Source organism: Trachinotus anak, unplaced genomic scaffold, assembly GCF_046630095.1.
Source record: "Trachinotus anak isolate AG129_WGS33_773 ecotype Australia unplaced genomic scaffold, CSIRO_AGI_Tana_v1 ptg000024l, whole genome shotgun sequence".
NCBI classification, from domain to species: domain Eukaryota; kingdom Metazoa; phylum Chordata; class Actinopteri; order Carangiformes; family Carangidae; genus Trachinotus; species Trachinotus anak.
Genome location: NW_027273875.1, coordinates 10,406,042 through 10,462,775, shown reverse-complemented (window position 1 = coordinate 10,462,775; position 56,734 = coordinate 10,406,042). Strand labels below are relative to the sequence as shown.

At 39.7% G+C, this 56,734-nt stretch overlaps 4 protein-coding genes across 4 annotated transcripts; 3 read left to right on the top strand and 1 right to left on the bottom strand.

Annotated features, from left to right (window-relative positions):
• Positions 1-16,103: 16,103 nt before the first annotated feature.
• Positions 16,104-21,790, top strand: LOC139607721 (V-set and immunoglobulin domain-containing protein 1-like). The gene is made up of 7 exons (XM_071460855.1): positions 16,104-16,266; positions 16,351-16,511; positions 17,622-17,829; positions 20,131-20,286; positions 20,375-20,491; positions 20,629-20,773; positions 20,859-21,790. The coding sequence occupies exons 1-7, from the start codon at positions 16,224-16,226 to the stop codon at positions 20,953-20,955; spliced, it is 927 nt and encodes a 308-aa protein (XP_071316956.1). The 5' UTR covers positions 16,104-16,223; the 3' UTR covers positions 20,956-21,790.
• Positions 21,791-23,707: 1,917 nt separating this feature from the next.
• Positions 23,708-32,423, bottom strand: tmlhe (trimethyllysine hydroxylase, epsilon). The gene is made up of 7 exons (XM_071461357.1): positions 31,967-32,423; positions 31,687-31,863; positions 25,270-25,549; positions 24,971-25,090; positions 24,539-24,775; positions 24,096-24,234; positions 23,708-23,976 (listed from the first exon to the last, which is right to left on the bottom strand). The coding sequence occupies exons 1-7, from the start codon at positions 32,145-32,147 to the stop codon at positions 23,845-23,847; spliced, it is 1,266 nt and encodes a 421-aa protein (XP_071317458.1). The 5' UTR covers positions 32,148-32,423; the 3' UTR covers positions 23,708-23,844.
• A 2,401-nt stretch (positions 32,424-34,824) lies between these two features.
• On the top strand, positions 34,825-44,338 carry mpp1 (MAGUK p55 scaffold protein 1). Its single transcript, XM_071460375.1, has 12 exons — positions 34,825-35,204; positions 39,012-39,140; positions 39,252-39,330; positions 39,832-39,917; positions 40,011-40,079; positions 41,791-41,987; positions 42,108-42,211; positions 42,304-42,384; positions 42,661-42,741; positions 42,824-43,026; positions 43,375-43,449; positions 43,543-44,338. The coding sequence occupies exons 1-12, from the start codon at positions 35,082-35,084 to the stop codon at positions 43,717-43,719; spliced, it is 1,404 nt and encodes a 467-aa protein (XP_071316476.1). The 5' UTR covers positions 34,825-35,081; the 3' UTR covers positions 43,720-44,338.
• Positions 44,339-48,008: 3,670 nt separating this feature from the next.
• On the top strand, positions 48,009-56,039 carry vamp2 (vesicle-associated membrane protein 2). The gene is made up of 5 exons (XM_071460376.1): positions 48,009-48,327; positions 52,962-53,064; positions 53,389-53,547; positions 53,881-53,932; positions 54,263-56,039. Coding segments are annotated over exons 1-5 (333 nt in total). The 5' UTR covers positions 48,009-48,325; the 3' UTR covers positions 54,280-56,039.
• Positions 56,040-56,734: the final 695 nt, after the last annotated feature.

Below are 56,734 nucleotides of genomic sequence, written 5' to 3'. Positions count from 1 at the left end.
TCAACGCAAAACTTGTATTCCTTTCTCTTCTCATGTTATTTTTAGAAACATGTCCTCGGGGGGGAGGGGTGGGGTCTTTTTTCATTATGGTTGAAAACAAATGCTGATTATTGTAGATATGATTTTGTCTTGAAAAATACTGTGATTTCAGAGAGTGTCAGAAGATGTTCTAGAGCTAGGGCATTATGAGATAAAAGAGTCAAAGGTATGCATTACTCATTTTGATTGTTTGAAAAAAAAAAAACATATTATGTACATTTTATCATTCAGTATTCTCATGAAAGTATACTTGTACTGTTTCTTTCCTCCTATTGATTGATTCACATGCTCCTTAGATGCAGAGTTCATTGACGTCATATCCTGCTTTGTGTTTCGCTAAAAGGACATGGGGGATTGCTTTTGTGATTCGTTTGAAATTATTCCACAGTGAAGATGTGAGAACATGTATATTCAAAAGAGTCAACATATCCGCCCACAGTTTGACCAGTTGTCATTCAGTATACAGTATTTCTTTGTTTGTTGAGCATTTGTTCAGTGTTGGAGTCACAGTTTCTGAGGGCAAGATTATTTGACTGGGATAGTGATGGGCAGCCCAAGGCAGAGGACGTGGGGAGAAGGGATTCAACGTTTCACACTCAAACTCAAATCAGTGCCATCCCTCGAATGCTCCGAAGCCCGATGATCAGAAACATCAGCCCGGACAGGAAGGATACCATGAACCTTGGGGTGATAAATAGCCATGAATTCAAATGAGGACCACAAGGCCTGTAATCTATATGCGTTACTGTTTTGTTTTGCTCTCCGATACACACACTACATTTCCAGTGCTCAGGTTCATTTCCAAGGGGAAAAAAGTACTGTAGGACCTAGATTTTTTATTTATTTGTTTTAAAATCAGACTGGATAATCAAGTGTTTAATAGACATGGAATACCAGTGAAGTTTGGTTTGTGTAGCCACCAAAGTCAGAACATTAGATAGCTGAGGCAGCTGGACAGTGGATATTGTAGAGAAGATAGAAAATAGAGAAATATATATATATATGTATATTAAAAAAAAAAAAAATCCTCCCATGCCTGTTTAGCTTCAGCTGAAGTGCAGATCAGCATCTTCCTCAGTGTTGTCTTCACTTCAGGCACAAACAAGGCTCTACTGGGAGCAACAGGCTCTGAGCAAAAACCTACACAACCAAATCATCCATTGAGTGCTCTCGCAGAAAAGTGATTGACTCATTAGAATACGAGCGCAGCGCCGTCCCCGAGAAATATACAAAAGGAAAACTAGAGGGAAAATTGGCGTACGCTGTGCACAAACACATGGGGACGAGAGGAAGATGGAAGGGCTGCAGAGTAACGAGATGAAGATGGCAAAGCAGGAGTATCAATTTATCATCAGAAATATCCACTCTCCTCTGGGTGTAGCATGCATAAGATGTCTTCAAAAAGGAATACTGATCAGAAACCAATTTGTCTCCATAAGTCATAGTGAAGTTCGTATTGTGATGTGGCCTGAGTTTAGTATTTCTTTTTGTTTCAATTTTATGCATTGTCGTCATATTCTGTAGAGCAAATGAAAAAAAAAAAGAAAAAAGATCATTAAATATCCAGTAGTCCATGCAAATATACAGGAAGACGGTGAAAGTAACAGGAAGACATACTGAGCTGAGTTTTATATTTGTCTGCAGCCGAACAATCTGTCGTTTGTCTCTCGGTCAACTGTGAGTCCAAACATATGACCAAAACATAATGATTAGTCTTACATGTGAAGAAATTCAATTTGCTTTTGTTCATGTGAAATGTGCGTGTCAAAAAAAAAATAGCCGCAATGAGCCAAATTAGCAAATATTGTGAGAAAACGGCCTCTGGGTTAAAATTTTACCATGTCCAAGCTCTGAGGCAGGTTTTACTGTGTTACATAGAGAATACATATACTGTAGATGAGTGGGACCTGTAAAGGCTGAAATGGTGGCATATGTATTAATGCACAAATTCAGAGTTCTTCAAAAGTTGCCAAATGGAAGTGAGTTAAGACTGAGATGCAATCGTTTCCACATGCAGCCTTTTGCAGCTTGGAGAAGAATGCCCAGTAACAGATTCATCATTGCACTCATATAACAGAGCCGGACTCACAATGGACAATTTAAAACAAAAAGGATCAAAACTGATGCAGCAGAACCAGAGATATTGGTTTTTTTTTTAAATCCCACTCTTTCTTTCTTGTTGAAATCTTGTGCCTACATTACCCACAGTGCAACTTTATCCCCTACAGTATGTGAGAGATTCAAGTGCGTTATGCTAGAAGCGGCTAATGTAGCCTTGAGCCGCTAGCCTGAAGCAGAGATGAGGAGCAGGTTACAGAGGTCTGGAAGAAAGCTCACTTCTGTCTGACTCCACACCCACAGAGTTTTTCATTTCCTAACCTGAAGTCTTCAGACCTGAGAGAAACTGACAGTTTGTTAGGCAGTTTATTAGATTTCATGTAGCAAAGCTTTTTTTTTTTCATCATTTTTTTTTAACATTGTTTACATATGCCTCCTGCTCCAGGTGTAAAATTGATAGAGTTCCCCTTTAACTCACATGTATGCTGCAGTTCTAGTTTATAAAATGTGAGACGCTTCACTCCAGTGACGTCATTACAAGATATGATTCACTGTGATGATTAGATTAGATAGATTACTCCATGGTTGGTGTGAGGGTATATGATGATAGATGTGGACTGTGGTGTCTGAATAAGGGGTGGTGATTATTAATGTGCATATTCACATTCATGTTTCAGACAGGTGTGTCCTTTAAAGTTTGTGAAGAAATAAGAATAAAGAAAGAAAGGTGGTGAGACTTAGTGGATGACGAATGCAAGCTTACAGAAAAAATAACACACTTCTTTTTAATTATTTCATCCTGGTCTGCACACTAACAGCTTGTCAAACTGTTCAAAGGCAATATGATGGATCTTTCCTCAGAGTTGAGTCAGACTATGAGACCAGAAGGTCAGTTCTGGTGCAAGAACAGCACAATAATGGGATTTAAGGCAACTAAAAGTGTTATTTTACCTAAATCAGTGGAACATGTTCAACTCGAAAGAAACCTTACAGTACATTAGTACCTAAAGTATCAAATTCTCATTGAGGTTGGTTATTCCCAGTAATGAATACAAACATGCCTATTCAGGTATTAACTGTTTTTGTTTTTTTCTGAGATCGCCGATGCATATCTTTAATGAACTCCAAACACATACTGAGGAGGAACATTAGCAGCCCTTGCATGCTCGCAGTAAATATATTCACCACTCATTTCACTCAGAACATGTATTACCTGCTTTCTGGACATGAAATCAGCACATTCATCCCAAAAGCTGTGAGGATGTTCTGTTCTATGCTTTTACTTTAGGATCTTTGCTTATACAAGAGAGAAAATACATTTCTTTTGACACATATGTTCAAGGAGTAGAGGAGGAGAAAAAAAAGTGTTGAACTGATTTCAATGTGAATTTTCTTGCCTCTAGTGTATATGTGTAATTACATGTGAATTGTACTGTAAATATGATATCTTTCACTTAATAGTTCTTAATGCATGAACAAAAACATGGCAGTTCGTAATACCAGCTAGCCTCACTGCTAATGGCATGGACAGCTTCTCTAGCATTGGCATACTTCTGCAAACGAAACCTAAAAAATGAAACACAAGAAATACATGGTGTGGACAAAATAATGGAGAAATCAACGCAAAGTCCTCTCACAGTGAAGGAGTTTCTGTTGGCTCTGGGCTTGTACCTGTATAAGAACGAGGCTAACGCAAATGCCGTTGAAGATTTTCCTTGGAATGACAGTTCGCCTTGGTTCACTGTCAGCGAATGGGATGGTGTCATCTTGAATGAAATTCGCTAGCTGTGTTTTCCCACTTATCATATCTGAACTATCCTTTTTCGGGAGATTTCAGCACAGTATACCTGCAGCGTTTACCTCAGAGATCAACAAATCACCTAATCGTCCACGAATCTGCTAAGAAATTTAAAGGCATGTTCGGCTAGCTGGCTTATAGAGGCTAGAGGAGCAGGGTTGCCTTAAGAAGGCGAGTGGGATGTTCTTTCCTGTTCCTCAATAAGACAGTTACGTGTGCCCCTGACCAAGGTACTCAGCCAACTGCCAAAGTGTAGCTGCTCACTTACACTAACAACAGAAATCTGTGTAGGTTATCTCCCAAAGATTAATATGTTTAGCTATGTGAGGGCAATGATAAAAAAATAAAAAAAATCTGGTTCCACAAATGTCACTTGGTTCTCTTCAACTAAATTAAACTCAGTATCATTGTGTGATTAAACAGTTTCAGTGGCCTAACACTTCTTGATGTTTGTGGAAAGCACCACGTTAGATGTCATCTCGTATCTTGCCGTAATTACCAGCTCAGATCTAATCTGCACAGAGTTATAGATCATATTATTCCCTGTTGACTCCAGTCTTCATGTTAGGGCGTTTCATCTGGGATTACACCACCCCCCCACCCCAAAAAAAAGATATGCAACATGGGCTTAGCCTGTGAACACAAAACTGTTGTGTGAGTTATGAACAGCGCTGATGCTGACCTCTGGTAAAAGAGCGGACCACCACCATGCAAGTCAATTTCATCCAGAGCATGTCTGACAGACTCTTCACTGTTGGAAGAACTTCTGTTGGTGCATTCATTATTTTGTATACCTTGTAGGTTTTGTTTTGCATGACCTGAGTTTTGAAAGGTTTATTTTCATATATTTTTACTTCACACCTTCTGATTCATCTCCACAGCCAGGAAAAGAAAGATCCAGTGTTTACACGCTCAAATTGCACTTGTTTTACAGCCAGCTCTATAAATCTTGTGAAACAAACTGTTCGTAAAACTGGAGGAAAAATGTAACCGTAGAAGGCACATGGTGTGATTCGTGTGAATCATGAATATGTACTTCTACACATGTATTTACTGTAAATCACGCAGTTTGGAATAGATGCACCAAGTGCATGCTGTAGTTTTATCAGGTTCAGCATAAGCATCAACATCAATCGCCCTTCAACTACAAAGGATGTAAAGGATGCTCACCAGTAGCATCTGAACGTAAGCCATGTGATTGCACACTGAGTGGGTGTTCCCTGTATTTTCTCTTTAATAAGTTGCCTCTGGTTATGGTCTGTTGTCAATTAATGTATGATGAAACTTGCAAGAAGCTGTGCTGATTCCCAGTTACACATCAGTATACCTCCCTCTTTGAAAGAGTCAACCAGGGAGACTTTGTCATGTTTAACCAGTAGGTAAGAAGATTTTCCAACACTTTATAAAAAAAAAAAATTGGCAACAAAAAAGAAAGAAACCCACAAGATCAACAGCCCATTTATTTTTCAGTATGAATTAGTAAATTATTTTATTCATTTCTGTGTTCATTTCTGATTTATTGTATTTGTTGCATTTGTTATGGATTGTTATTCTTACTGTTGTTGTTGTTTTATCATAAGAAGGAAATGTAATTCATCCGATATACTGGCACTGGAAGAAAAATGCATTTGGTTTTTGTACTGTAATTGTTTTGTTCACATTGGGCGCTTATTTGATTCAGTTGTTTAATAAGGTGTTTGATTTCATTTGGAGTATCAGTACTCATGGAATCAACATTTGTGTAGTATGAAGTTGTATTTTTTTTGTCAGTGCAAATTAATGTTATAGTGTCAATCAGCTTTTTTAGGTGTTTGAACAAAATGTGTTTTTTACAAATACAAGGTGTTCAAGTATGTGGTATAAAAAGGGTTATCATTCAAACAACAGACTTTTTACAAATAAAGGCTTATACAGTAAAGAAAGCTAATGTCTTTTCATTTGCCCTTTGTGGACTAATATACAACATTGTTTCTTTTGACTTTTTATTAATTTATTTTCAGATATTAGTCCCCAAAAGGTAAATAGCACACAATGTTGCAAAATAAGAGGATAAAATCAGGTATTTACCATTGCTATTCCAGGTTGTTGTCAGAGCTCTCACCTCTTAGTTGGTGTCTTGCTTTTGATAAGGACTGTTGGATATGAAGACAGTCCAAAAAAACAAAATTTAAGAAAAATCAAGAGTGTCTTCTTTTAATTTGATTACAAAACATTACGCGTTTATGAGAATATACCTCCTTTCATACCCTATTTCCTGAATAAAGACGCAAAGTGACTCCTGCTGACAAGTGTAATATTTGCCCCTTTTTCAATTCAGGAACTATTAAATAGTATTTTTTTTTTACATTCTTGGCAAATATAAAATGATATACAGTTTGGATAATGTAGCTTTGTGGCCTGTTTGGGGCAGTTTGAGTTCTGCATCTATAAAGCTCTATATAATTAATTTGTTTTGTCAGAAGGACAGATGCAGGTGAAACTTTTTTGTCCTCTGGATGAGGACATGAAGCTATATATGGTAGCACATTTGGACTTTTTTTTCTCTCAAATCCACTCGGGGCTTGAACTACAGTGAATGTTTAGGCGGCGAAGGTGACGAGAACGGCCTCTAAATGTGACTGCTGCACCTGGATCAGACAGAACAGTAACGATCCAGTGAGACATTTGAAGTAGTAAGTTTCACGTACACCTCTAAGCATGAGGTAACGTATTGCTGGAAACACCAGCTCATTGATTTTATAGATTTAAAGCAGAGGTGGTTTGGGGGCCTGTAGGTGTAACCTCTGTCCCAATTTACAGTCAACCGTGATTAAAAACGATATTCAAAAGACCAGAGTGGAAACTGTTACCACTTCCAATTGAACTGGCAGCTCCTTTCATACACAAACAAATCATGCATTTATTAAGGCTCTCTGATGCTGTTTAAGGTCTGTTTACACCAGTAGACGCATTCTGTAACAGCTGACAAGCACAAAAATCTGATCTTTCACTAACTGCTCTATATATGACCGCATCCTCTCTGTGTAGAGACTGTATGTTCTCCCCGTGTGTGGACGTCCTCCGGCTGCTCCAGTTTCCTCCCACGGTTCAAAGACATGCAAGTCAGGTCCACTGGAGACTCCAAATTGCCTGCAGGTGTGAATGTGAGTGTGAATGTGTCTGTCTACATGTGCGTTAGCTATGTAATAGACCGGCAACATGTGCATCCTCACATCCCGTGCATGCTGGGATGGATTCCAGCCCCCAGCTTAAGAGAATAAGCAGTATAGAAAATGAATGGACGTCAGACTCTTTCATTATATGTGAATATCAGTGCACGTGTAATTTATGTGGTCATGAAAGATATTTATTGAGTCTTTCACCAAACTCAACACATAGAGGTGTGTTGTTAATTGTGTATTGATGGCTTTAAAGAGTCATCAGTTCCTGGTTTCATTAATGATTTTCGACTAGTGACATCCCCAGACACAAATGCTTTCACTGTCATCAGGAGCAGGACCTGAGGCCTCGTGTAAATGGTGCACATGCATACAAATGACACATATGCAGCTCGGTGTGCAACATTCAGGATTTACACCATAAAAAGAAAACGGGAAGCATGTGAGAGCACAGTCTACAAATGATGAACATGATGATTTGGGAAAAGATTTGGGTGTGGGTTATAGTGATGCATAATTTACTGGTGTTATTACCACTTATGATGTGGAAATATCACTACACAGTTATATTCCCTAGCTTGGAAATCCTAACACAAAGTATGAGTAAGTAAGTATTTTAAACTGATTGATTCAATACAATTATTTTAGACTACTATCCCATTGAGACAAAGAGTCTACAGCCATCCTCCCAGCTCAGTGAGGCGGCACTCAGGCACTGCAGTGCTTTAAGTTAAATGTTAATAACTGCATGCTAGCATGCTCATAAGACAATGCTACCATGTCGATGTTTAGCAGGTATAATCTTTACCATGTGTACCATCTTAGTGAAACACGTTAGCATGCTAACACTTGCTAATTAAAAACACAAAGTGCAGTTGAGGTTGATGAGAATTGATGAGTCATTAGTTTGCAGGTATTTAGTCACAAATCAAGTAACTGGCCAAATGGACGTTTTGGCCTGATGATAAAAACTAATTAGTTTACATAGAGCTCACATTTATTTATTCTCACAGATCGCTCAAACAGATTTAGGGAAATTTTCTCTAAAAGAACACTTACGCTTACACGGTAATCTGTTTACATTTTTCTGTTGCTCTGTGCTATGTCACATGTTTCGTGCTCTGTGATCATTGATAATGTCCCTTGGGAACTGTGTAAATTTTGACGTGCTGGTGGTGCTATAGGGAAAGCCATAAGGATTCATCCTCTGGGCACCATGAATGTCTGTGCAAACTTTCTTAACTATCCACATGTGAGGTGTTCACACCAGAACCACATATGGATTAACACATTTTCAGCATTTTGAAATAGTCAGAAAAGGACATTTGGTGGGGTGCCCCTGTAGCCTCTCTGTTAAGAAGCATACAATATAACTAATACGTCACATAATAGATTCCAACAAGGTACCATTGTTCCGTGTCATATCCTCTCTCTCTCTGTGTTTCCTGTCTGTATCTACATACCAAGAGCTAAGCGGTTAAGAGCCACTCCTCACTACGATGACACACTGAAAACAAGTATGCACAGTCAGAGGTCGGTTTATACACTGCTTGATCTCCTATCTGCTTGTCAGGAAATGGGGCGGGGTTAACTGAGCTGGCAGCCAATAGGTGTTTTTTTTTTTTTCACAGGAGACATTTTGACTTGTCACAGAAGGAAAAGAACAGGTGTCACTAAAATTGTTACTAATGGCTCTGTTCTGTTGAGGTGTCCCAGAACGCCATGACAGTGTGACAGCCAGAAAGGACATTGTCAGGACCCTGAAAACTGAAGCAGCTAAATGGAATTCAGCCATCATTCACTTTATTATTTACACCTATTCTCCTGTGGTGACAAGTTAAAATGTCTTCTGTTGAATGGCCTTTTGAAGGGTCACGAATAACGTTCAGTTTGTTTTGTTAAAGTCAGGCAAGGAATGGACACCAAACAACCTTTGGTGCAATTGAACTCCTCCGGGCAGCACAGTGGTGCAGTGGTCAGCACTGTCACAACGAGAAGGTTTCTGGGTTTGACTCAACCAGCTGACTGGAGCCTCTCCATGAGGAGCCTGCATGTTCCCCTTGTGCCTGTGTGGGATTCCTCTGAGTACTCAGGCTTCCAGCCACAATCCAAAGACATGCAGTTTAGGTTGATTAGAGACAAAAAAAAAAAAAATTCCCCGTAGGTATGACTGTGAGTCCCAGACAGCACAACTTCTGAGTTTCCTTTAACTCCAAATGCCAAATAATATTGTTACTAAAGTTGAAAGCTGTAATATTTGTTTTTACTTGTGCTAAGTTAGAGAAATGTAATGGTATGCTACATCAGAAAAAATTTAAATTACTCAAAAGAGGGTTAGAGGAAAGACAGATTTTGGTTAAGCTGCCACGCTGGATAGTAGCTATAGGCTTGATGTGTAAGATGCAAAACAGCATCTTAGCAACCATTAAAATAATAGCTACAGCCTAACTCGTGCTTGTTTTTCCCCACTTCAGTTCTTTTTTGAGACATAGCTGTTTTACTGTAAATAATGCATAGGGGCAAGAAAAGGCATGCGGTAGCACAGTTAAGAGAGGGAAGAATCATTATCTAAATTTCCAGTGTATACAGTACATAACAATGTAATCAAAAAATTTAACCCAAGATGAAAATGATTATTTTTAAATATAATGACGTGGCATTAAAACTGGCACAGCGTGAAGTCTGCTTGAAGTCTTTAGGATTCTTCCTCAACACAAAGTATGGAAAAAAAAAGAACAAAATAGCCGCAAATTTTACTTAACGTGATTGAGTCAAATTCGAAATATTAATTTGTGACGTGTTTGCACGCTCAGTGAAGTAATATGATAAGTTTTAAAAGATTATACATAATTAATTACAGTTGGCCACATTACAGATTAAATAAAATTTTAAAAAATCCACAGCATTTGCTTATTGATACAACAACATATAATGTGTGTATTTAAATCACGTCAAGTCATTTCTTTTACAAGTGTTTGTAATAAAGTTAACTACTAGAGTGTCATTATTAAAAAACCCTAATTGTCAAACCATTGATCCATGAATACAATTACTCTTCTTCCTGAGCTTTGGAGAGCTCAGTTAATACCAGAATTTACACATATTAACAAGACTGATTCGAGGTCAGAGATCAAATGATTTCATGGAACGAAAAAGGTCTAACAAATAACCAGGGGATGTTGATATTGGACAGAATCAATGTCAGTAATCGGAGAGAAGGTCATAAAAAGTTATGGTAAAGCAGCTTGTTGGGAATATGAGCTTTCCAGAGATAATGGAGCTGCACCATCTGAAAAACAGACTGTATCTGTTTTTACATGAGACCTGATCATGTTTTAGCTGAATGGAGCTATTTGTAAGTTTTGCTATTGCTACATAGCTAACGTTAGCATTAACAGCTGTTAATCTTCATCTAGAGAAGAAATGTTGTCAGTCCATAATCACATTTCATTCCTTTGCTCACCACAGCTACCTCCAGTGGTGGGAAGCAACAACACTGTTCACTCTTGTCTCTATCACGTCTGTTCTTCTACTGAAGTTAGTATGCTAACCAGCTAGCCACGACCCATCTTGCCACTCTCTGATAGCAACTCCCTGTTAGCCTCCAATCTGCTTTGAAGACGTAGCTTTTAATGCTACGTAGATGCAATTTGACAATCTGGCCACTTTTGGTTTCAGTATTTTTGTGACTGATTTCCAATCTTTATGCCCCTAAATGAGCTGCCTCACCACTCTGGGCTGCTGGCCTCTTTTATTTTGGCCTGTGAGGTGGCGTTTATCTAAATCTGATCACACATCATTTACCTTGTGGGTAAACTACAAGAAGAGGCTGAAGATCTATGCCTTCAACCTTCATTTGTATTTGAACAACTGCTGTGATAGTGTGTTGTTGTTGTTGTTGTTGTTGTTGTTGTTGTTGTGTGTGCTGTATTTCATCATGCTTAGCCCCCTCCAGTAGCTGCAAACTGTGTAATGATCCTCTCCTGATGTGTCCTCCTTCAGATACAAGGCAGATTTAATGCACAGCTTTTGTCTCTCCGAATTGATTTCTTTTAATTTACTCTCAGTCGCCTCCACCGGCCACTTCGACAGTTGATTACGCCGCTAAGTGAGTTCACCTTGAGAGGAGCTGAGGTATATAAATAACACGTCAAACATGTCCGACTCATTAAATCAAGATCATATTATATCCATCACTATTCACCTAGCTGAATCGTAAGTAGCAACAAAACAAGAACATGTATAGATACCGCCGTTTCCTACAAACATTTACATTTAGTGTGGATAAAACATAGAGTGTGGAGCCTCTGCAGGTCTGCTGTTGCTGAATTTGCCTGTGCTTTCATCTTTCTTTCCATGGGTTTGCTCTCGCTGCACTGGAGTGCATAGCTCTGTTGAGAAGATGGATGCAGAGCCAGTGAAGTAGCTCAGCAAAATGTGCCCTCCATTTCCGTGTTCTATTGTCAGCACTCCATATAAAAACATAAAATATTGAAAGGGTGCATTAACATGGGTCAGAAATTGATGGCTGTTCCTCTGTGGGGAAAAAAAACAAAACAAAAAAAAAACTAAAGTGGTCAAAAAGCTGCTGCTTTGGCTTTGAGGCTGAGAATGCCAGCTTGTGCTCTCCGTCATGTACATTACTGACTGTAACCAAAGCACTTAGGCTGACACACAGTCTTTATGAAATGTGATTGGAACATTTATTCTTATGCAAATTATAAGAAAAAGGTCAATAATGGTGGATGTCATAATTGCCACGCTCATGCAAAACTTAAAAATCAACCCAGTATTTCAAGCAAAGCTCATATCATATTAGACCTTACAACACAAAATCAAAGCGTAAGATATCAACATTACTAGTGATTCAGGGAACAGATATACACTAACTACATTTTCTTGGACTGGCTGGGTAGATAATGTCCACTAAAATCATCAATTATTCAGTCAATAAACAGTTACTGTATGTCTGTCAGTGGTTTACCTCAAACAAGAATCTGAAATCCTTTAAGCATCATCTTTGACATGAGAAAATGTCAAGCCATGCTTCTCCTGTAGCACGGTGTGTCCATCCACTTTCCCTTTACAGGATGTTCATCTGTGTTGCCATGGAGTTCTTGTTTGGGGGTTTGAAAAGAGAGTGAAGAGACGAAGAAGAGTGGAAACATAATGTGTCTAATAAAATATTAAGACACATCTCTTTTGTGCAATGTGACCATGACTGAACCACTAAATCCAACCCCCCAGGGTCATCATTAGAAAATCCTAGGGTATAGCAAAGAGGATGGTGCTGGTGGAGCAGTTAAAGGTGAGATTTTAGTTACATATGTGCACCAGAGAAAATGTGAACACTGCACTTTGTTTGATGAACTAAGAAGGTATGCACACATGCCACCGGTGTCAAAGTCAATTTTAACTATTAATTGATAGTATGTGGCTAACATAGGCTGTGTTTGAGCTTATTAATGCCCTCCAACATTTGCATTGGCCCATGAAATGAATACAAATCAATGCACAAGATCTCATTTTAGTCACGGAAATGTCTCTCCAGTATTTCATATTATACATGGAGAAAGCACTTAGGGAATCACTTTAAGACATTAATTTGGTATTGTACCTGGAAAGTATATTCCTTCTCTAAGCCAAGTGAGAAGACGATCATACATAAGTCAAAGACATAAAACTGTATTTTTCTGGTTAATCTCAACAGCTGCCTCTCCATTTATTTTGGCATTGTCCTTGGACAGAAGTCAGTCACCGAAGGACAGATTTCAGATGATCAAAAATGCCATTAAGGGAAAGTGGATATGGGAACATAATGTGTCTTAGGGAAGCATAACACTCCTCTATGCCAATACAGGTCAATCATGCGTGTGTTCTTTTTTTTTTTTTTTACTGCTGGTACTTTATGAAACATATATCTTAAATGCAACACTTCCGAGCTGTCGGTGAGACTGTTTGCGGATGCAGACTTACTCCTCTCCTCTGCCCCTTGTTTCATCCTCTCTTCCTCAGATAATTTGTGATGGGTCACCTTCTGCAACGACAGACTGTGAATTTCAGAGATGACAAAAGTATCAGGAGATGTTGCCTCTGACGGCTTGTGTCCCAATTTTTTTAGGTTTATTTGCACAATTGTGTCAGTCTTTGTGAAAGCAGAGTTTCATGCCTGTATTTGATGCCAATGTGAGATGATAGTTCAGTGTCACTGTGTTTGGCTTTTAGAGCCAAGAAAAAAAATGCAATGCAAAGGAGACCTTTGCTTCTGTGCCGGTCACATGATGTTTAACACTGCTGTTTGTGCTTGTGTGTTCTTGTTCTCGCATATGATTTGGTTTCGTACCATCAGTACTTTTTATAAGTGGTAGCCAATGGTTGCTTGGTAGCTGCAGGAACAGTAAGTGAAGTCATGCTACATGTCTGGCCTATATTTTTTTTTCCAAGGCAGCTGGGAGAGAGAGAGGAGGGTGAGGGGGAGGGAGGCCTGCTGAAGCCGGAGTGTGGCGCTCCTGGCTCTGTTGCCATCGGCTGCCTCAAGCGCTCCTCAACACACAGCGCATACACGCAGCCACTCACCATCCAACAGCCTTGCCTGTCATCTGCTGGCCAATGTCTGAACTGCATCCCTGTAGTAACAGCAGTTTCAGTATCTCTACCAAACCATACTGCTACCATATACTAAATAAGTAAATAAATTCCTGATATTGCTACATAGATCAATTGATAAATACTTGATTATATGTTGCTGGTGTAACATAAAAGCTATCTGTAAACAGGTCCGTCAAAAATGAAAAAGAAAATCCCGTGTCTCATGTGTACTCTCTCTGTCTGAGCCAGAGCTCTGATTCACACCTCCTCGCAGTCTGCTGACAGGGAAACACAGGTCGTTGTGGGTGGATGAATTAGTCCTTGTGGAGGCATTACAGTGAAACCTGCTGGAGGTTTGAGCGGGCCACAGCTCCACGCCCAGCAGCCTTCATTTCCCGGTGTGAGACAGCTCTCTAGGTTTGTGCATGCTGGAGGGCGGAAACGTCATCGGCCCTCCACTCATATTCAGAGTAATAATTGAAGAGCCATTAATGTGATTGGAATATAATTAAGAGTAAGTGTAGCCTGCTGAGAAGTGATTCAGTCTGTGCATGGCAACAGTCTACTCAACAAATCTGTAGATTATTTTTTATTATAGAAATTCTAAGAAACCTTTTAGCCATGCTAGCGACGTGGCTGGTATATCTGCTGGTTGGTCAGCTGGAGGCCCACTTGGGTCCAGACTGAAGAATCTCAATAAGTATTAGAGCGATTGCCTTGTAATTTCATGCAGATATTCCCGGTTCCCAGAGGATCAATGCTAATGATTTTGGTGAAACCCTGACTTTTCCTTTAATGTCACCATTGGGTTGACATTTTTGGTTTTCAGTGACATTATTCACTACCACATAGATTATCATTACATTTGGAACAGTTGTGCATGGTGCCCAGAATGAATCTTACTGACCACCAATCCACCACAGTCGAAGTTTCAATTTGTCCATTTCTTTGGTTTATGACCAAATACCTGCAAAATTACTGACAATCCCCTACTTTGTGTTTAGTGCTAATTTGCAAATACTAGCATGTAAACACATTAAACTAAGATGGTGAACATGGTAAACATTACACCTGATCATCAGCATGTTAACATAGTCACTCATTAGCATTTAGCTCAAAGCACCACTGTGCCTAAGTATAGCCTCACAGAGTTGTTAGTATGGCTGCAGTCTTAGTGTTAACATATGTAAACTACAAAGCATTTCACATGTTCCCCTGTTTTTATACACTATATATATATATATATATATATATATACTGCCCTGATCAGGAAATAGAAAGGGAGCCATAAAACAGTGGAGCATGTTTATATATTCTTGATCTGATGAACAACAGACTTATGTCAGAATGAGTAATTCTCATTTACAGAATGTGACTAAATGTTTGCATTATTCATAATTTTTAATGGAAAAATAACAATGCATTCCCCTTCTTATCACTTATTTACTCACACTGGCAACTTCATTCTTCAGAAATGTTTCTCAGTCTCAAATGTTGATCACTTGGTCATGAGTCATGCTGTTGACTGCATTTATTTAAAGTCTTTGCCCCTTTGTTGTTTGGCTGTACAGTTCTGTCCACAGCTGCCAACACATGTTGTTTTGTTCAGACAAAGTCTTAAGACACGGAGATCTCCTCTTGTCCTCACCTATCACGTAGGTGTCTTCTGGATAATGAGCTCTACAGGCCTCCCTCCACTTCCCACATTACCCACCGCCTCCCTCCCTCACCCCTCCAGTCACCCCTGATCAACATTTTTCACATTGTTAATCACTTATGTCAGCTTCTGGTAATTATAGACAATTAATCATGTGTGATTCACTGTCTCTCTCCCTCAGCATTGTGCTCTACGCTGTGTGAAGGAAAACGACAAAGGTGAAACTGCCTTTATTAAGTACGCAGCACCAGGGAGTGAACTCCCCGGTGATAAGCAGCATGTTGCAGTGCTTTGGCTTACACTTCCTTGTGGCGAGCGATAAAGGCCAGGTGGAGATTAAATTACATTAATTTCTTTGCCAGGAGCCTTGACCCAGAATGACTTACAAGACGATGGAGGATGGAGTGATGAGCTGTAGTGAAACTGCTGCCAAAGTACTGAAAAATGAATTAACCATCAGTGTCACAACACCCTGTGGTCCCAACCTGCCATAGAAAGTCAGAGGCCTCAAACGCACACAAGGCTGCACAGATTGTAATTTCATTTGCTGCAATTTAAGGTGTAAACTGTATTTGTTGTATAAAACAATGTAAAATTATTCTTACGTATTTCTGAACAGGTGAATTGATTTCATCATATCTCATTTTCATCTGCCCCCGCCCAAAAGTAGTATCAGCTAAATCGACAGTTTTTGAAGAACAACAGAGTATACACACCCAGTCTGGCAAACAAGTGTATGCAAACATTGTGTTATCAGCATGCATAGTATCAGCCAGTCCATTACCAACCATACTGTAACCTTGCCTATGATACTATAACGTTTTTTATCCTTGCTTCTGGTTCTGCATGCAAGAGTCAGCGGTAGAGACTGTAGAAAGTTCAGTTTGTAAGAAGCTCTGCGAGCGTACTCCGACATTTTGTGAAGATGCGCTCCATGTTGCACTTGTTGGTGCTTACAGGCATAATGGGTAACTACATTTTCGCTTCTTCCTCTTGAATTTCATTTTCAGTTTCAGAATGTCTGGTTGTGGATTTAACTTGTTGTTTTGTAGGATGTGTTGAACTGATCATGGTCACGACACCACAGAAATATGTCAACGTTACAATGGGTGGAAGCGTCAAACTCCAGTGTATGTTTGTGACGACTCAAGAGACCACCAGCCTTACCATCCAGTGGGATTTTGTTCCATTATCCTCCTTGACGCCAGAGCAGGTAGATACACACTGCTGCTCAGATCAGGTTCAATGTGCTCAAATGCACCAAGAATTTGTATATTAATTACGGTTGAAGGATGTTTTACTGTAGCAGGTTTAGTTTCTTCATTAGTAAAAAGCATCAGAATATCTCTAACTGAATTTATTGAGCACAAAACCAACCAGTGTTTCTTTCATGACTGCACGGTGAACGGTTTGAGTGATGTGAAATACAACTGTGTCATTTTATGTTCACTTCAAATTTACATATACATGTCAAAGTCACTGCTCTCTACAAAAATGAGGCATGTTGTTTTAACCTAATTATTGAAATGCAGCACTGCAGCTGGATTTACACCAGGAGGAATCACATCACAGAAACTAAAACATTTTGGAGGATACTTAAAGTTTAATTACTCATGGAAAAGTCAGATTTATTACAAAGCTTGAGCGTACACACACACACACACGCACACACACACACACACACACACACACAGGTCCTCACTAGCAATCAGGAGACACACCTCGCCGAGACAACAAAGCTTATCACTGAGAGATCAGATAAGGGCTGGTTTTGAATTAATTTAACAGTATGGCTAGTGAATAACTTTATGATAGAGGCAACTTACATTTTGAAAAAAAAGGTACCCACCACTGGGCGTAATTACACTAAAAATCATTCACTGAGGCCCTGAGGACACATTGTACTGTTTGAGTTATTATTACTTAACATGTACATAGACAAAAATACACATTTTACTAGTTTTTTAAACAGTTTTTAAAAATGTTTTACAAATCTCCATTCTGGTAATGTTAATTTAACTAACTGTGATTTCCTTATGCACAACGAAAAGTAAAGAGTTATACTTGATACCTCGCAACCTATGAACCATACACTCAATAAAATCACTTGTCTCTGAATCTGTATCTGTATATAACTACATAATATATAACAGCATCAGTTTTACTTATTACCTTGAATGGAGCACCAGAGGTTTTATTTCTCCAAATGACAACAGTCAGACCTCATGAACAAACCAGCTGTGTGACAGTAAAATTAACAGTGTAGAGAAATCAATAACTTGCAAAGTGTCAGAAATTCTGATTTGCTGCAATGTGCTTTCAGGTCTATTACTATCAGTCAGGAAAGGATGTCATTCTACAGCCTTACGAGGGCAGGCTTCAGCCTCCCTCTTCTCCTGGCACAAGCAGAAATGCCTCAATAATAATAAGCAACATGCAGACATCAGATGCCGGAGTCTACACTTGTGAGGTTCACAACTTTCCTGATGTGGACGGACAATCTCAGGTCAATATTATTGTGAATGTTCTTGGTAAGTTTTGTGAGCTTTCTTGATCCTCTTTGATGTAGTTAGACACTGATGAAAAGTGAAGGCTAAAGAAGGTATTAACTGATCTGTGCACAGTCTTGAAAGGAGGTGAGATCAGGCAAAATAATGAAAATCACTTTGAGTCTTGGCAGTGGCTCCATAAGGGGATTTCTTAGCTTTTGGCCACACCTGTTAGTTGTATTGGTTGAATATTTGCATTGTAGAAAGCATAAGTAAAGTTTTTGTGTCACTGTGCTGCTCTAAAGTTCAGGGCACAGTCTGGTGCTGTTTGAAACAACTATTAAGACGGAGAAAAGAAACAAGATCTAATCAGAACTTCCTGCTGGTGCTTTGGCCATTTTCCTCCTGCTGGTGAGGGTGTGGCTACCTGAGGAGGGGGCACCGACAGTCTCTCTGAAGTTACTGGTCTCTCTGTGTTTTATTCTTAACTTCAAGTTGTATATTTGAATTGTTATCTCACAGTATCTCTGTCTCTCTCTATATTCTTCATAAAAAGAGGGGTTACATTAGTCATGTCTCTGTGAGCTACTCTTTCACTTTCACCTGAGTATTTATTTATTTATTTATTTTTACATAAAATTGCAGTCTGAATTACAGCAGGCAAAATTTAACAGAAGAAAGAATATTTAAATTGCAATAATGTATGATGTGCTCTTACACATCTGAGATTACTGTATCTATTACCAGTGCAGCAACATGAACAAATTTATTAAACTAGTGTCCCTGAATAGTGTGATTCGGGAATTACATTCAGTTTGAATCCTCTCATTCACCGAGTTACCAGGACAACCTCGCAGGCCTCTGAATCCTCACTAGTTTCCATGGTTACTGTAGCAGTCTCCTCATTGTCAGTGTTGGAAATTAGAGTAGGACTGTGACTGCATCCTTGTACTGCATACAGAATATATATCAGCAGCTGCTGCTGCATGCTGACGACACGTCTCGTATTTTATAAGCTTGGTCTTTATGAAAATGTTTGCAGGTCAGTTTCCACACACTGAATGTGACACACACCTAGGTGCTGTATGAATATGTATGGCTCTTCTGATGCTGATTATCCCTCAATCAAAGATGATTTTTATCCTCACTAACTGTTACATAGGATTATCTTAATATTTAAACAAGAGAGAGCTGTCTTCAAAGCGTGTAAGCAGTATGTTGTATGTTCCCAGTTAGCACTGTTGTAATGTGAATGCACCTATATATGAAGTCATTTAAAAAATGCTTTAGCAGAACTGTACAATCAACATACTGAAAGCCTGATGCTCAGGAAGCAGACACCATGAAATATATAGTGAGGATTCAGTCTTAACCCAGGGACAGAGACACCACACCCAACACACTTCCCGCCTCATGATGACTAATGGAAAGACACGTGACGTCCTGTTTGCTCAACAATAAAAAAAAGATTTTCCCCCACAGACTCAAATCAGCAAATTACCTTTCTTACAAGCCACACAGATTACATACATGGTATATTTTAGTTAGATATGACTCAACAAATATCATGATAACCTCACAGTATAAAGTGTCCAATGACATATCTTTTATTATAGAAAACTTCTTCAGCTGTGATAACAGGTACATCCAGGTGTGGCATTGAGCTGTGTCAACAGCACTAAATGTCGTAGCTGTCTAAAAGAATCACTGTCATATAGACACTGGACAAATAAACAGAAATAAAGATCATTTGGCAGCCACAGCCTACGACCAATCATACTGCTTGGCAGGATGATTACAGATTTGTGTAACAGGACCTAAGATATCTAACTGTCTAACTATCTAACTTACACACTGAAGCATATACTGTGTGTACTTTGTGCATCAGTGTGTACTAATATCAGTTACTTTTGATACATACATGCAAGTAAAGGATTACTTACCCCACCACTGTCTTAAAGGCCAATGATAGTGGTTATTGACTGACCAATGAAAACACATGTAATACGTAATCAGATTCAAATAAGGCTCATAACATATTGTCCTGGTTGAAGATATATAGAAAACATCACACAGATAAAGCTGATGACTGCTAGTATTTTATGACTCATATTTTTACAGCATAGTGTTTAAAATTGAAACTGAACTCTTATCAGGCTTAGTGCTGCACCAGTGCGACAGGAAAGCTGATCAATTCAGTCCGGAGCTCTCGCTGAAGTGGTATGAAAAATGTCATTAATTGTCATTGAGTGAACATGTGAGGCATAATAATGTCGAGTAGATTTAGAAGGCTAAATATAAAGTCACCTAATACACCCTCACATCTCCTTTATGGTCTGTCAGAGAGGCCCTCCTCCCCTTATTGCGCCGTCCATGGTGATGTCGAATCGGGTCACCTGGTCACTCTGACCTGTCACAGTGAGCGTGGAAGCCCGAAACCTACATACACCTGGACCAGACTGGACCAGACTAAGACCAGGAGGCCTGTACTGGGAAGAAGTGAGTACTGTATGAAAGTGTTTGTGATGTACTCGTAAATATTAGCACTGTCATCCATTTATAAACATATGTGCTTTTGTTTCATCAGCAACCACAACTGGGATACTGGAAATCAGAAACATATCCCAGTTTGAGTTTGGGGAGTACCAGTGCAATGCCACAAATGCAGTTGGCTTTTCAATTTGCACTCTAGATCTGAGTCCTGGTATGATTTCATTTTTGTGTTTGTTTGTTTTAGAGAAAATCTGTACGAAACGTATAATTAAATAACATACAAAAAAGGCTTCATTCATGGATACAAAAACTGATATAAAAAACTTGTTTACTGGTGTACTTGTACAGAAGTGGGAGATGGAGTGATTGCTGGCGCAGTGATTGGTGCATTGCTGGGCTGTGTCCTAATCATCCTGGTCGTGTGGTTCATCGCTCACACCATGAAGAAGCACAAATACAAAACGGTGAACGCGTCAGAGGCCAACGAGATGAAGTGAGACCTCAGCTTCTTGATGTTGAATTTCATCATGTGATTTGTGATTTAAGGGCGTAACGTCAACTCTCTCTCTGTCCACTAGGAGGAGCTCTCCCACTGCCCAGGGAGCCACAGACAGCGTTCCCATGGCAACGGCAGCCAGCAACCTCCATGCTGAGGGAGATGAGCCACAAGCCTGAAAAAAAGGCCTATTGAAAACAACTGGAGCAACGTCACTAACCTGAAAAACAGGATGTCCAGTCTCAGATTTAATCAAAATGATGAAGCTCATGTTGATGTTTGATGTTTTGCTTTTTGTATGCCTCATAAATTCAGTCTTTTACAGCTGTTTTTTTCATTTGACAAACTGTTTTTCTTTGTTTTTCACTTAAACCTTTGCTGGAGTGAAGATGCAGATCTTCTTCTAGCATGGTGTAGACCACAAAAAAAGCGTTGTGTTTCTTTGACTTTCATTGTTTTACCAATTTCATAGTGTGACAATTCATGTTGATGACTCATTCATTTTGAGATATACAGTAGGCTACACCATGTTATATCATAATAAATATTTGAATTTATTTCATGAATCACCACATAAATACGTTTTGTTAACACCTAATAATACTGATATGACGCAGACAGAGTCTACATCATGCAAATGGTCACTGTCATAAGTTAATCACTGCTGTTGCCCAAATAACCAGTTATATTAATCTGTGCAACAAAGTCATTGCAAGTTTTTATCTTATTGGACTATTTTTATTTGATATTGTAACACATTACTGAGTCTGAACTCAATGATAAAAGCATATATCCAAATTTAATCTTTCAAAAGATAAAATATCTTAAATTAGAACCAAAATATAAAACTTTTTTTGTTTTGATTTTGTCCTGAAGGGGAGGATGAACGGGCTTTCACATCAGTCTTGAACTGATCTTTGATGATACAAATTGTCAAGCAACAGTGGATGAAGTGTGACTTTTTTTTGGATAAACATTCACAGATCCTGATTAAATAAAATTTTGTGTTGTGTTTTCTGAGTCACTGTTTCATGTAACACTCCCAGTGTGGCCATTGTTGACAATAGCAAGTATCATCTAGGTGGCAGCAAACTCACACCGGAGCCTCACTCTGGAGCTCAGTCTCACAGTCAGGATCAGGTCCCTGAGGTCTCTGTGAAGCTCTGTCACATAGGTTTTGTTGTTGAGGATTGTGTTCTATTGGAGGCTCAGCCATGTGGCTACTTAAACGGAAAAAGAAAAGCAGGGCTAGTCATAATAGTCATGACAGATAATGATTATTTTTCACACATTTAGCACCAATAACACTGCCTCGTCTTCAGATTTGAATTCTCTAACCTGGTCTCCTTGATCGTTGGTTTAGCACCATCTGCATTACAGAGCTGTTCTGCATGAACTCCCACGGTGCAGTTTCTCACAGGAAGGACCCTAGTGGAGACCTTTTCCCCACAGATTCTCCTTCAAGGAAAGGGTTAACTTCTCAACAAGGCAGAGATCCTACTTGTGCACATGTATTGTTTTAAGATTATTTTACAGACTTGCATTTTTATTAATTGATAAACCATTAAGAGAGCAGTGGTGAGAACCTGAACTATTTTATTCCTCAGCAAGAAGTAAAAGCCAGAAATCACTGGCTCATTGGTTTAATCACAAACTACATTAACAGCTGCAGATGAATTATGGCATTTTTTGTGCCAACCTTGTTTATTTCCCCTTTAGCAAAAGCAAATCTTAAACAGCTTTTTACGTGACACAACCAGATCCATAAATTTAAATAATCGGCCTGGTTACTCCTCTGCCAATGCTAAGATAGTATCCACAAATTTATGATTATTTGGCAAGTGTGAGGGCAGCAAAAAGACCTTCAATATGTTTCCCTTAACTGCTGCTTGACATCTTTATGGAGCCAAGTGGTGAGTTTACTGACACCACTTTACACAGGTTCCACCTCAGCTGAGAATACTGTAGCTGTTGCCGACCTAATTTATTCAGACTCTGCTCTAAGTGTGCAGCTGTGGTATGAACACAGTCACGTTACACCACACCTGTGTGGCAGGTGTTAAACAGTGATTCTCAAAATCATCAAGTTAAAACGTTTGCATTTAGACCGAGAGATGAAACTCACTACACGCAGCAAACACCTCACCACTGTTACACACACGACGCCTTGTGTCACTTGCTCTCTTAGACTTTTGGTACAGCTTTCTCATAAAATAATAATCTTACTTATTATTTTCATTTTCATTGATCCAGACTGAAATATCTCAACAACTGCTGGATGAGTCACCATGAAATTCTATAGGAACGCTCATGTCTCCCTCAAGGTGAACTGGAACGACTTTGGTGATCCCTTAACTTTTCATCTGGTGCCATCATCAAGTCAAAATTTCTAACATTGTCTAAATACTTGGAAAACTAATCATCATTTTCATCATCATCAGCTGTACCTTAGTTCTTATTAGCAAATGTTTGCATGCTGATGCCTTAAACTAAACATGGTATGTATGTTAGCATTGTTAGCTTGCTGTTAAGCTAAGCTAACAATGCCAATGTAAGCAAATCCTGTGAGCACACTAGCATAGATTCTTATTTCGTTCATATTTCTTACAATGTGACCTACATTAGCATGAAATCATAGCACTGATACTAACGATACTTCATACTTCAACAATAAGTGTATTGACACTGATATTATTGGCTCCTTTATGTATTTTGTGCATTTGTCCATTACATCATTTCATATAATCATATTGTATGAGCTCAACAAGCCATTTAAAGATTTATAAATTTAATTGTTTCAAGTATAATTCAGAGGACATTCATACTCTCTAATTATATATATATATATATATATATATATATATATATATATATATATATATAAATGATAAAAAAAAATCAATTGTAAAAACATGGATGAGTGACATGCAATCTGCTCCAGGAGTGAAACTGTTTGATTGTTCAGATTGTATAAGATTTTCAGTACAATGTTTAAGATGATTTAAGAAAATCTACATTATAAGTAAACAAGTTAAGGCACACAAGTGAAGCATCCTTCATGTGCAGGATCAGGCCTGCAGACCGAAGCAGCGTGCAGCGCTGAGGACATCGTCTCTGGTTAGATAACATCCGCAGAGTTGCCTCAAGCCGGTGAATGACTCCCTGCCGTGCATGACCCGCCAGTTGTCTATGAAAATCACCTTATCAAGAAAAGAGAGGATTAGATTACAATGAATTACACTTTCAGCTCTATCTTTACTTTCCATAATTCCTAAACTGTAAATATATTGTCTGAAAGAGGCATATTTGAAGTTCTTACTTTCCCTGGAGTCAGTTTCACCCACAGCTCGTTCTCCGGCCGCCTTAGTTCAGTTGTCAGCTCTTGATGCGCCACATACCATCGCCGAACAGTATCATGGGGGATTGTGTTTATCACTGATCGGTCATAGTTGTTGTATCTGTTGAAAAAGCCACCAAACTTTATAATAACTATAGCCAAGAACACAATATATTGCAAGGTAATAATATGGTACAATATATTATTGTACAATATGTGACGGTGAAATGCAATTGCTACAAATGTGTATAAAACCATAAATAAGAGAAATGATGAGCAAAATGTAAAAGCATGTTTATGTTTTATGTTTAACAGTGAAGCCAATTAGATGGACTCTTAAAACACTGAATATGTAAAACAATGTCTGATAATACACTACTGCATAAAAATGAGTATATTGACGTCAAATTTAAGCACAGACGTACCGGATCAAGTAAAGTTCGTCATTCCAGGGATAGACGTTCAGCAAAGGGCCGATACCGGTCATGTGGTTTCTGTGGTTGTCAGTGTTTTCAATGTACTCGTGCCTGATGGGTACACGGGCAAGCAGCTCAAAGTTTTCAGGTGACTGCTGGCGTAATTTCTCTGCAGCGTAGAACCCATCCACGAGTAGTGTCCTTCCGCCAGTTCCCTCGTGCTTTAGACAGTGGAAAACCTGTATTCTGCGAGGAAAATCAGGGGCATCAAGTTTTAAAAATGGGACAAAATCAATAAAATGCTTTTAAAGCTATTTCAAGCTTTGATAGAGAAGCTTTTTTTTCAAATGTTACTGTTCCAATGCTTCACAAACAAAATTCCTTCCACTTCCATTGTATTTTGGCTGTTGTGAAATCCCATATCATCAGTCCTGCACTTACCCACATGGCTCCTGAAAGTACGAGGTGTCAGTGTGACGATCCAGGGCCAGCTGACTGTAGGCAGTGTCTCCTCTGGAAAAATCTGAAGTAAAGCACCACATTCTTCCATATGTGGTCTCCCTTGTGAGTAACACACAAAACACAAGTGGATTAAGAATAAGTGCACAAGGCCGAACATCTTCCACATTGCTGAATCTTGCGATTAAATACAAATTGCATATGACCAGTAGTTACATTTTGTCGGAATAAAAGAGTTTCACTGTTTCACTGTAGCATAGGCCAAAAGAAGCACCTCATACCTGATAAGACTGACCCTTTGGGTAACTGCCTCTGTGGCCTCCACTGTAGCTGGGACATCGTCTACAAAAGCGATCCCGTACAGAAGATAGTTCTGAAGAAACTTCTTCAGTTCGTCATCACAGCTCATAAACGTGTCCCATTTGGCTGATGGTACGTTTGCATTTTTATACATGTCTGAGTTCCACAGGATTCGAGGCTGGACAGTGCTCTGCTTCTTTCCTTCATAGCTGTTCTCAGCTAACCAGCTGAGGCTGTACTTTGACACATGACCACCAGGCCCTGGGATACAGACATGGAAAATATTGTTATTAGGTGCAAATAATGGAACGGGCATTAATCCTCCACTTGGCCTGATTTTAATCAGCTTATTCTGAAAGGTTAGAGCATACATGGGGGCATCACAGTGTGTGAATCAACTTTTTTTGTATATATATTTATTTGTATATTTGTTGTTCAACCAGATCTACAATTCTGATCATTGACAAGGTCAAGCAAGGCTGGATTAGTAACTGGGCAAAGCAGGGAACTGCCCTGGAGGCCCAGACCACCAGGGGTCTATGGGACTTGGGTTCACTGTTTGCCAAGTATTTTGTTAGTAATTTTATTAACTGCAACTGGTGAAGTGCACTGAAGTTTACAACCTGAAATGATAGGACATTAAAGTAGCATACGCTGGGGCCCCCAAGCAAGTTAATTCAACCCTGTGAACCAGTAGGATGAAATACCTCAGTTCGCCACAGCCACTTCCTCTGTATCCAACTGCTGAATTACAAGTGATGGCTGAGTTTAGTTGAACTGAGACCATTGTTGGTGACCATTTTGGAGTGTGTTATTTCAATTATGTAAGTCCATCAGGTTACACAGGACTGCAGGACAGCTCATGAATCCTCTCAATGCATGCAGCAAATGAGTACATGAGACTCTGATCTGTATGGAGCATGAGCGCATTGAGACTGAGCGTTTACTAAACCAAGTCTATGAGGGTCAGTGCTCATGCACAGAAAATCCAGTCCCAGACTCAGCTGACCTTGAGTACGTGCTGCTAACAGGAACAGGCAGAACTGACAGCATGCCTGCAGGAGCATGTGCATCATCAACTGTCTTGGGGCTGACGGGTCCCCATTTGTCAGTTTATGTAAGACACACTGCCACTCTTGTGTGTACTTAAAAACCCTCTGACAATCCATCCTTTGCACAAGAACTGCTGGAGTCCAGCAGCCCAGAGGGAGGCATCAGTCATTGTTTAGGACAGCCCTGAGTGGCAAATAAGCCAGACTGGTGCACATCCTGAAAAAGCATGCACACAAGCTGCAGGACTCTGAATGGGTTGATATGTTATTAAAAGCTTGTGGCGATGGTACACTCCTGTCCATGTTTTGCTCCTCATTTTAAAAGCTTTCCAGCACTCATGTCTGAGCTGACCCATGCTGGGTTGAGGGGTCACAGCAGGGTAGTGTTTTTAGGTGAGTGCTATGGGTGCACAAGTGTAGCACCTGTTTCCTTTTCCACACCTGGTCACCTGTGGGACCATTTATTCCTCTTACTCAAAAAATAGGCTACTAAATCCCACATGGCTGTTTTGCCTTGGCGTGCAGGAGCAGGTTGCTAGTGGAGACAGAATAAGAGATGGCTCCAGCTAGTCGGGGCCTTGTGCTGGTTAAGCTAGTTCAACTCTGTCTGCTGGGGCCTCTCAGGGGAACAGCTCAGAGGCTTGGAGGTCTGCTCCTTCTGGGTGATTAGGAGGAGGGTGGGGTGTTGTGCTGTGTCCTGTGCAGCATATGGTATCATATGAGAGGAGAACCCTGCAGCTATCCTCACCTGGATTACAACAGCAGAGCAGACTTGGGCGATGTTAGAATTTTCTAAAATGGGGGCAACCCGATAGTAGGTCTCTCTGTCCCATTTCCCGTCTCTCTACACTTGTCCTATCAAATGGCCAAAAAATTACTTTAAAAGAAAAATAATAATTAAAAAAACATTTCTAAAATAGGATCTATTGCACAGTTTTGGTGGACACAGTATCACAAGAAAGAATTTAAGTCCAATTACTGGTAGTTTTGATGTGTCCACAGAATACATTGAATGAGCAGCATGTAAAGTAACTATATAACGAAAGAAAATACAAGCCATATCAATATCACTAAAATGTTAAGAAACTGCAAATCCTGTCCCTTTGATACAATTTAATTTGTTTTTAGCAAGAAACCAGGAGAATTGAAGCCAATTAATTTGAAAACACAAAAGTTTGACCAACTAAACTATAATGAAAGGGCCCATACTAAAAAAAAAACAGATGTAACAAAAATAGTATAAATATTTTTTATGTCTGCCTTTATTTCTAGTGACAGACTCCCTCCTTCAAGACATAGATGATACCAGTCTTGCACAAATCTGTGGAGAGATGCTCTGCTGTTCTTCAGAGATGATTCTTTTTGTTGGAACGGTTTTGTTTCTCTGCCCTCCACTTTAAAATACTCTGGAGGTTTTCTACTGGACTCAGGTCAGGGGACACACTTGGCCATATCATAGTTTTCTTTTTCTTTTTTTTTTCTGCAGTGCGTTTTGGATCCTCAACATAATCCTCATAAAAATCTTTTCATTCAGTTTTTGGATATACAAAGTTGCATTCATAGTGCCATCTGTAAGTGTCATCTCCCTTTCACCCTCTGCACTCATGCAGCCCCACATCAGCACACCTCCATGTTTAAAGGTCAGCTCTCTGCAGTCACTGTGGCACCAAACATGCTGGACCCTATCTGATCCAAACAATTTTTTTTTGGTTTTATCTAACTAAAGACTGTGTTGCCAGCATTCACCACGCTTCTCTTCATGTTCTTTGGCAAAGTTTAACTGTCTGACTGAACCACCATTGTCCACAGGTGATCTCTGTGCCAAGTCAGAAGCGCTTCCTGTCTGTTTTTAAATGCATGCAGATGTAAGAAGTAGCAAATTGTGCATGTCATAATATTTTATGGACAGCTACTGCGCCTTCAGTTATTAGTAGTATGGTTCTTCCTCTTAACCTCCTCGCCACTGCTGCAGCTGTGTTTCAGCTCATGTTCTTTAGCCCAATGGTTCTTAAACTTCATCTCAAGGACCCCTTAGTGACACAAGTTAGACCTTGGACCCCCACTTGATAAGATTTTGTCTCAGGGTTTTTAGATGTTTTATTGCAGAAGGTGTTTGATACCCATGACCAAAATTGTCATCCATTCTTACATTGTGTTAATTATGGATGGACCTATAGTAGAAATAAATTATTCCCCTTTTTGCTTGGGACTCCCAGGAACCCCCCAAAGGACCCCTGTGGGTCCCAGGACCCTACTTTGAGAACCACTAATTTAGCCTACTGATGCTGTTGTACCCAGTGCTATCTAAGTCTCACAATCTAACTTTGTTCATGCAGTTAGCATCAACAGGAAATCAAAGGTGCACCTTTGGTGGTATTAAGGTTGTAGGGTGGGCTCTGCATTTTCCATGGAGGCAAATTAACCTGTTTGTTTTTAATTATAGATAAAATCAAATACTCTACACTCTACACTACAACTTACAAATAACACAGTTATTATAGGATGATATAATATTGAATTTCGTTCTCAGTTTTGTTACATATTGTATTTTTCAGTTTCATGTTTTTATGTGAAAATGTCCATTGGAGGTCGACTGTTTGCTCTGCCAGTCTCTTAAAGATGTTGCAATTCACTGATTGCTGATTAAAGTAGACATCTAACTACAGGTTACAAAGCTCCTTTTAAGTGTGAATGTCTTTTTATGTTTTACAACTGAAACAGTCCAGAGTCTTGTTCCTTATCCTGACAACACCATGAGGATTACCTCATAACAGAGTGAATCTTTACACAATAAAGTACGATCATGGCAGAGAGAAAAGTCCACTTCAGCTTTGTCTGTGCACAGAACGTTGTGTGTAATAATTATATGCTAAAATGTTGCAGTCATTCATAGCTATATTATGTGTTGCGCACTGTAGTGGACGTGAATGATAAAAATAATGTTGGCTTGAATTAATTCGATCTTTATTCTAAAGTCAGATAGATGAGATGTCTAACCTGTTCCTGGACATAATTTCCAGATGCAAATTACTGTTGACTTAAAGTAAATTATTGACTCTGAGCTCAGGTTACACATAAATCCTTAAGCCCTCTAAACTTTTGTCTGCTTAATGAAAATGCATTACTTCCTGCATACGGCTGATACAATCATTTTTAAAAGACTGGGTGGATTTTATAATATAATACAGTTTGTAACAAGTTCTATAATGAATGCAACAAGTTGTAATATAGCTGAATAGATGATTCTGCTTACAACATCTATTCAAATACATCACATCTGAATGTATGTATATGTGATATGTGAACTGCATTTCAGCCTGGAACTTTAAGATTGTTTGCTCCATCCGGTCCTAACTTTCTCTGAAGTCCCTGTCAACTCCTGTCAGAGTGGTATGCAATAGGCTAAATGTAGTAGTAACATGCAAGACAGTTTACAAATCCAGTTATTGATAAAGTGTTGTAAATGCATGGCCTGATTAGTTAAAATGTAAAAATGTGATTGCCAAATACACATACACATGCACCGCAAGAGCACAAAATAAACTGTAATAATTACTGATTGGATAATTGAGTTTATCTCTAACCCTTTACCGAGTCGGTGCACTGTAAACCATTGATGTAAATTTACAGTGAAATCTTAACAGTATTCTGCTGTATTAGTGTCATACAGTGCCATACTGTAAACTGCAATGCAATCTGGGAGGAAAAAAAACGTGAATTACAGCACTTTCACAGAATGCCATTATCTACAGTAATTCACTGTAAACTTTACTGTAAACAGCTGAGCATCTCGGGAAAACTTTACCGTAAACAGCTGAGCATCTCGGGAAGGTGAAAAAAAGGGTGGAGCTAAGATTTAAAGATAAACTGACAAAACATGATCTTGCAGAAGAGTCTGGGCTGTTTTTGCAGCTTGCATTTTATTTTTCTGGATTTCACCCTTGGAGCACATTCACCAACCAGTCTCTGTCACCACAAAGACACAGCCTCACCTCAACCTGCTCAGCCTTTTGTCACAGATGCCCAGAGCGGCATTGATAAGGCAACCTCGACTGAGTAAGGTATGTCACCATTTTTATTCTGCCTCAAAGTCCCAAAATGTTAGCTAATGTCATAGCATTATCCCTGTCAAGGAAGTAAAAAAAAAAAAAAAAATCAGTGTGAGACTTTCTCAAGTTGAATTTTCTGCCATTTAGGACAGTGTTAGTCATTGAAAAGATTCATGCAGTTTTTTTTAGCTGTAGCTTATATTAGCATGTCAGTATTTTGTCTCAGTTCACAACACCATTAAAGAACACTGTTGCTTTTGCTGAAAGATAATTTAACTGAACTTGTGTAGTGAGGCATCAAGTCTAACCTAATGTTTTGTTTTCCAGTTGGCAAAAAGAGTCATACAAGACTTGATTCAGACATTTTTACAACTACGCTCTAAGTTCACTGTTTTGTTGTTTGTGCCGAGCTCTTGCAAAGACGCATTGTTAATGACACACTGTGTTGTCGTGTGGATTTTTCTTTAAAATGTGACACGTAAAAGGCACAGCATAGAGGATCTGATAGTTTCTCGTCCATTTAGAAACTGTGAGCAAAGGTTCCTTGTGGTGCCTACATGTTCATCCCATTTATCAAGAACTCACAAAATGTTTTGTGAGAGATATTTCAATATAATCCTCAGTGGCACAAAAGCAGAGCTATGAGAGGGTGCTGACCAAGAAGAGCAGGAACATGGTCAAAGAAAAGTCAACATCAGTGAACCTGCACGTTTACACTCATCAAGAAGCCCAGTGACTTCAAGTGGGACTTTGTTTGGGACACATGCACACACACACGCTCACTCACTCAATATTGCGCTGCTGTTTGAATTAAAAATTGTCATGTTTTTATTTCAATAAATATTTAAAAATGAACTGTATAATGAATGTTGTCCCTTTTCATTAATTTGTTTATTATAATCATTAATATTAATAGTTGCAATGGTAGTTCTAGTCGTAGTAGTAGTAGTAGTAATAATTGTACCATAGTAACATACTGTAAATTTACGGTAATTTACCTAAAAACTGTGTTGTGTTGTAAATTTACAAAAATACAGAAAAGAACTTCACATGTATTTCCAGTGATTTACTGTAATTCTAAAACACAGTAAGAAACTGTAAAAAAAAAAAAAAAAAAAAAAATACAGTACCTTATGGGCAAAGCTGCTGCCAGTAAATTACTGTAAATTTACACTAATCAGTCTTTTCTAATGACTTGATAACTGTGTCCTTACGATGCGATCAAATGGAGCAACGGTGCAGACAGTGGTGCGGAATACCTTCACGTTTGACTTTATTGTAGTTGTATGTGACTTACATGTGAGGACGAGATGTCCATCCTCCACTGAGCTGCTGTCGGGGCGGATGTTGAGGTCTATACTCCCGGTGTCCAGGTTTCTCTGGTTAGTTTTGGAGTTGTATGACGAGGCGGAGCGGCAGTGGTCCCGCAGCCACACGTAGTTCAAATGCATCGACGTCCCCTCGTAGTTGAGCACTACAATGATTTCATATGCAGGGTTGTTTATTCAACTGGCTGAGAAAGAGTTTGCCACAGAAGCACCTGTGAGTTGTGTGGAAATCCTGTCAGAAAAACTCACCGAGACAGTCGCGGCGTAAGTGCGGAGCTGCAGGGGTCCCGGCGCAGGCACGGGTCTGCGCCGTGTGTCTCCATGGTGTCTGCGTCCGTGTGTCCCTGGGACCAGAGACACACTGTGTGTCCCTGGGACCGGAGGCCAGCCGGGCCTGTCTCAACAGGCTCCTCTTTAACGCACCAAACATCTCGAGCACAGGCACAATTTAGGGTCACTTGAAAAAAATATACATATATAAATATGTACCGTGCAGTCGCAGAACCAACGCGCAGAAGGCAAAGTGCGCCTTTTTCTCTGCGTTTCACTGTCACACGAGCAGAACTTTAATCTCATTAAATCCCTCAGTTTGCAGAGAAAGCCCGAGATCAATCATTAAACACGGCATAGTTTCTCCTGAGGCTTGGATCCGTGTTGAACCGGAGCCGGGGCGGCACAAACCATCACACTCTGAGACCAGTGCAGTGGTTTGACCCTTGCGTAATTACCGTCACCTGAGTACCCGGATGTCCTAAGCCAGCTTCAAACCAGGAGACACAGGTTTTTTTTGTTTGTTTGTTTTTTTGTTGTTGTTGTTTTTTTTTTTTTGTGGACCATCCCTGCCCCGCGTTTGACGACATCTGTCAATCTTCACACCCCCTTCATTTATCTAAACTTGCCCACAAATTTGTGTGGAGGTTATTTTGCCAAGATCAGTGCAAACGCTGTGTATGTTCAGATGAGCAGGGGCATTAAAGTTGTGCTGTCAGGCTCAAAGTGTGGATTCAAAGAACGAAGCAGGACAGGTTAAGGCAGCTCACCTGAGTGCAGGCTGAGTCTGAGCGAGCTGCGCTGTGTGGCTGACTGGATGAGCGGGTGCTGCAGAGGTGCAGCAGGTGACTGCAGGGTATATTAAAGAGTTTTTCAAAGTCAACATGTTTGCCTTGTCAACAGCACAGATGTCACTATTGAGGCAACAATGCACAACAACAGCACAACAACAGCAGGACCCAGAAACTGAAGCTGCTATCTGAAGTTCAGCCATCATTCATCTCCTTACTTACACCTGTGCTTTTCTGTTCTTACTTTTCCTTTTTCTTTCTTTGTTAAAATGTTTCCTATATCTGTACTCACTAGACATGTTGTATTTTCTCTGTCACCAGTGTATTATAATGTTAGCAGAGGAGGTGTTTGTTCCTCAGCTACTATATACTGCAGGAAAGCGGGCCGGAGGTGGGAATCTCTAGTGAGCAGAAGGAGAGTAACTGGGTCTGACATGAAATATCAGTCACGCAACATGACACAACAATGCATACCTACCATGGCTAGTAATTATCAGAGGATCTGCTTTTATTTCCAAGTCAAGTCTATTTTCCAGAGAGATGGCTGTAGAGAACAGGAGGAATTTGGGTATGTGATGGCTGTTTGCATGAGCGGCAGAGATGAAGCCCAGATTGGGCTTGCTGACCCTTTTCATGAGGAGCAGGGTGGATGGCTGATACAAACGAGCACGCTGGCTCCCTCTGGAGTCCCCTCTGCAAACTGGCAGCTCATCACGCTAACACTCATGACCTAGCTGAATACCTTTCCCCCTCTCCCCTGCAGTCTGTTTTGGTGTTAGTGTGCTTCATAGTGACGATCAGCGGGAATCATCATGAAGTTCAGTCAAAGAATCAGACATCATATATAACACATGATACAGCATCCAACCCATATAAATGTGATACACAGTGTAATAACAAGGAATTGTCATTCTTCAGTTATTGTCACCTCTCTGACATTATTTCAGGGGCTGAAAGTGCAGGTTGTGAGGAAGATGCATATTTGATCTGTGGTATAGAGTTAAAGGGACTGGAAGGATTTAGGAAAACATCAATCTTGTAAATATTTATCAATTTATCATCAATATATTAAATGTAACACTTGTTGTTGTTGTTAAAATAAAAGATTTTTGTACACTCATATATTTGTTATGGGCCAAGAGCTAATGTGGACTCCCTTGTTGACAACGTTGCTGTATCACGTATAAAAACACACCCGTGCACGCTGCAGCACTGTTCCCGTTTGGCTCAATGGCGTCTGTAAATAACTCATGTAATTGGAGAACTGTCATTGACGATGGTTGGATTCTTATTTAAAACTAGCACCCAGACAGTCATACTGCAGCTGGGTGCATTGTTTGTAGCGGACATCTTTGGTGAGCCGCTGTATGACTCCGTTAGTTTGCTTCCTTGTAGCCTGACGGTGCAGCCCTGCCGAGAACGCTGCGGTAATGCTGCATTCAGGAACAATCGGAAATATAGAAGTGTGTCAATTGTTTATAATTTATTTAAGCTGCTGCCCGCTCTGACATTTATTGTGAAAATAAGATGAGTAAATGAATTTGAGTAAGTTGGAGCACAATAATTAAATCAAACGGAGAGAAAACTAAGCTGCGGACATTCAATAAAAATAGAGAACTGTGGAGTAACAAGAGTAGGCCTATAACACCCCAAAGACTGAAACAGAGAAAGGCAACCAAACAGTAATGTGATTCGCTTCTAATGTTTCTTAGACCACATGTAACACTCTTAATTACTTAACTGAATAAGGACTGACTGAGAGAAAATGTTAAATAGACATACAGGACATAGGCGTGAATAGACCTGAACTACAAAACATATGGTCAGCTATAACATAAACACAGCACTAAAGCAGCTAGCCTACAAGAAACTGAGGTTAAAGGCGATAAGAGAAAAAAAAAAACAAAAACACACACACACATCTGCCACATGGTCTATTGTGCTTTATTTTACGCGTAGAAACAGCTCAGTGCATTGCGATGTAAACAACTTGAGTGCTAAAATTTTGGAGCTCACGGAGAGCGCATGAAGGCAGCACGAGCCTGCCCCTCCGAGCAGCAGTCAGTTACATGTTTACTTGCTTTGTCAGCGGTGTCCCCGCCGCAGATGTCCCGTGTCCCTCACCTGCTGCTCATCGGAACCTTGGACTTTCATCTCGGACAGTGACTTATCTCATCATCAGGGCTGCTTATCAGCAGTTCCCTCTCCCACAGCATTTTTTTTTTTTTTTGGCCAGCCTCTTACGGACCTTGAGCGGGGGCACGTCGGGTTCACAGTTTTTTTTTTTCTAGTTAACAGTGAAGATGACGTTAAAATCCAATAAAAACGAACCTGCTGTCATACTGGAGTCTGTCAACAGCGTCCGGACAGCCCTCTCCGATCTGTACCTGGAGCAGCTCCTTCAAAATAAACCAAAGTCGGACAAGGTACGGTGCTGTTTTTACCTTTGTTGTGTGTGTTTTTTTTGTACCCCCCCCAGATTTTGGTGTACATGTTTGCTTCCGGGAAGCAGAGATGGGGCACATGACCGTTGTTTGTTCATCGACTAGGTCTCTAAAAATAGACCCAGTTCTGTGTCCAGAAAACTACTTAGAGCAACCGATGTGTGGATCTCTTAAACAAAGAACCAGGCGTGGAGACATTTCTTCCCGAGCCGCAGCTCTGTGTCAGTGACCTCTGCACCGCTCAGTGTTGCTCAGTCAGCCTTAGGAGGAATCCAGTAGACATTACATTGGCAATTTCACTTCTGCATTTCCCCCCAAAGTGCCTATAGAAATCATGTGACAAACTGAACCAGACGAGGCTATATCACGTGTCTGAAGGACAATGGAGCCATAGAGATTGTGTTAATTGTGTTAATCCCGTAATTATCCTGTTTAACATGTGACAGTAACATCAGTAGGCCTGTTTTTTCTAGGACAGTGTTATGCAATATAAAAGAAGACGGACTCAAGGGGAATAAAGTTGGTGTTAGTCCAGTTTTAGCAGTGCTGTGTAATTCTGCCTGCGGCTATGGCTGGAGCTGCTGCTGCTGCTGCTGAGGAATACATGTCAACAGTGAGTGACATGTTGTTTACTACATCACACTGCAACAGGCTTTTTGTTCAAACTTGTTTTCACACTAAGGCCGGGTCATGTTGTGAAACCACTGGTGGAAAACACCTTATATGCGTGAGCACAAACTTTAAAACCCTCTAAACTTTTCTTGTAATGATTTGGAATGAGACAGGCAGGGTGAAACCTAATTTGGCAGCCAGTGATGCCGAGGGAAATCTTAGTGCTGAACTTCTTCTGTGAATTTGTAAAGTCAGCACACGGCTACTGAGGGAAATGGTGAGGGGAGGAAACTCCTTTCCTGATATCAGCAGTTTTTTTGTTCAATAGCCTTGAGCTACAGTCTTGCCAGCGTGTTCTTCTGCTCAGTGCTGATTTGTGAAATCATTGTCTTTAAAGTGAGGTCACATGGTCCATTATCTCACAGTGGGGACTAGTGTCTGTAATGTCTATCATAGGTGATTTACTGTATCTTTATCTTTAGTTTGGTTAAAGTGAGATAAGTGACCAAGCCTGTTCTGCTGTGTTGTGTTATGATCCTCTGGAGAGAACCCCTCCAAATACTTCAGACTTAAGAACTGTGCACTAGCCCTCCATAGACAGTCATCCATGCATGTCTTTTCCTCTGCATAGCATTTGAACTCAAGAACAGCTACCTGACAGGTTATTTTAGCCACACTTTTTGCTGTCACTCCCTCAGACTTGAAATTAATATTAAAAACCTAACAGGTTTAGACAAGTCCGGCTTCAGGCAAATGAGACATAGGTCTGAATGTCCTACTTTTTGTTTCTTTAACCTGTCCAAACTGTTTTAGCCTCTGTTCAAAGAGGCTGGTAAAGGTTAGAGTGTGTCTGAGAGGACCATAATCCACGCCGTTTGTATCTTTCCGCATCCCATATAGGTCAAATATTGATCTCCTATTGTGTTTCTTCAAGAGATCAATATATCTTATCCTGTTGGCAGGAGATCCACCCGAAATCCTACAGGCTGGAAAGGATTAATAATTGATATTTCTTGACTTGAAAGTCAAGTCATCTCAAGAGAAAGACAATGAAGACAGAGACAGACTGCATTATAACGCAATCATGGTACTGTATGTCCAAAAGCAGGTAGAACAATAGAAATGAATTTGCATAGAGTATCGTCTCCTCCAGAGGTTGTCTTTCTGAAATGCACCTATCACACTCTGTTTGAGTTTCTGAACCTCCTTCAAATAAAGCAAAGAGCAAATGTCCAGAACAGGAAGCGCTCTGCTCAACCAGCTGTTTGTTTATCCTGTTGCCTCTCCACACCCAGAGCTGGTATTCAAGTTTCTGAGAGGGTTTCCTGGCCCCAGCTCTAGTAGCATATGTTGACTGTCAACAGTGATAGGAACACATTGTGACAAACCAGACGAATGCCTTTTAATCATGTGTTTATCTCTTTACACTCTGATCATGTGAGTGATGGGGCCCATTGTCAGGGTCATGATGAGTCGCAATTAATTAAAAAGGCTTCTTAGTGCTGATGCTAATCTAATCACACAAATGTAAAATGATAATATTTAACCGTTAGATTGGACCTTTGTCAGTTTCCTCCCTGCTCAGTCCAGAGGGTTAGCATTACCCAGTATCTTTAAATATAGGTTTATCTGTTACTCCTGCCTATAGTGGGCCTACAGTGCCCAGTTTACACAGTTTTGTGGCCCATCACATTAATTCACATGTAGTCATAAGATCACAAACGTCATACAGATCCACAGATTTCATTTCCTGCTGTCTTTGGAGCAGCCCTACTCTGAAATGATCTGCTTGCAGAATAGAAACAAGAAGTAAACCAGTCTTGGATTTCACAGATAGAAATCAGTGTGTAATGTGTCAGATTAGATATTGTATGTATGTGTTGATTTTTTTCTGTGGGAGTATTGCTGTATGGACTCCTTTCCTCTGAAGATGTAATTTCATCTGCTCACCATGGGACTCCATCCAAAAACCTCCCTCCTGGTGCAGTCCTGACATATAACAGCACAAGTGCTGGTAGGTAACTGTTGTGCTGCTCAGAAAAACAACTGTCTCTCTCATGACTCCCACGTTCAGGCTTCTCTTGACTCACCATCTCTAACTGTGAATATAAAAATAGGAAAGTTTCACACTAGACTATCCTCAACAGCTACTGAGCTCAGTTTATGAAATTATCATTATGTTTTCTGTGTAGGCTGAGGACGGTTACTTAGCCAGAGGTTTATAAGCACAGACGTGGTGCACACACTCACTTATCAAAGATGATAATCTTACCAAACTGCTGTTATGAGCAGTATAATGTGGCTGAGGTTATAGGGGAGGAGGAGGAGGGTGATAATGACATTTATTGGTTTATTATAGTGCTGATGCTGGAAGACAGATAATATATTTTTTGCTGAAGCAGCGCTGATGTGTCATTTTCATGCAGAAATTTTGTGCTGATGCAGGTAATCGGTTTAGTGACCAATTTCCAAACCTTTTGATAGTGAGCATTTGTTGCTCGATTATATACATGAGTGCCGCCCACACAATTTCCCATGAGACATTATAGGATATCTTAACTTGATACATTTCAAGTCTGATCCCTCACCTTGTTACTGTCTGGATTTGTCAGGGGACCACTGGCAGTGATCTGGACTGGAGACCACCTTTGTTGACACTGTGGATTTCCGGCTTTTAGACTCCTCTTCGAATTCATTTAGGTGTAAAAGCACAGTATGAATCCACAAAACCAGCCTCTGGGCTTTTCTTTGATTTCCATACCAAACCTAGATGAATTTGGAAGATTTTTCAAGAAGATTCATTTTCCTTACATTAATACTTTTCTGTGATTTGGTGACCTGACAAGACTAGTGGTATCCATGACCACATGAATCTGGTGGACCAGATCACTGGATGAGGTTAATGAGGTGTTATAACACTGGGTTAATTTTCAACCTTGAACATATGTTGAAACTGCAAATGAAACATAGCTGTTGGCGCACATCAGCAGAAAGCTCCCACTGCAGTTATTGGAAATACCAGTGTGATAATGATCCGATCTGTCCAGATGAACTGACTGTAATTCTTTGGATAAATGTCTTCAAATGAATTGCATGATTTTCCATTTTGAGCAAAGTTGATTGAATTTTGATAAAACAATAAATGTTTTTTTTTTTTTTGTTTTTTTTTTTAAACAGGCAGCTATGCAAACCTATGAGAATAAAGGGGCTGAGGTCTACACCAACGGTAGTGCTAAACACATGAATGGCACAGAGGTGACCAAGATGAGAGAAGTAGCATTTGAAAAGAATCCTTCAGAGCCTATGGTAAACTGTCTGCCTCTGTCTACACACACACACACACACACACACACACACACACACTTTCAGATTTGTGTTTCTAACTCCTCCTCACTGTCTGTGGTGTTTGACCTGCAGGGCGTCACTCTGAAGCTGAACGACAAGCAAAGGTGCACTGTGGCCAGAATATTACACGGGGGTATGATCCATAGACAAGGTAATTAATCACATATTGATTTGTTCTGAGTGTTAGTGGGGAGTGAGCTGAACTGCTGTACCCCAAAGGTCAGGAGTTTGTCCCAGTCCCAGCAAATCTGTCTTAGCATAGCACCTCTGTGTGTGCTGGAGCGGGGTCTACCTCATGTTCTGATCAGTGATTGAACGAAAAGACGATCAGTGAAATCTCTCACATGTGCTTCAGTCAACAAATAATTTATATTTCTCAGGGCACGTGCCAGTTAAACTGTACTAAGCTGTACCGTTGAAATGTTTCAAACATATATCACATATATACATGTCAGATGTTAGATGTGCTTTGAGGCTTTGGATTATTGTCAGTAATAATCTGTAAAAAAAAAAATCTCTTGGCTTTTTCATGTGTTTAGCTCTCAGGAGAATAAATATGACCTCAGTAGCTGCTGGTTCATATTAGGACCACAATAATAGCTGGAATACATTTGGAGTTTCTTCACTTGTTGTGGTTTCCTCTTCTCTCCAGGGTCCTTACACGAAGGGGATGAAATAGCAGAAATCAATGGGAAAAGTGTAACAAACCAGACTGTAGACCAGCTACAAAAGATTCTGGTAAGTCAGCAGCTTCTAACTTTGACTTATTATCTTAACAATCATTTTGGTAGTAGAGTTAATGTCATTTTTATTTCACATCTTCACACGCAGAAAGAAACCAATGGAGTGGTCACAATGAAGATCATCCCCAACCTGCAGAGTCAATCCCGAGCCTGTGAGGTAATAACATGAGTGGCTGAGTGGCTGAATATGCACTTAGCTTTGATCTTCTGGTGCATTAGCTTTCCACTCAGGCTGGATGGTATCTTGATGGGTTTGATTTCTTTTCTACCAGTCTTTTCTTAACTACTTTTTAAAAGCATTTTGTTCTTTATTAGGTGAATCTTCTTTTAGTCAATGAACAACTCAGGTGACTATGAAATCAGTTCAAATTTCAAGAACATCACTCACATTAGTTTTGCTAGCTTGACTTGAAACACGTTGGTAGTGTGTTTCATTCTGCCATCTGCTGGCCACAACACATCATTTTCTCCAGCAGCCAGTCGTGAGCCTCCTATGGCCTAAACATGTTTGCTGCTATTGATTTAACAACGTGCTGAACATTAGTATGTGATAGGTAACGTTATACACACATTTTACAGTAGAGTAAATGTGAATTTAAAAGAGCTTTAATCTAATGATGTTGCTCCTCTCTTCATACAGTTTAACACTGCTTTAGGTTCTGTCTTTGCTGTGGCCAGTGATGGCAGTCTACTTAAAAGCTTTTAGTCCATTAATATGTAGGCTTAGTTAATACTTAATGTTCAAAGAACATTACAATTGGTGACCCAGACCACTCCAGTGCACCCACTTCTAGTACAAAGTGGGTGTATTCATTTTGACTGTGTAGACCCACAACTGGAGCAACTTGGGGAAACCAAAAATGTTCATGAACTCTACTAACAATAGAAATAATTTACCCTGTGGAGAATTTACACATGGTCCTGCTGTGATCTTTGATAGTTTAGTCAGGATTTGTTCATAAGCTTGTCTCTCTCTGGGAAGTTAAATTACAAACCCCCTGGGGGAGTTAGTGCTCTAATGTGGGGTATGAGTAAACAATACTTCCTGCAGCTGCTCAGTAGAATAATATTAATAAGACAACAAATTGGTTGGCAGCACATTCAGACTTCACTGGGCGAAAATTACTTTTTTTCACAATTTTGCTGTCCAAGATCATAGCATGAACTCATGTATTCTGTTGGAGGGTGAATTTCCCACTTTACATTTGTAGAATCTAAATATATGTGTTTGAATTTCCACTATGAATATTTATTCTCCAGGATGCTGTACAGGTACTGTAGGTGTTTGAAGTCCAGCATTTGATGATCCATATATGTTTACAATGATATGTACTTCAGCAATGGTGGGGCTTTAAACATATAATCAAGATGTGCCCAATTTAATGGCTTAAACATTAAGAAAAACAAAATGCTGAATATTTCAATTCAAGATTTAAGAATGATGTATTTATCAGTGTATTAGGCAAGAACTGCAAAATATCTGATGCTTGTGCAACAATTATTCAGAAATATTTCAGAAGAATTATAGCCACACTCAGCAAACATCTGATATAGCATCATGGAAATTTCCTAGAACAGATAAAATAAATTAAATTAAATTTAACATAAACATAAAATACTTTCACAAACTTTTTAAATTCAATTCAGACTTTACCTCTAGGGATTCAGTTAGCAGCTTGAACCTGGTGGACCAGATCACTGTTCATTTACAGCTGGGCTACAGTAACTGACCTGCAACATCCCAGTGATGTGAGATTATTGAACACATTGGTCAGTGAGGTCCAGTTCCAAACACCACACACATACTGAAAATGTTGATTAGCTCTTTCCTAACTTTCAACTTCAGCATATGTGCTCTTGACCTACAGATGTACATGAGGGCCCAGTTTGACTATGACCCCACCAAGGATGAGCTCATCCCATGCAAAGAGGCAGGTCTGAAGTTTCAAACTGGTGACATCATTCAGATCATCAACAAGCAGGATCCGAACTGGTGGCAAGGCAGAGTGGAGAGCAGTGCTGCTGACTTCGCTGGACTGATCCCCTCCCCAGAGCTCCAAGAATGGTAAACAGCTCCATCATACCATCTGATGATTAATCCTGAAGTACTTAAGATCACATGCCAGAGCGCTCGGAAGTGAGCAAACTGTTCCCAGCTCAACCTAAGACTTTGTTTCCACTGCAGGAGGGTGGCAAGTAAAAGCAAGGCCAGAGAGGGCAGTCAGTCCTGCAGCCCGTTCGGAAAGAAAAAGAAGTGCAAAGACAAGTACCTGGCTAAACACAGCTCTAGTGAGTGTCTCTCTGGAGTCGTGTTTCCTAATCTTTCTCTCAGTTGTGCTGTAATATGGTTTTGTCTGAAATTAAAATCTCTTCTTTTTCAGTTTTTGACCAGCTGGATGTGATTTCTTATGAGGAGGTTGTTCAGCTGCCTGCTTTTAAAAGGAAAACGCTTGTGCTTATTGGTAAGCTTCCTAGCCCTGTAACGTTATTTATTACTGGTATCAAATACTGAAAAGTATAGTAAAACATTTCTGATCATCTGTACTGATCCACATTTTTTCAAAAAGTGAGAGCACATGTTTTTGGAACTTAGTTTGTCCATGTATTTTAGTGTAATTGTTATAAATCTTGCAAATGTATAGAGCTCTAATACCACCTCAAACAATCAGAGGCAGTTGAATCCAGGGCATTTCTCAGACACAAATGTTATTGTTAAAATTCTGTTGTTGTTTTTTTAGGTGCACCTGGTGTAGGAAGGCGCCACATCAAAAGTGCACTATTGACTAAATACCCAGAGAAGTTTTCCTACCCTGCACCACGTAAGTAGAACCACACTCTTTATCTTGTTCTTAGGTTGCCAAATCATCCTTAGGCTAGATCTTAAACTTTGATTCTACACAGACACCACCAGACCCCAGCGTAAGGATGAGGAGAACGGACAGGAATATTATTTCATCTCCAATGATGCCATGACCAAGTGCATCTCTGGGAATGAGCTACTGGAGTACGGCAGCTTCCAGGGAAATATGTTTGGCACCAAAATTGAGACCATCCAGAAGATCCACGAGCAGGGGAAAATTGCTGTGTTGGACGTAGAACCACAGGTTGGAAAGGAAACATTTTAGTTTGAAGGATAGGTTCACCATTTTTCAAGTCAGTTTTTTTGTGTGTCATAATGAATCCCACATACTCATACGAGGCACATACTCATGGTAAAGCATACAAAGGTAGCTATATCTAGATATCCAACGACAAGGCAATATTATGAGAGCAAATCCAAAATGAAAGCATTAAATCTTCTATATCTTCATTACAAAATACAACAACTTGGCAGAGTTTTCTAAACCTCATCTGAAAGGCATTTGTCTTGTGTAAAAAACAAAACAAAACGTGATCCTTCTCCAGACTGTTTCAGCGCAGTTATTTGATCTCACTCTTTTGTTTTAACGCAGACCCTGAAAGTCTTGCGGACTGCTGATTTTGCACCTCTTGTGGTGTTCATCGCTCCAACCAACACGGCTCCCCAGGTGCTCTACCTTTATCTGAATATGCTGAAATATCCTCAAACACCAAACTCCACCAGCTACCAGCTGCTAATCCTGTGTGTCTGTGTCCCCTAGACGGAAAACCTGCAGATGATCCAGAAAGAGTCGGACGCCATTCTGACCACATATGGACACTTCTTTGACGTGGTTCTCGTCAACAACGACGTGGATGAAAGTGTAAAAGGTGTGGAGGAGGCCATGGAGCGTGCCACCTCCACCCCACAGTGGGTGCCTGTGTCATGGGTGTACTGACAGCTGTCCGGCAACAGTATAATACCCTTTATTTGTTGAAAAGCAGTGCAATATCACTCCTTACACGAAACCTCTCAGTTAGTGATGTCCCATGTGTGTATGGGTTTACCTTTTGGTTAATGTTAATTGTCACTGAGATTTTTTGCACAAATGCATCCAAAAAACAAGCAATATGTGGAAAGGTGTATTTTAGAAAGTGGTGAATCTCACCAGGAATGTTTTATTTGGTTGTTTATACGTTTATGCTACAGGCTTTTGAGGGGCTGAGGGATAGTTTTGGTGCCGCACACCGTTGTGATTGTTGGAACGTGAGAAAATGCAAAATAGGACCACAACTGTGAATGAAATCCTCACTTTTAAGTAACAGGATTTTATCATGTAAAGTGTTGATTCCGGATTCATTGTCTTTTTTTCTCATTAGATTGTGCCATGAAGTTGAGATTCTGAAATTGTGTGTTCATACGGTGTATGTGTAACTCCATACAGCCATTATGTCCTCCACAAAAAACCTTTCAGTCAGTGTGAGCCTCACTTGTCTCATTTCATCAAAATTGTATACCTCATGGGATACTGTAAAGGCACTTTTAAACAGAAAATAAATTTCCCTGCTCTGTTGCAACTGCTTCTTGGACTCAATTTCATGTGGAGACCTGTTCTTAAAAGCTGTGGCAGTTTTCCATCAGCAGGAAAAGTGTGCAACAATTCAATCCATCAGACCCACATAAAACACAGGAGGAACAAAACCTGGAGACTTAACTTGAAATAAAAAAGGTTGATATTTAGACTCTTTCATCATTTTAGGTAACATTTCACCTGCTTGTCTGGACAAGACTTTATATTTTGTTTTCTGTCTTTGTGGTTCATCATGTCTGGGCAGAATATTCTTTACTTTTAGTCTCTCTCCTAACATTTTGGACTTGGACTATGGAGCAGAAGAATTGTGGGGGCAGTGGGTTCAGACAAAGTCATGACTCAAAGCTTTGATCAATTACAGATCTGAGCTGTACAGTGCAAGTAAAGCCCCTATATCTCCCGCGTTACAATTCTTCCCTCATCCACGATGTGGGAAACAGTCACAGGTTATGCGTGACAATGGATTTGTTCACAGCTTCCATCCAGGTGAGTGTTCCTGGTTGCTTTGTTGGAACTGTACACTTCATTAACTCAAAATACATCTTTTGGTGAAAAACACTGCTTTTGCGTTCATCAAACTGAAAGTAGACAAACACACAGTATTGCAAACATCTCAGGTGATTCAATTAGTTTGATTTAATGTGTGGAAATAACAAAATAAGCTTGCGGTTATAAAAAAAAAGAACTGGCTAGAAGTGAAAATATACTACTACTACAACTATACTGTTTATGTGATAGGTCTTTAAACATTAGACTGGCTGAAAACAAATCTCTAGCAACAAGGGATGTAGTAGCACATTGTGATAATTCTTCCCATAACCAATCAACCAATAGTGAACAAATTAGAGTTTTATTTCCATGAGTTAAGATGGCAGAAAAATAACAAAAGAAGCTGATGTAGGCTAGTTTTCATCAAGGGATTTGGAGAGATAGACCTGACAAAAACAGCACAGTATGTAAAAAATAAAAAAATAAAAAATAAAAATGTATATATATTTATATGTACACAAGACCAAAGATTGTGCCAGTTGTAAAACAGCTTCTCATTATCATTGGGTTAACAGCTGTGAGGGAGGCAGCCATCAAAAGCAGCGTCCATGATGTTGTTAAGGATGCTGACAATGAAACAAGGCTGTCTGATGGAGCCACCGTGTGGCTGTGTCTGCACAACCACAGCCAATATCCTACATGATATATTCACCCTGTGAACTATAAGACTGAATGTTCATCCCATTTTGGAACCACACATTATATGCATGGCTTGTCCTTACAGTATTCACAAGACGAGTTTCAATTCTGTGGCAAAATGGTTCAAACTACAACATGCACGGTAAATAATGTGATGAGTATGTGGGTTATATTTAGCCTGTCAAGAAATTGGGTATTAAATAAGGAGAAAGGGGATAAAACAAACAGCAGCTGAGGACGTTATTAGCAGCCAAATGGAAGCTGGAGAGATCAGGCTCTATTGTATGAGCAATGCTGTGATCATTTGTGAGTATTTTTGCTTAGTTTGAACAGTAATGTAACACAGTTCTATCAAGGATAGTGTGCAACGTGCAATGTCACTGCCTCGCTACAGAAATGTAGGCACAGTAATTTCATTAAAATGCTTCTGTTTCCGTGAACAGATAAACAGGTTTATGTAGTTCAGTGCTGCTTCTTTAAAGGCTCTACCTGTGATTTTATCCAAATTACCCTGTCATCTAAATACTAAACAAATACAGAGCAGGCATATTCATGTGTATAACTGGAGAGCACGGCTAAGATCACAAATAAGCCTTTTGTTTTTATCAACTTTTTATAATTGAAAAATACAGATCCAGGAAAACAAAGCCCCCTTTAACAATACCACATCCAACCATTATGTTTCACTGCTGATATGGCGTCCCAGCCGAAAACTGTGTTTAGGTCTTTGTTAGATGTAAAAGCTCTGAAGAGCCCATGATTCATCTATTCAAACAACACTGCTCTTGAAATCCTGAGGATAACAAATGTACTATTTATTCAAGTTGAGACAAACTACTGAGTACACACACACACACACACACACACACACACACACACACACACACACACACACACACACATATACAGTTGTCTTTCTTTGTTTTTAGTCTTTATGTTTTATTTTGGTTTGACCAAGCAACTTGGAACTTTGTTTTGAAAGCCTCTGTATAAATAAAATGTAAAATTCTCCTCCTTCTCATTATCTATTACCAGTGGGCATTAGATATATTTATAGTTGAGCCAAACCACAACATATAAACACATATTGTTGTCACATGAAATTTCAGCCTTTGACAATTGCTTTAAGCCAATAGAAGTAAGGATTCCCCAGCGTTAGTTATCTGCTCAACAGGATACACTTGCATCTGACATTTTCTTCAGCAGTTCTCAGTGTAATCATGCTTTCGAAAACCCTTTTAAATGTTGGAGTTTTTGAAGATGTTTCATGAATATCTAAACCAAAGTTGCCTTCAGGACTGTGAACGATCAGTCAATGATCTGTATGTATTGCTTCACTATTTCTCTCTGCAAACATGTTGGTGAAGCTTTTACACCTGTAACTGAGTCAAAGATAAAAACCTCTGGGGCCCATTTATGTATCGATTCTTGACTGGACCCTTTAAGTAACAGCTGCTTTCACCCTTTTTGTGGTTTAATTAAATAAATGCTGCCACTTAAAAATGTCACTTTTTTGATGTCTGTCTTTCTGGCAATGTCTCTGAAGATAATAAATTCAGTAATTCATACCAGCAAATTAAGAGAGAAACATTTGTATGTAATTCTTTGCTGGTGTTTTGTTAGGCTGATCGCTTTGGCCATGACATTCAGTCCTGGTTGGACGATTATACATTATAAAAAATAAAATAAAATTCATAAAATAATAAAAAAATATATATATACACATATCAAAGTCATTACTATAAACTAATAATATGTTTTAATCATTGAAAAATGATTACAAAAACAAGAACAAAAGGCGAGTGAGCAAGAATGAAATCATCTGTTTAGAAAGAAACTGTTCATTCATCCTCCATTAATTTTTAATGATTCATAGTTTCTGTTTTACTTTGCTTGGGAAACTCTAGAGCCTGCGCCACAGCAAACAAGAAGGGTCACCAGGGCCCCGGGTGGCCAAGCCTGAGAGCATACACCTTAGAAGACCCTGTCCTCATTAATTATGCCAGTCAATTTATTGTACCATACCTAATGTAATGCAGATTAATGCCAGGCTGAAACAACAGTAAACCATGCTCCTCAAACAAAAGGCTGGTCATCTGCTTTCAGGTGGGTTTGCTCTCCACTACATCCTTATACATATTTACTATGAATGGCAACCAGGCACCTACTGCGAAGCTCGCCACACCCCCTTTCGAGGAACGCCATTTTGTTGACATGCAGACTTGCAATCAAAATAAGCTCCTTTAGTGGAGCTTTAAGCCTAAACATGACCATGACATGTTGTCTGTGGAAACCAAACATGCGGAGAGCCCCAGTAACAGCCCCTACAGGTGGAAACATAGCTGCCCTGAGCATGAAAGCGGTGCGTCTGAAGTCCCGGCCACCCATTTCAACATGAAACTCGCCGCGATTGACGTCACCGAGCCATCTTTGTCCACCTAATCCAGGCGGCTGTTTATCACACCTTCATTACTGCACCGACTCTCACGGCGCCGGGCTCCGGGTACAGCCTGCAGGTTCCGCATCGCCGTAGAAGTAGGGAGAAGGAAAAAAAAAAAAAAAAAAGGGGGTTTTGTGTAGCGAGGGGACACATCTCAGTGGGAGATACAAGTCAGTGCTCCTCCTCGGCTATATAGGCAGGGAAGCGCCACAATAACCAACCAAAGGTGCCAGAGGGTAGAGAGGAGCGCAGAAGGCGATCACATCCATCCGCCAGCCACTTAGTCCGCGCTAACATTTCCAGTCCGGATTTCAGCACAGCTGTCTAGCCAGTACTACAAGGAAAATGTAAGTAGGCTACAACATCGTTTTAAAGCTCCTTTTTTTTTTTTCCTAAATCCTGATTTATTAATGAATGCCAATTCCGTCCTCATGACTGATGCTGGCAGGCTCTCAGGGTTGTATGGTGTCTGAATGGTCTCTTGTGTTTCTTTGCCATCTAATGTTGAGGTTATTTGAGCGGAGTCGCGGTAATCCCTGTATCATCGCTATATACTGGTGATGTATTTCATTTCAGTGCTGCGTTTCTCCGACAATGTGACCCAAACGTAAATGTTTGGAGGCTAACGCGTCGGCCTAACCCTGGAGCAGGCGGAGGCATCGGCTTTTATCCGTCATTCAACCCGTTATTAGCCTTATTCTGGGCGTTTACACGGCGAACCAGCTGCGTGTTTGTCGCCTGTCTCTTTCATTTTGTCGTGTGGTGGTTTTTCACTCGAGCCAGCACACACGCATTTTTATTCCAGCTGAGACTGGTTTGATCTGAAAAGGACGCCGTCTGTGCGCTCACCCACGGGCTAATCCAAACGACCACCAGCAAACCTCCTGCGCTATAAAGCCACGTTTTGTCCTCACGAAACATTTTCAGGGCTTAATTTCTGCGTGGCTGAGCCGCAGGTGACGATTAGGCTAATTGTGGAAACAGCAAGGACATAATGTTGAACAAGCCTTATTAGCTGTGTCAGTAGCGCCAGATGGTCTGTTTAAACAGCCTGTTGAACATTTACAGCTTCGACATTATTCGACGAATACTGCATAGACCGTCTTATAGACGGTGGTATTATTAGCTCTGAATTAGGCTTAGGCCTAGTTTACGTGATATTTGCACTACAGCTGGGGGTGGGGGTAGCCTAGCCTCCTACTGTATGTCGTCGATTGTCGTGCGAGGGCGGACGGCTACATATCTCACCATATTCAGGGCTGTGTGCGTCTTCGCAGCCAGATTAATCCCGTAAAATGTCTCCCTTTCGGTCCCTTATTTGTTCCTTTGTTTCTTAGGAGTGCACATGATGCAGACATGTAGACGGCAGGCTAAGGAAAGATAGCCGCGACAGCCTCCTCTGTCCGTTTTTGCACAGCAGGCTGTTAAAACGTCGAAATAGGCCGGTGGTGTTATTGAGCAGTCACACCATGTCTGATTGCATCCTCTCTGTTGGCTAGCAGTAACGTTTTTCACCAGTGTTGGGTAATAATCGTTCATCCGAGGGTGTTAAATCGTAAGGAACCTCCCCGCCCTCGACGTGGCGGGGGAGGCTCTCCGTGTATTTACAGGCCCGTCGTCAAACGTGATGTCCTACAGCACATCTTGTAGGCCTGTTGAGTCTGAGTATGCGGTCAGACATGAAAGTGTTGTGGGTTAGTTTCCAGCTCAGTGACATCAAACAGATTGGGCTAGTGAGGCTGGGATCAGGCGGTTTCTGGTCTGGGCTGCTGTGGCGCTGTCCAGTACTGAAATGTCGCTGTCCAGTGCTGAAAGTCAGACAGCGTGCTTTTCCACGACAGTGACCACACAAACAGAGATCCATTAGAGCAGGGACATCAATTATTATTATTTTTTGGTAGTCAGTTTAAATCAAGCGTAAAATAGTATGATTCTATCTATCTATCTATCTGTCTATCTGTCTGTCTGTCTGTCTGTCTGTCCACTTTAAGGGTACATAGGGTATCAGACATTTCCTTATTATATTGAGAATCCCTGGAAACACTGCAGAGATCTCAGTTTTGCAGGAGCACTCTTTGGAGACCATTTTTATAGACCGTGTCTTGGAAGAGGGTTGAATATATTTAGCTTTTATAGACAATCTGACGTTGTTGGTGGGCTCACTTCATGTAGACAGAGAGCTGTGAAACCTGAACAAACCCAGCATGTTAGGTGAGCTGCCCTTATCAGATAGGGGTTTGTATTTTTGATTTATAGGTTCATTCCTGTTCTTTCTGTTCTTAGTTTTTTACTGATTTAAATCAGATCATATCAATATCAATGTCAATATCAATATGTTCTTTGTTTTTTACTGATTCTCCTACTACTCTCTGCACATATATTAATTACAAGGTAGAGACAGTTTTTCAAAAGGCTTTCTTTTTTTCCCGATTTGCGAAGTTCTTCATTCACTGTCAATATCTTTTGATTGCATTATTATTCAAATCAAGAGATTTATCAATAAACATCAGGTGATCTTACTCTTGTATGTGTCATAAGAAGGGACTCATGCAAAGTCTCAATTCAGTTTATCACTAATTAAAACTGAAGATTATCCACCAAAGTAGCAGTCTAAGAGCAGTTACTCCACCTTTCTGTGGCGCTTTCAGTTCGTCCCTTCATCGAACAGAGTCGGCAGTTATTCACAGGGTGTGCGAGCTGTTGAGAAATCTTGTCACTGCACTAGCAAGTCTTCTTGGTTGGTTGGGGTGCCAGTTCAGAAGTGACAATGGTGTGAACCTTGTACACCTTTGCAGAAATACTTCTGCTGGCAAGTGAAAAGAAACTGAATGTGAATATCCACAATCTAAAATTCTAAAAAAGTCTCAGGAAATAAAGCATTACATGTTTTCTGCATATATATCATTGTTTAAGACAGAATAATAATTCACCATTAAAGACATCGCAGAGAGCCTCGAGTGTTTTATATCACCAGTTTGTGTTCGGGCTGGTTGGCAGCTTATAGCGACCACCTGCACCATTAGGCCAACTATTCACAAGGATTTGTTGTTGTCAAAGGATTAGTAATGTGTGAGCAGGTAAAGGTGACCTTTATACAGAGTTTTGTCTCGCACTGGTGGAGTAGCTTATTCACAATGATTGTCACAACATGCCACAGCCTTTTATCACAGAATGCAAGTTTACAATTTAATTTTCTAATTTTATTCACTTATTTAGACTGCTGAATGAACTCATTAATAGGTCAAGACAATCATATCTTATTTAAAACTATTTGAGACTAGCTTGTTGTTCATGTTTATTTTTTCATGATCAAAATCAATAACACTGCTTTAGTGCTTGCTTTGTGTTCTCACATATGTATCTGATGTCCATTCTGTGTTTCAGTGAAGAAATGTTAGGTTAGATTTTCACTTTAGAGGAACCTGTATCTTTCAAATCAGACATCTATGTTTTTCCTCAAAAAACAATTTAAAAAAAATCAATGATAGAGCGGTAGCAAATGAAAAGTTCTTGTATGCTAGAGATAGAGATTAATGGAGTACACAGTCAGCCTCAACAACAACAATTTCAACCTACACTACAACAAAACTATTGTTATAAAAATGTCCTTAGTGTAGAGCTAGGCTTGATTCTTGTGCTGGAAAGTGTCCCACTTGTGTAGGAATGGCTATAAATACAGTCTTCTTGATACCTATGTGATGATCTCACTAATCTTCAGCAAGTTCTTCTTTTGTAATGAAACTCATGTACTAATGCATTTCAGAAGAAAAGGGGGCAGTTAAAATTGCATCTCTGAGACGGATTTCTCTGTCCAATGTTAAAAAATAAAGCTGTCAGAGAATTTTGAAAATAATACACATTTGCTGAATTTGGTAATTTTGTCAATTCTGTTGGTTTGGGTAGGTTGTGGCTCAACTGTTACCAGATGTTGGCTCTATGTTTGTGATTAGTCTCGGATCATTAGGATTTGTCTGCATGACAGTTGGTCTATAGTTTTCACTGTGGAAACCATCACTCAACACAGGGCTTTTGTCTATCTTTTCATTCTTTATCATTAATTTAAGATTTACACAACAGGGGCCTGATGGAACAGGATCAGTGTTTAACTCCAGAAAAGAAAGAAAACAAAAAAGAAAAAAAAAATACAAGATTTTACAAAATGAGTCTTCATAAATATTAAATTTGTATATATATATATCTATATATATATATAGATATATATATATATCTATAGTAAGGTCTCTGGTGTATTTGCTTCACTTGCTGCAAAGAGCAGAGGTAGCAGTACATGTTAACATGAAGGCAAGGCATTTTTCATGGAGCTTTCACTTTTCAGTGGCAAATGACACTCTCACTTAAACTCCCCGCCTCTCACAGTCATTATTGGTGCATAGTGCATCCAAAAGAATAGGGCTATGTAGGGCACAATACAACATGACATGACAAATCAGCATGACTTTTGCAAAGCCTAGCTGATTCTTTGTGATAGACGGTAATTATCTGAACTGTGCAGCGCTAACATAAGGAATCATTCATCAGTGGAACACAGTGAATCTTACAGATCCTACAAATTAGATCTGATTTTTCCTTGAATGTCAATACACACTCGTAAATGTGTGCACTTTTCCTTCCTTTTGATATACACCACTGTACCAGTAGTGACGCCATCGCGTTGTCATTATCCTGTAACTACCAGCTCTGTTCAGTTCGCACAAAAACTCCACAATGACAACTATTGAGTTAAAAACAATAAATAATCCATCAAATAATATATTTGTGCCATCCCTCTAATTGAATGTGTCCTTTTGCTTAACCTGTTCCTCAAGTACATACTGTATGACAAACAGATACAAAACATCTAACATGTAACTGTAATAGCCACCCAAACTCTTTCTTTTTGATCTTGTAAATGCGTGCTAACCTTTTTTTTTTTTGGATAGCCTTCACCCTTTAACCACTTATTGTATTTTGTTATCAACAGGTCTGCCCCAGCCGCTGGAGCCCCTGCACCAGAGGGAGGGAATCAGCCTCCCAACCTCACCAGCAACCGCCGTCTGCAGCAGACACAGGCACAAGTGGATGAGGTGAGTCCGCACCTCACTTCAAACAAAGTCATGCCGTCAGGCTCTGATGTAGACATTTGCGGTTTCAGCGTCGTTCACAGGTCACCTACTGCTAATTCAGTCCTGTGTCCTTGCTCACATACTATACAAATTTCAAACAGAAGAAACACAAATCTTTCATTGTTGGGAATGTGATTGACTCTGTTTATGGATGATTAAAACTGTGTTTAGAAATGAAACCTGATCAACTTTGAATCGTAACCTTTATCTAATAGCCCAGCTTCAAGACCCTCACACGGAGTCACCAGGTGATTACGCTACAGTGCTTTGCGTATCTTTCCCCAGGTGGTGGATATCATGCGTGTAAACGTGGATAAGGTTCTGGAGCGTGATCAGAAGCTGTCAGAACTGGACGATAGGGCCGATGCCCTGCAGGCTGGAGCCTCTCAGTTTGAGACCAGCGCTGCAAAACTGAAGAATAAATACTGGTGGAAGAATGCCAAGGTGAGGACACGCAGACAAACTTACTCAAATAGCAAATACGTGTGTGTAAAGGCTGCCTTACACTGTCCCACTGACAGAAAAACAAAAAGGAAGGCCTCTAAAATGTGATGCCTGTTGCAACTGTTGATTTCTGATATAGACTTTGCTCATAAGCATAATTTTTCTGGAACATCAAATTCTACATATATTCTACAATCTAGTATGTACTTGTCAGATATCCTAGGACTGCACAATGGTATATCTGATTCAAAACAACATCCTTGCTTTAAAAAAAAGTATATTTTTATGTCCTGCTTCTTTAATAACTTTTTCTGAAAATCCACTGATCCACAGATGATGATTATCCTGGGTGTGATATGCGTGATTGTCCTCATCGTCATTATTGGTAAGAATCCATTTAACTTTAGTGTACATTGATTCATCATTGTTATAGGGATGGCATTAATCAGTTGTCTTGCACACACACACACACACACATATATATATATATATATATATATATATATATATATTACAGTATAGTACAAGGAATGACCGTGAATGAGAAAGACATTTCATTTGAAAACAAAGTTGTTTTCATTTTTACAAATTTAAACATTTTTCTCAAAAGTAGTTGGCCAATGTTGATTTCATAGCTTTTGTTTTATGCTGATACTGTACTTTCAACATTACCAATTAGACTTCATCATGTTTCATCTCTTATTTCTTTCTACAGTGTACTTCAGCACCTAAGAAGAGTTGGTCCTACCCCAGTCTGATCCCACCTTCCTTGCTACAAAAAACAAAACCCTCAAATTGATGACAAGATTAACCACAGATAATTAGTTTATTATACATATATATATATATATATCTCCCTGATTAGCCTCGATATAACACCCCTAAACCCTTCAGGGCCCCATGGCTCCCCCACTTCCACCACCTCCCCTCTGGACCCTTGTCAATATTTGTCCTGTGAGTGTGTGGCCCTGTCTCCTTTCTGGGTACTCTTGGCTTTTCTAACCTGCCATACTGAGAACCAAACACTTGTGACGATGCAACAACAGAAAAGGAAACAACGATTGGCGATAATTGTTACATAACTGATATATATAGTTCTTTGTAGAGTTTTATTCTGATATATACTGTTTTGTAGGTGTGTGTGCGTGTGTGTGTGCATTTTGTATTTTTTAATTTTTGTATTAATTTTACGTATGCTTCAGCGTTAACTACTGCCTATTAATCAAAGTGTGTATCTTGCATGTTCTCATCATCTGTCTGTCCCCGGCTTTCTCTCTCTTTTGGGTGTATTTTTGCACAGTGGAATTTAACTAATGTCTCCGTTTAACTAATGAAATACTATTTCATTTTCAAATTCATCTGTTACTCGTGCCCATTAAGACCATTCAAACTAAGCCTGAGGACTAAAACTTGTAGTAAGAAATATCATGAAGTTAAAGAAATTGGAGCTATTCCACAGACATAACTGCCCTTAAACTTCCCCAAGTTACTGCTACTTCAGCTTCAGATTTCTATAACTTGATGCCTTCAAAAATTCAAGTCTTAGCTTCTTTCATGGCTTCCTGAGAGAGTCAGTGATCACTGATATTGATCAACCACACAAGCAATGCATGAATTGTTAAGCTAATTCCCATTAATCATCAGTCCCACTCATTTCCATTTGCCCTTCCCATTATCTGGGTGTCATCTCTCTTTCCACATCTGTAAAAACGTTGATCTCAAGTCTCTAACACCACAGCCCTCTTCTGTCTCTCAGCATGCTTCATCACCTCTATTTCTTCTAATAATTTTAAAACTGCCATAGTAAAGTTGGACCAATGTCTGTAGATGTTTCTTTTTTATTTAATGATTACGTAGTGTCTTATTTCGAAAACATTCCTTCATTGCAGTCTAGTGCAAATGCTCTTACTGTAGCACATGTAAGTGTAAGTATCTTTAAAAAATATACATGCGATGAAACTTGTGTCGAAAACTTTGGTCATACAAACCATAGGAGAAAAAAGTAATAGTCAATAGCTGTAAGGGTTAGTTTTTAATAGACAGGATTAGACTTTCAGTCTGTCCAACTTCTTTTTTCTGTAATATCAGTGATTTTATCTGAACATTACACTTGCAGTATACTGTGGAGATGTCATTCATGTCAAACTGTGGATATGGGCTTGCAAAACAATTCTAATGCCAGGGGAATAAACGGGATAAAAGTTTCATAAAGCAAAGGTTAATTCTCACTGGCCCATTACCTTTGTTGATACTGAGAAGCCTTAGTCTCCAGTTACTTCTGTTAGTTACTGTAGAATATTTTCAGTCAAACACACCCTCACACTTGTAGTTTGTGTCGGGGGAGTGCCTGACTGCAGAAAAGGAATCTGCTTAAAATGCACAAACAACCTTGTTTTTGATGGCGCTGTCTGGCTGGTCAATAGCCTGGCCAAAGGAGATCCTCCTGCAGCCAAACCTCTCCACATGAAGAGCACATAAAAAAAAAAAGACAATTCAGCCTTATTTGCAAATTCAGGAACAGGGACAGAGGCTAATGAGGAAAATGTCAAATTCACAGTTGAGTTGCAGTTCAGCAGTCTGCTAACTTTGGGGTAGGTTAGCGACAAGACACGTGAGAAGCAATGATTAAAAAAAAAAAAAAATAGTAGCATTCCTAAGAAGAGTGTTTTGCTAGTGCAGCGGTTCTGTCTCAGTGTTTCTCCCTGTAGTTAAGGCCTTTTTTCTTTTTTAAATATAATAGATTATATTTTTTATTATAGTATATTTTTGTGTGAAACAGACAGGTAAAGAGGAAGTGTGCAATCAGTACCATTTTGCTGCCAACAGCAGTGAGCTCCTCTTTACCTCTGTCTGGTGTGTTTTTTGTAATTCCGCTCCATGCGTTATACACTGCCAAACAACAAGGGAGAGGCTTCTATTGTTACTGCAATTATTTCTTTCATTGGTGCCCTGGCTGGTTTGGTCTTGACTTATTCTTTTACTACTTTTGGCATCTACTCCTGTGTATACTACCCTTTTGGCTACTTGAACAGGAGAGCAGGACAATATGATGCACTTGGTTTCTAATGCTCTGTCAAACTAAGACCTTACTAAGAAGGCAAACCTAAAATTCCTTAAAACTAGGAGAGGTACTTTGAGGGATTTCAAACCATGTTACTTTTAACCTCACAAGGTCTTCATTTGCAGG

Bases quoted from the DNA above. Each gene is read 5' to 3' on its own strand.
- LOC139607721 (XM_071460855.1), top strand. From the start codon at position 16,224: ATGCGCTCCATGTTGCACTTGTTGGTGCTTACAGGCATAATGG. The intron at 16,267-16,350 runs GTAACTACATTT...GTTGTTTTGTAG, and splicing joins GGTGCTTACAGGCATAATGG to GATGTGTTGAACTGATCATG. The intron at 20,287-20,374 runs GTGAGTACTGTA...TTGTTTCATCAG, and splicing joins GAGGCCTGTACTGGGAAGAA to CAACCACAACTGGGATACTG.
- tmlhe (XM_071461357.1), bottom strand. From the start codon at position 32,147: ATGTTTGGTGCGTTAAAGAGGAGCCTGTTGAGACAGGCCCGGCTGGCC. The intron at 24,776-24,970 runs GTAAGTGCAGGA...TTTTCCTCGCAG, and splicing joins TACTTTCAGGAGCCATGTGG to AATACAGGTTTTCCACTGTC. The intron at 24,235-24,538 runs GTACGTCTGTGC...CTTTTTCAACAG, and splicing joins GACGAACTTTACTTGATCCG to ATACAACAACTATGACCGAT.
- mpp1 (XM_071460375.1), top strand. From the start codon at position 35,082: ATGACGTTAAAATCCAATAAAAACGAACCTGCTGTCATACTGGAGTCT. The intron at 40,080-41,790 runs GTAATAACATGA...CTTGACCTACAG, and splicing joins GTCAATCCCGAGCCTGTGAG to ATGTACATGAGGGCCCAGTT. The intron at 42,212-42,303 runs GTGAGTGTCTCT...CTTCTTTTTCAG, and splicing joins CCTGGCTAAACACAGCTCTA to TTTTTGACCAGCTGGATGTG.
- vamp2 (XM_071460376.1), top strand. The intron at 53,065-53,388 runs GTGAGTCCGCAC...ATCTTTCCCCAG, and splicing joins CACAGGCACAAGTGGATGAG to GTGGTGGATATCATGCGTGT. The intron at 53,548-53,880 runs GTGAGGACACGC...ACTGATCCACAG, and splicing joins ACTGGTGGAAGAATGCCAAG to ATGATGATTATCCTGGGTGT.